Source organism: Phyllobates terribilis, unplaced genomic scaffold, assembly GCF_046119375.1.
Source record: "Phyllobates terribilis strain yellow unplaced genomic scaffold, ASM4611937v1 Scaffold_10__3_contigs__length_209671492, whole genome shotgun sequence".
Lineage (NCBI taxonomy): Eukaryota > Metazoa > Chordata > Amphibia > Anura > Dendrobatidae > Phyllobates > Phyllobates terribilis.
Genome location: NW_027362770.1, coordinates 175,082,658 through 175,154,746, shown reverse-complemented (window position 1 = coordinate 175,154,746; position 72,089 = coordinate 175,082,658). Strand labels below are relative to the sequence as shown.

General features: G+C 44.3%; 1 long non-coding RNA gene across 1 annotated transcript; it reads left to right on the top strand.

Annotated features, from left to right (window-relative positions):
• Positions 1-27,761: 27,761 nt before the first annotated feature.
• Positions 27,762-62,241, top strand: LOC141164218 (uncharacterized). Its single transcript, XR_012250884.1, has 3 exons — positions 27,762-27,891; positions 42,863-42,914; positions 62,061-62,241. It is a non-coding gene; the product is annotated as an uncharacterized lncRNA (long non-coding RNA).
• The last annotated feature ends 9,848 nt before the right edge of the window (positions 62,242-72,089 follow it).

Genomic DNA, 72,089 nt, shown 5'->3' with positions numbered 1-72,089 from the left:
TAGGGGCAGTATTATAGTAGTTATATTCTTGTACATTGGGGCAGTATTATAGTAGTTATATTCTTGTACATAGGGGCAGTATTATAGTAGTTATATTCTTGTACATAGGGGCAGTATTATAGTAGTTATATTCTTGTATATAGGGGCACTATTATAGTAGTTATATTCTTGTTCATAGGAGCAGTATTATAGTAGTTATATTCTTGTACATTGGGGGCAGTATTATAGTAGTTATATTCTTGTACATAGGGGCAGTATTATAGTAGTTATATTCTTGTACATAGGGGGCAGTATTATAATAGTTAAATTCTTGTACATAGGAGCAGTATTATAGTAGTTATATTCTTGTACATAGGGGCAGTATTATGGTAGTTATATTCTTGTACATAGGAGCAGTATTATAGTAGTTATATTCTTGTACATAGGGGGCAGTATTATAGTAGTTATATTCTTGTATATAGGGGCAGTATTATAGTAGTTATATTCTTGTACATAGGGGGCAGTATTATAGTAGTTATATTCTTGTATATAGGGGCACTATTATAGTAGTTATATTCTTGTACATAGGGGGCATTATTATAGTAGTTATATTCTTGTACATAGGGGGCAGTATTATAGTAGTTATATTCTTGTACATAGGGGGCAGTATTATAGTAGTTATATTCTTGTACATAGGGGCAGTATTATAGTAGTTACTGTATATTCTTGTACATAGGGGGCAGTATTATAGTAGTTATATTCTTGTTCATAGGAGCAGTATTATAGTAGTTATATTCTTGTACATAGGGGGCAGAATTATAGTAGTTATATTCTTGTACATAGGGGGCAGTATTATAGTAGTTCTATTCTTGTACATAGGGGGCAGTATTATAGTAGTTATATTCTTGTACATAGGGGCAGTATTATAGTAGTTATATTCTTGTACATAGGTGGGCAGTATTATAGTAGTTATATTCTTGTTCATAGGAGCAGTATTACAGTAGTTATATTCTTCTACATAGGGTGCAGTATTATAGTAGTTATATTCTTCTACATAGGAGGCAGTATTATAGTACTTATATTCTTGTACATAGGGGGCAGTATTATAGTACTTATATTCTTGTACATAGGGGCAGTATTATACTAGTTATATTCCTGTACATAGGGGGCAGTATTATAGTAGTTATATTCTTGTACATAGGGGGCAGTATTATAGTAGTTATATTCTTGTACATAGGGGGCAGTATTATAGTAGCTATATTCTTGTACATTTGGGGCAGTATTATAGTAGTTATATTCTTGTACATAGGGGCAGTATTATAGTAGTTATATTCCTTTACATAGGGGCATATTATAGTAGTTATATTCTTGTACATAAGGGCAGTATTATAGTAGTTATATTCTTGTACATAGGAGGCAGTATTACAGTAGTTATATTCTTGTGCATAGGGAGCAGTATTACAGTAGTTATATTCTTGTATATAGGGGCACTATTATAGTAGTTATATTCTTGTACATAGGGGGCATTATTATAGTAGTTATATTCTTGTACATAGGGGGCAGTATTATAGTAGTTATATTCTTGCACATAGGGGGCAGTATTATAGTAGTTATATTCTTGTACATAGGGGGCAGTATTATAGTAGTTATATTCTTGTACATAGGGGGCAGTATTATAGTAGTTATATTCTTGTACATAAGGGCAGTATTATAGTAGTTATATTCTTGTACATAGGAGGCAGTATTACAGTAGTTATATTCTTGTGCATAGGGAGCAGTATTACAGTAGTTATATTCTTGTATATAGGGGCACTATTATAGTAGTTATATTCTTGTACATAGGGGGCATTATTATAGTAGTTATATTCTTGTACATAGGGGGCAGTATTATAGTAGTTATATTCTTGTACATAGGGGCAGTATTATAGTAGTTATATTCTTGTACATAGGGGCAGTATTATAGTAGTTATATTCTTGTACATAGGGGCAGTATTATAGTAGTTATATTCTTGTACATAGGGGCAGTATTATAGTAGTTATATTCTTGTATATAGGGGCACTATTATAGTAGTTATATTCTTGTTCATAGGAGCAGTATTATAGTAGTTATATTCTTGTACATTGGGGGCAGTATTATAGTAGTTATATTCTTGTACATAGGGAGCAGTATTATAGTAGTTATATTCTTGTATATAGGGGCACTATTATAGTAGTTATATTCTTGTTCATAGGGGCAGTATTATAGTAGTTATATTGTTGTACATTGGGGGCAGTATTATAGTAGTTATATTCTTGTTCATAGGAGCAGTATTATAGTAGTTATATTCTTGTACATTGGGGGCAGTATTATAGTAGTTATATTCTTGTACATAGGGGGCAGTATTATAGTAGTTATATTCTTGTTCATAGGAGCAGTATTATAGTAGTTATATTCTTGTACATAGGGTGCAGTATTATAGTAGTTATAATCTTGTACATAGGGGCAGTATTATAGTAGTTATATTATTGTACATAGGGGGCAGTATTATAGTAGTTATATTCTTGTACATAGGGGCAGTATTATAGTAGTTATATTCCTGTACATAGGGGCAGTATTATAGTAGTTATATTCTTGTACATAGGGGCAGTATTATAGTAGTTATATTCTTGTATATAGGGGCACTATTATAGTAGTTATATTCTTGTTCATAGGGGCAGTATTATAGTAGTTATATTCTTGTACATAGGGGGCATTATTATAGTAGTTATATTCTTGTACATAGGGGGCAGTATTATAGTAGTTATATTCTTGTACATAGGGGCAGTATTATAGTAGTTATATTCTTGTACATAGGGGCAGTATTATAGTAGTTATATTCTTGTACATAGGGGGCAGTATTATAGTAGTTATATTCTTGTACATAGGGGGCAGTATTATAGTAGTTATATTCTTGTATATAGGGGCAGTATTATAGTAGTTATATTCTTGTACATAGGGGGCAGTATTATAGTAGTTATATTCTTGTACATAGGGGGCAGTATTATAGTAGTTATATTCTTGTATATAGGGGCACTATTATAGTAGTTATATTCTTGTACATAGGGGGCATTATTATAGTAGTTATATTCTTGTACATAGGGGGCAATATTATAGTAGTTATATTCTTGTACATAGGGGGCAGTATTATAGTAGTTATATTCTTGTACATAGGGGCAGTATTATAGTAGTTACTGTACATTCTTGTACATAGGGGGCAGTATTATAGTAGTTATATTCTTGTTCATAGGAGCTGTATTATAGTAGTTATATTCTTGTACATAGGGGGCAGAATTATAGTAGTTATATTCTTGTACATAGGGGGCAGTATTATAGTAGTTCTATTCTTGTACATAGGGGGCAGTATTATAGTAGTTATATTCTTGTACATAGGGGCAGTATTATAGTAGTTATATTCTTGTACATAGGTGGGCAGTATTATAGTAGTTATATTCTTGTTCATAGGAGCAGTATTACAGTAGTTATATTCTTCTACATAGGGTGCAGTATTATAGTAGTTATATTCTTCTACATAGGAGGCAGTATTATAGTACTTATATTCTTGTACATAGGGGGCAGTATTATAGTACTTATATTCTTGTACATAGGGGCAGTATTATAGTAGTTATATTCCTGTACATAGGGGGCAGTATTACAGTAGTTATATTCTTGTGCATAGGGAGCAGTATTACAGTAGTTATATTCTTGTATATAGGGGCACTATTATAGTAGTTATATTCTTGTACATAGGGGGCATTATTATAGTAGTTATATTCTTGTACATAGGGGGCAGTATTATAGTAGTTATATTCTTGTACATAGGGGCAGTATTATAGTAGTTATATTCTTGTACATAGGGGCAGTATTATAGTAGTTATATTCTTGTACATAGGGGCAGTATTATAGTAGTTATATTCTTGTACATAGGGGCAGTATTATAGTAGTTATATTCTTGTATATAGGGGCACTATTATAGTAGTTATATTCTTGTTCATAGGAGCAGTATTATAGTAGTTATATTCTTGTACATTGGGGGCAGTATTATAGTAGTTATATTCTTGTACATAGGGAGCAGTATTATAGTAGTTATATTCTTGTATATAGGGGCACTATTATAGTAGTTATATTCTTGTTCATAGGAGCAGTATTATAGTAGTTATATTCTTGTACATTGGGGGCAGTATTATAGTAGTTATATTCTTGTACATAGGGAGCAGTATTATAGTAGTTATATTCTTGTACATAGGGGGCAGTATTATAGTAGTTATATTCTTGTTCATAGGAGCAGTATTATAGTAGTTATATTCTTGTACATAGGGGGCAGAATTATAGTAGTTATATTCTTGTACATAGGGGGCAGTATTATAGTAGTTATATTCTTGTACATAGGGGGCAGTATTATAGTAGTCATATTCTTGTACATAGGGGCAGTATTGTAGTAGTTATATTCTTGTACATAGGGGGCAGTATTATAGTAGTTATATTCTTGTTCATAGGAGCAGTATTATAGTAGTTATATTCGTCTACATAGGGTACAGTATTATAGTAGTTATATTCTTGTACATAGGAGGCAGTATTATAGTACTTATATTCTTGTACATAGGGGCAGTATTATAGTAGTTATATTCCTGTACATAGGGGCAGTATTATAGTAGTTATATTCTTGTACATAGGGGCAGTATTATAGTAGTTATATTCTTGTACATAGGGAGCAGTATTATAGTAGTTATATTCTTCTATATAGGGGCACTATTATAGTAGTTATATTCTTGTACATAGGGGGCATTATTATAGTAGTTATATTCTTGTACATAGGGGGCAGTATTATAGTAGTTATATTCTTGTACATAGGGGGCAGTATTATAGTAGTTATATTCTTGTACATAGGGGCAGTATTATAGTAGTTATATTCTTGTACATAGGGGCAGTATTATAGTAGTTATATTCTTGTACATAGGGGCAGTATTATAGTAGTTATATTCTTGTACATAGGGGCAGTATTATAGTAGTTATATTCTTGTATATAGGGGCACTATTATAGTAGTTATATTCTTGTTCATAGGGGCAGAATTATAGTAGTTATATTGTTGTACATTGGGGGCAGTATTATAGTAGTTATATTCTTGTTCATAGGAGCAGTATTATAGTAGTTATATTCTTGTACATTGGGGGCAGTATTATAGTAGTTATATTCTTGTACATAGGGGGCAGTATTATAGTAGTTATATTCTTGTTCATAGGAGCAGTATTATAGTAGTTATATTCTTGTACATAGGGTGCAGTATTATAGTAGTTATAATCTTGTACATAGGGGCAGTATTATAGTAGTTATATTATTGTACATAGGGGGCAGTATTATAGTAGTTATATTCTTGTACATAGGGGCAGTATTATAGTAGTTATATTCCTGTACATAGGGGCAGTATTATAGTAGTTATATTCTTGTACATAGGGGCAGTATTATAGTAGTTATATTCTTGTATATAGGGGCACTATTATAGTAGTTATATTCTTGTTCATAGGGGCAGTATTATAGTAGTTATATTCTTGTACATAGGGGGCATTATTATAGTAGTTATATTCTTGTACATAGGGGGCAGTATTATAGTAGTTATATTCTTGTACATAGGGGCAGTATTATAGTAGTTATATTCTTGTACATAGGGGCAGTATTATAGTAGTTATATTCTTGTACATAGGGGGCAGTATTATAGTAGTTATATTCTTGTACATAGGGGGCAGTATTATAGTAGTTATATTCTTGTATATAGGGGCAGTATTATAGTAGTTATATTCTTGTACATAGGGGGCAGTATTATAGTAGTTATATTCTTGTACATAGGGGGCAGTATTATAGTAGTTATATTCTTGTATATAGGGGCACTATTATAGTAGTTATATTCTTGTACATAGGGGGCATTATTATAGTAGTTATATTCTTGTACATAGGGGGCAATATTATAGTAGTTATATTCTTGTACATAGGGGGCAGTATTATAGTAGTTACATTCTTGTACATAGGGGCAGTATTATAGTAGTTACTGTACATTCTTGTACATAGGGGGCAGTATTATAGTAGTTATATTCTTGTTCATAGGAGCTGTATTATAGTAGTTATATTCTTGTACATAGGGGGCAGAATTATAGTAGTTATATTCTTGTACATAGGGGGCAGTATTATAGTAGTTCTATTCTTGTACATAGGGGGCAGTATTATAGTAGTTATATTCTTGTACATAGGGGCAGTATTATAGTAGTTATATTCTTGTACATAGGTGGGCAGTATTATAGTAGTTATATTCTTGTTCATAGGAGCAGTATTACAGTAGTTATATTCTTCTACATAGGGTGCAGTATTATAGTAGTTATATTCTTCTACATAGGAGGCAGTATTATAGTACTTATATTCTTGTACATAGGGGGCAGTATTATAGTACTTATATTCTTGTACATAGGGGCAGTATTATAGTAGTTATATTCCTGTACATAGGGGGCAGTATTATAGTAGTTATATTCTTGTACCTAGGGGGCAGTATTATAGTAGTTATATTCTTGTACATAGGGGGCAGTATTATAGTAGCTATATTCTTGTACATAGGGGGCAGTATTATAGTAGTTATATTCTTGTACATAGGGGCAGTATTATAGTAGTTATATTCCTTTACATAGGGGCAGTATTATAGTAGTTATATTCTTGTACATAAGGGCAGTATTATAGTAGTTATATTCTTGTACATTGGAGGCAGTATTACAGTAGTTATATTCTTGTGCATAGGGAGCAGTATTACAGTAGTTATATTCTTGTATATAGGGGCACTATTATAGTAGTTATATTCTTGTACATAGGGGGCATTATTATAGTAGTTATATTCTTGTACATAGGGGGCAGTATTATAGTAGTTATATTCTTGTACATAGGGGGCAGTATTATAGTAGTTATATTCTTGTACATAGGGGGCAGTATTATAGTAGTTATATTCTTGTACATAGGGGCAGTATTATAGTAGTTATATTCTTGTACATAGGGGCAGTATTATAGTAGTTATATTCTTGTACATAGGGGCAGTATTATAGTAGTTATATTCTTGTACATAGGGGCAGTATTATAGTAGTTATATTCTTGTATATAGGGGCACTATTATAGTAGTTATATTCTTGTTCATAGGAGCAGTATTATAGTAGTTATATTCTTGTACATTGGGGGCAGTATTATAGTAGTTATATTCTTGTACATAGGAGCAGTATTATAGTAGTTGTATTCTTGTACATAGGGTGCAGTATTATAGTAGTTATATTCTTGTACATAGGGTGCAGTATTATAGTAGTTATATTCTTGTACATAGGGGGCAGTATTATAGTAGTTATATTCTTGTACATAGGGGGCAGTATTATAGTAGTTATATTCTTGTATATAGGGGCACTATTATAGTAGTTATATTCTTGTTCATAGCAGCAGTATTATAGTAGTTATATTCTTGTACATTGGGGCAGTATTATAGTAGTTATATTCTTGTACATAGGGAGCAGTATTATAGTAGTTATATTCTTGTACATAGGGGCAGTATTATAGTAGTTATATTCTTGTTCATAGGAGCAGTATTATAGTAGTTATATTCTTGTACATAGGGGGCAGAATTATAGTAGTTATATTCTTGTACATAGGGGGCAGTATTATAGTAGTTATATTCTTGTACATAGGGGGCAGTATTATAGTAGTCATATTCTTGTACATAGGGGCAGTATTATAGTAGTTATATTCTTGTACATAGGGGGCAGTATTATAGTAGTTATATTCTTGTTTATAGGAGCAGTATTATAGTAGTTATATTCGTCTACATAGGGTACAGTATTATAATAGTTATATTCTTGTACATAGGAGGCAGTATTATAGTACTTATATTCTTGTACATAGGGTCAGTATTATAGTAGTTATATTCCTGTACATAGGGGCAGTATTATAGTAGTTATATTCTTGTACATAGGGGCAGTATTATAGTAGTTATATTCTTGTACATAGGGAGCAGTATTATAGTAGTTATATTCTTCTATATAGGGGTACTATTATAGTAGTTATATTCTTGTACATAGGGGGCATTATTATAGTAGTTATATTCTTGTACATAGGGGGCAGTATTATAGTAGTTATATTCTTGTACATAGGGGGCAGTATTATAGTAGTTATATTCTTGTACATAGGGGCAGTATTATAGTAGTTATATTCTTGTACATAGGGGCAGTATTATAGTAGTTATATTCTTGTATATAGGGGCAGTATTATAGTAGTTATATTCTTGCACATAGGGGCAGTATTATAGTAGTTATATTCTTTTATATAGGGGCACTATTATAGTAGTTATATTCTTGTTCATAGGGGCAGTATTATAATAGTTATATTCTTGTACATTGGGGGCAGTATTATAGTAGTTATATTCTTGTTCATAGGAGCAGTATTATAGTAGTTATATTCTTGTACATTGGGGGCAGTATTATAGTAGTTATATTCTTTTACATAGGGGGCAGTATTATAGTAGTTATATTCTTGTTCATAGGAGCAATATTATAGTAGTTATATTCTTGTACATAGGGTGCAGTATTATAGTAGTTATAATCTTGTACATAGGGGGCAGTATTATAGTAGTTATATTCTTGTACATAGGGGGCAGTATTATAGTAGTTATATTCTTGTACATAGGGGCAGTATTATAGTAGTTATATTCCTGTACATAGGGGCAGTATTATAGTAGTTATATTCTTGTACATAGGGGCAGTATTATAGTAGTTATATTCTTGTATATAGGGGCACTATTATAGTAGTTATATTCTTGTTCATGGGGGCAGTATTATAGTAGTTATATTCTTGTACATAGGGGGCATTATTATAGTAGTTATATTCTTGTACATAGGGGGCAGTATTATAGTAGTTATATTCTTGTACATAGGGGCAGTATTATAGTAGTTATATTCTTGTACATAGGGGCAGTATTATAGTAGTTATATTCTTGTACATATTAGCAGTATTATAGTCGTTATATTCTTGTACATAGGGGCAGTATTATAGTAGTTATATTCTTGTACATAGGGGGCATTATTATAGTAGTTATATTCTTGTACATAGGGGGCAGTATTATAGTAGTTATATTCTTGTATATAGGGGCACTATTATAGTAGTTATATTCTTGTTCATAGGGGCAGTATTATAGTAGTTATATTCTTGTACATTGGGGGCAGTATTATAGTAGTTATATTCTTGTTCATAGGAGAGTATTATAGTAGTTATATTCTTGTACATTGGGGGCAGTATTATAGTAGTTATATTCTTGTACATAGGGGGCAGTATTATAGTAGTTATATTCTTGTTCATAGGAGCAGTATTATAGTAGTTATATTCTTGTACATAGGGTGCAGTATTATAGTAGTTATAATCTTGTACATAGGGGGCAGTATTATAGTAGTTATATTCTTGTACATAGGGGTCAGTATTATAGTAGTTATATTCTTGTACATAGGGGCAGTATTATAGTAGTTATATTCTTGTACATAGGGAGCAGTATTATAGTAGTTATATTCTTCTATATAGGGGCACTATTATAGTAGTTATATTCTTGTACATAGGGGGCATTATTATAGTAGTTATATTCTTGTACATAGGGGGCAGTATTATAGTAGTTATATTCTTGTACATAGGGGCAGTATTATAGTAGTTATATTCTTGTACATAGGGGCAGTATTATAGTAGTTATATTCTTGTACATAGGGGCAGTATTATAGTAGTTATATTCTTGTACATAGGGGCAGTATTATAGTAGTTATATTCTTGTATATAGGGGCACTATTATAGTAGTTATATTCTTGTTCATAGGAGCAGTATTATAGTAGTTATATTCTTGTACATAGGGGGCAGTATTATAGTAGTTATATTCTTGTACATAGGGGGCAGTATTATAGTAGTTATATTCTTGTTCATAGGAGCAGTATTATAGTAGTTATATTCTTGTACATAGGGTGCAGTATTATAGTAGTTATAATCTTGTACATAGGGGGCAGTATTATAGTAGTTATATTCTTGTACATAGGGAGCAGTATTATAGTAGTTATATTCTTGTACATAGGGAGCAGTATTATAGTAGTTATATTCTTGTATATAGGGGCAGTATTATAGTAGTTATATTCTTGTACATTGGGGGCAGTATTATAGTAGTTATATTCTTGTACATAGGGGGCAGTATTATAGTAGTTATATTCTTGTTCATAGGAGCAGTATTATAGTAGTTATATTCTTGTACATAGGGTGCAGTATTATAGTAGTTATATTCTTGTACATAGGGGGCAGTATTATAGTAGTTATATTCTTGTACATAGGGGGCAGTATTATAGTAGTTATATTCTTGTACATAGGGGCAGTATTATAGTAGTTATATTCTTGTACATAGTGGCAGTATTATAGTAGTTATATTCTTGTATATAGGGGCACTATTATAGTAGTTATATTCTTGTACATAGGAGCAGTATTATAGTAGTTATATTCTTGTACATAGGGGGCAGTATTATAGTAGTTATATTCTTGTACATTGGGGTCAGTATTATAGTAGTTATATTCTTGTTCATATGAGCAGTATTATAGTAGTTATATTCTTGTACATTGGGGGCAGTATTATAGTAGTTATATTCTTGTACATAGGGGGCAGTATTATAGTAGTTATATTCTTGTTCATAGGAGCAGTATTATAGTAGTTATATTCTTCTATATAGGGGCACTATTATAGTAGTTATATTCTTGTACATAGGGGGCATTATTATAGTAGTTATATTCTTGTACATAGGGGGCAGTATTATAGTAGTTATATTCTTGTACATAGGGGGCAGTATTATAGTAGTTATATTCTTGTACATAGGGGCAGTATTATAGTAGTTATATTCTTTTACATAGGGGCAGTATTATAGTAGTTATATTCTTGTACATAGGGGCAGTATTATAGTAGTTATATTCTTGTACATAGGGGCAGTATTATAGTAGTTATATTCTTGTATATAGGGGCACTATTATAGTAGTTATATTCTTGTTCATAGGGGCAGTATTATAGTAGTTATATTCTTGTACATTGGGGGCAGTATTATAGTAGTTATATTCTTGTTCATAGGAGCAGTATTATAGTAGTTATATTCTTGTACATTGGGGGCAGTGTTATAGTAGTTATATTCTTGTACATAGGGGGCAGTATTATAGTAGTTATATTCTTATTCATAGGAGCAGTATTATAGTAGTTATATTCTTGTACATAGGGTGCAGTATTATAGTAGTTATAATCTTGTACATAGGGGGCAGTATTATAGTAGTTATATTCTTGTACATAGGGAGCAGTATTATAGTAGTTATATTCTTGTACATAGGGAGCAGTATTATAGTAGTTATATTCTTGTACATAGGGGGCAGTATTATAGTAGTTATATTCTTGTACATAGGGGGCAGTATTATAGTAGTTATATTCTTGTACATAGGGGGCAGTATTATAGTAGTTATATTCTTGTACATAGGGGGCAGTATTATAGTAGTTATATTCTTGTACATAGGGGCAGTATTATAGTAGTTATATTCTTGTACATAGGGGCAGTATTATAGTAGTTATATTCTTGTACATAGGGGCAGTATTATTGTAGTTATATTCTTGTACATAGGGGCAGTATTATAGTAGTTATATTCTTGTACATAGGGGCAGTATTATAGTAGTTATATTCTTGTATATAGGGGCACTATTATAGTAGTTATATTCTTGTTCATAGGATCAGTATTATAGTAGTTATATTCTTGTACATTGGGGGCAGTATTATAGTAGTTATATTCTTGTATATAGGGGCACTATTATAGTAGTTATATTCTTGTTCATAGGGGGCAGTATTATAGTAGTTATATTCTTGTACATTGGGGGCAGTATTATAGTAGTTATATTCTTGTATATAGGGGCACTATTATAGTAATTATATTCTTGTACATAGGGGGCAGTATTATAGTAGTTATATTCTTGTACATAGGAGGCAGTATTATAGTAGTTATATTCTTGTTCATAGGAGCAGTATTATAGTAGTTATATTCTTGTACATAGGGGGCAGAATTATAGTAGTTATATTCTTGTACATAGAGGGCAGTATTATAGTAGTTATATTCTTGTACATAGGGACAGTATTATAGTAGTTATATTCTTGTACATAGGGGGCAGTATTATAGTAGTTATATTCTTGTTCATAGGAGCAGTATTATAGTAGTTATATTAGTCTACATAGGGTACAGTATTATAGTAGTTATATTCTTGTACATAGGAGGCAGTATTATAGTACTTATATTCTTGTACATAGGGGGCAGTATTATAGTAGTTATATTCTTGTACATAGGGGCAGTATTATAGTAGTTATATTCCTGTACATAGGGGGCAGTATTATAGTAGTTATATTCTTGTACATAGGGGGCAGTATTATAGTAATTATATTCTTGTACATAGGGGGCAGTATTATAGTAGCTATATTCTTGTACATAGGGGGCAGTATTATAGTAGTTATATTCTTGTACATAGGGGCAGTATTATAGTAGTTATATTCCTGTACATAGGGGCAGTATTATAGTAGTTATATTCTTGTACATAGGGGCAGTATTATAGTAGTTATATTCTTGTACATAGGGAGCAGTATTATAGTAGTTATATTGTTCTATATAGGGGCACTATTATGGTAGTTATATTCTTGTACATAGGGGGCATTATTATAGTAGTTATATTCTTGTACATAGGGGGCAGTATTATAGTAGTTATATTCTTGTACATAGGGGGCAGTATTATAGTAGTTATATTCTTGTACATATGGGGCAGTATTATAGTAGTTATATTCTTGCACATAGGGGCAGTATTATAGTAGTTATATTCTTGTACATAGGGGGCAGTATTATAGTAGTTATATTCTTGTATATAGGAGGCAGTATTATAGTAGTTATGTTCTTGTACATAGGGGCAGTATTATAGTAGTTATATTCTTGTACATAGGAGCAGTATTATAGTAGTTATATTCTTGTACATAGGGGCAGTATTATAGTAGTTATATTCTTGTACATAGGGGCAGTATTATAGTAGTTATATTCTTGTACATAGGGGGCAGTATTATAGTAGTTATATTCTTGTACATAGGGGCAGTATTATAGTAGTTATATTCTTGTACATAGGGGCAGTATTATAGTAGTTATATTCTTGTACATAGGGGCAGTATTATAGTAGTTATATTCTTGTACATAGGGGCAGTATTATAGTAGTTATATTCTTGTACATAGGGGCAGTATTATAGTAGTTATATTCTTGTATATAGGGGCACTATTATAGTAGTTATATTCTTGTTCATAGGAGCAGTATTATAGTAGTTATATTCTTGTACTTTGGGGGCAGTATTATAGTAGTTATATTCTTGTATATAGGGGCACTATTATAGTAGTTATATTCTTGTTCATAGGGGGCAGTATTATAGTAGTTATATTCTTGTACATTGGGGGCAGTATTATAGTAGTTATATTCTTGTATATAGGGGCACTATTATAGTAATTATATTCTTGTACATAGGGGGCAGTATTATAGTAGTTATATTCTTGTACATAGGGGGCAGTATTATAGTAGTTATATTCTTGTTCATAGGAGCAGTATTATAGTAGTTATATTCTTGTACATAGGGGGCAGAATTATAGTAGTTATATTGTTGTACATAGAGGGCAGTATTATAGTAGTTATATTCTTGTACATAGGGGCAGTATTATAGTAGTTATATTTTTGTACATAGGGGCAGTATTATAGTAGTTATATTCTTGTACATAGGGGCAGTATTATTGTAGTTATATTCTTGTACATAGGGGCAGTATTATAGTAGTTATATTCTTGTACATAGGGGCAGTATTATAGTAGTTATATTCTTGTATATAGGGGCACTATTATAGTAGTTATATTCTTGTTCATAGGATCAGTATTATAGTAGTTATATTCTTGTACATTGGGGGCAGTATTATAGTAGTTATATTCTTGTATATAGGGGCACTATTATAGTAGTTATATTCTTGTTCATAGGGGGCAGTATTATAGTAGTTATATTCTTGTACATTGGGGGCAGTATTATAGTAGTTATATTCTTGTATATAGGGGCACTATTATAGTAATTATATTCTTGTACATAGGGGGCAGTATTATAGTAGTTATATTCTTGTACATAGGAGGCAGTATTATAGTAGTTATATTCTTGTTCATAGGAGCAGTATTATAGTAGTTATATTCTTGTACATAGGGGGCAGAATTATAGTAGTTATATTCTTGTACATAGAGGGCAGTATTATAGTAGTTATATTCTTGTACATAGGGACAGTATTATAGTAGTTATATTCTTGTACATAGGGGGCAGTATTATAGTAGTTATATTCTTGTTCATAGGAGCAGTATTATAGTAGTTATATTAGTCTACATAGGGTACAGTATTATAGTAGTTATATTCTTGTACATAGGAGGCAGTATTATAGTACTTATATTCTTGTACATAGGGGGCAGTATTATAGTAGTTATATTCTTGTACATAGGGGCAGTATTATAGTAGTTATATTCCTGTACATAGGGGGCAGTATTATAGTAGTTATATTCTTGTACATAGGGGGCAGTATTATAGTAATTATATTCTTGTACATAGGGGGCAGTATTATAGTAGCTATATTCTTGTACATAGGGGGCAGTATTATAGTAGTTATATTCTTGTACATAGGGGAAGTATTATAGTAGTTATATTCCTGTACATAGGGGCAGTATTATAGTAGTTATATTCTTGTACATAGGGGCAGTATTATAGTAGTTATATTCTTGTACATAGGGAGCAGTATTATAGTAGTTATATTCTTCTATATAGGGGCACTATTATGGTAGTTATATTCTTGTACATAGGGGGCATTATTATAGTAGTTATATTCTTGTACATAGGGGGCAGTATTATAGTAGTTATATTCTTGTACATAGGGGGCAGTATTATAGTAGTTATATTCTTGTACATATGGGGCAGTATTATAGTAGTTATATTCTTGCACATAGGGGCAGTATTATAGTAGTTATATTCTTGTACATAGGGGGCAGTATTATAGTAGTTATATTCTTGTATATAGGAGGCAGTATTATAGTAGTTATATTCTTGTACATAGGGGCAGTATTATAGTAGTTATATTCTTGTACATAGGAGCAGTATTATAGTAGTTATATTCTTGTACATAGGGGCAGTATTATAGTAGTTATATTCTTGTACATAGGGGCAGTATTATAGTAGTTATATTCTTGTACATAGGGGGCAGTATTATAGTAGTTATATTCTTGTACATAGGGGCAGTATTATAGTAGTTATATTCTTGTACATAGGGGCAGTATTATAGTAGTTATATTCTTGTACATAGGGGCAGTATTATAGTAGTTATATTCTTGTACATAGGGGCAGTATTATAGTAGTTATATTCTTGTACATAGGGGCAGTATTATAGTAGTTATATTCTTGTATATAGGGGCACTATTATAGTAGTTATATTCTTGTTCATAGGAGCAGTATTATAGTAGTTATATTCTTGTACTTTGGGGGCAGTATTATAGTAGTTATATTCTTGTATATAGGGGCACTATTATAGTAGTTATATTCTTGTTCATAGGGGGCAGTATTATAGTAGTTATATTCTTGTACATTGGGGGCAGTATTATAGTAGTTATATTCTTGTATATAGGGGCACTATTATAGTAATTATATTCTTGTACATAGGGGGCAGTATTATAGTAGTTATATTCTTGTACATAGGGGGCAGTATTATAGTAGTTATATTCTTGTTCATAGGAGCAGTATTATAGTAGTTATATTCTTGTACATAGGGGGCAGAATTATAGTAGTTATATTGTTGTACATAGAGGGCAGTATTATAGTAGTTATATTCTTGTACATAGGGGCAGTATTATAGTAGTTATATTTTTGTACATAGGGGCAGTATTATAGTAGTTATATTCTTGTACATAGGGGGCAGTATTATAGTAGTTATATTCTTGTTCATAGGAGCAGTATTATAGTAGTTATATTCGTCTACATAGGGTACAGTATTATAGTAGTTATATTCTTGTACATAGGAGGCAGTATTATAGTAGTTATATTCTTGTACATAGGGGCAATATTATAGTAGTTATATTCTTGTACATAGGGGCAGTATTATAGTAGTTATATTCTTGTACATAGGGGGCAGTATTATAGTAGTTATATTCTTGTACATAGGGGCAGTATTATAGTAGTTATATTCTTGTACATAGGGGCAGTATTATAGTAGTTATATTCTTGTACATAGGGGCAGTATTATAGTAGTTATATTCTTGTACATAGGGGCAGTATTATAGTAGTTATATTCTTGTACATAGGGGCAGTATTATAGTAGTTATATTCTTGTATATAGGGGCACTATTATAGTAGTTATATTCTTGTTCATAGGAGCAGTATTATAGTAGTTATATTCTTGTACATTGGGGGCAGTATTATAGTAGTTATATTCTTGTATATAGGGGCACTATTATAGTAGTTATATTCTTGTTCATAGGTGGCAGTATTATAGTAGTTATATTCTTGTACATTGGGGGCAGTATTATAGTAGTTATATTCTTGTATATAGGGGCACTATTATAGTAATTATATTCTTGTACATAGGGGGCAGTATTATAGTAGTTATATTCTTGTACATAGGGGGCAGTATTATAGTAGTTATATTCTTGTTCATAGGAGCAGTATTATAGTAGTTATATTCTTGTACATAGGGGGCAGAATTATAGTAGTTATATTCTTGTACATAGAGGGCAGTATTATAGTAGTTATATTCTTGTACATAGGGGGCAGTATTATAGTAGTTATATTTTTGTACATAGGGGCAGTATTATAGTAGTTATATTCTTGTACATAGGGGGCAGTATTATAGTAGTTATATTCTTGTTCATAGGAGCAGTATTATAGTAGTTATATTCGTCTACATAGGGTACAGTATTATAGTAGTTATATTCTTGTACATAGGAGGCAGTATTATAGTACTTATATTCTTGTACATAGGGGGCAGTATTATAGTAGTTATATTCTTGTACATAGGGGCAGTATTATAGTAGTTATATTCCTGTACATAGGGGGCAGTATTATAGTAGTTATATTCTTGTACATAGGGGGCAGTATTATAGTAATTATATTCTTGTACATAGGGGCAGTATTATAGTAGTTATATTCTTGTACATAGGGGGCAGTATTATAGTAGTTATATTCTTCTATATAGGGGCACTATTATGGTAGTTATATTCTTGTACATAGGGGGCATTATTATAGTAGTTATATTCTTGTACATAGGGGGCAGTATTATAGTAGTTATATTCTTGTACATAGGGGGCAGTATTATAGTAGTTATATTCTTGTACATATGGGGCAGTATTATAGTAGTTATATTCTTGCACATAGGGGCAGTATTATAGTAGTTATATTCTTGTACATAGGGGGCAGTATTATAGTAGTTATATTCTTGTATATAGGAGGCAGTATTATAGTAGTTATATTCTTGTACATAGGGGCAGTATTATAGTAGTTATATTCTTGTACATAGGAGCAGTATTATAGTAGTTATATTCTTGTACATAGGGACAGTATTATAGTAGTTATATTCTTGTACATAGGGGCAGTATTATAGTAGTTATATTCTTGTACATAGGGGGCAGTATTATAGTAGTTATATTCTTGTACATAGGGGGCAGTATTATAGTAGTTATATTCTTGTACATAAGGGCAGTATTATAGTAGTTATATTCTTGTACATAGGGGCAGTATTATAGCAGTTATATTCTTGTATATAGGGGCACTATTATAGTAGTTATATTCTTGTTCATAGGAGTAGTATTATAGTAGTTATATTCTTGTACATTGGGGGCAGTATTATAGTAGTTATATTCTTGTACATAGGGAGCAGTATTATAGTAGTTATATTCTTGTATATAGGGGCACTATTATAGTAGTTATATTCTTGTACATTGGGGGCAGTATTATAGTAGTTATATTCCTGTTCATAGGAGCAGTATTATAGTAGTTATATTCTTGTACATAGGGGCAGTATTATAGTAGTTATATTCTTGTACATTGGGGGCAGTATTATAGTAGTTATATTCCTGTTCATAGGAGCAGTATTATAGTAGTTATATTCTTGTACATAGGGGGCAGTATTATAGTAGTTATATTCTTGTACATAGGGGGCAGTATTATAGTAGTTATATTCTTGTACATTCGGGGCAGTATTATAGTAGTTATATTCTTGTTCATAGGAGCAGTATTATAGTAGTTATATTCTTGTACATAGGGTGCAGTATTATAGTAGTTATATTCTTGTACATATGGGGCAGTATTATAGTAGTTATATTCTTGTACATAGGGAGCAGTATTATAGTAGTTATATTCTTGTATATAGGGGCAGTATTATAGTAGTTATATTCTTGTACATTGGGGGCAGTATTATAGTAGTTATATTCCTGTTCATAGGAGCAGTATTATAGTAGTTATATTCTTGTACATAGGGGCAGTATTATAGTAGTTATATTCTTGTTCATAGGGGGCAGTATTATAGTAGTTATATTCTTGTTCATAGGAGCAGTATTATAGTAGTTATATTCTTGTATATAGGGGCAGTATTATAGTAGTTATATTCTTGTACATTGGGGGCAGTATTATAGTAGTTATATTCCTGTTCATAGGAGCAGTATTATAGTAGTTATATTCTTGTACATAGGGGCAGTATTATAGTAGTTATATTCTTGTACATAGGGGCAGTATTATAGTAGTTGGAGCAGCATTAACAGCTATGAGGTAATACTTTACATCTCATTTTCTCACTATTTGGAGCTGTCTCTTTCTGCTCATTTTATAATGTTCAATATCCCAATGTTTTTTTTACAATGTAACACAAAACCTAACGTTTTAGGTAATTGTTATTTCTCCATTGTGTCTTCGTCTTCTTCCCGGAGAACAATTTTAAAGGTTGTAATTCAATGTTCTCCCCGTAATTTAATATTTCTTTTTTAAGAGTGACAAATGGTAAATTGAGAGTGAGCTCGAGATGTCCGGGACTAAATTATCGTGAAGACCTAACTTGCCTATGAATGAGAAGTTCATGAAGAAATGAAGCCAAACGAGGCAGGTGAATAAGACTGAAGAAGTCAACAGCTCTTGCTTTGATCACATTTTTCTACTCCTGGAAAACTCTTTTTAAGGGATCATCTATTTTTATAGAAAAATAGCTTAAATATTCCACTTTTGCAACTTTTCTTCATGGTTATTTCAGTTATAATTGTCTGGAGTATGAGCCACGCGCAGAAATGCCGAGACTTTTAGCCTCGGCTGCTATCTCTGAGGTTATTAATGGTCATCTGAGGAATGTTCTGCCTCTAATTGCACTTGGACAAATCTTCAAGATCCTCTGTTGGCAGCTCCTTTGTAATGATCGACCAATGAGGTCCCAGATTTGCTCGATGGGAAACAAGTCTAGAGACACGACAGCCATGGGAGTTCATCTAGGCCACGTAGGCAACTCAAAGTAGCACCACTAATCATAATGTTGAGAAATGGCTCCTGGGACCTTTTGGAAAAATGTCCGTACCACTGGTTCCACCACCAAGTCAATGTAACGCCGAGCTCTTAGTGCACCTTGAATGAAGACTAGAGAGGTCCGGCTTCCATATATTATACCACCCCATACCATTATCCTGGGAGGATGTGATGTTCTCTCGTGAAGCATTGTTGACGTCTTTGCCCACATGGTCTTGTCAAATTAGAAAAATAGACATCACAAACCAAGATTAAGGCATCAAACAGCATCTACAAAACCCATCAGAAGGTGTCAACACGACATTGGTCAACTAGGCAGACTTCCGGCTAAAGGTGCTTCATTGACCTGAAAGGCCATCATGATGCAGAGCAAGATGACTATGGAAGCTGGAATGAAGGTCTGTCCTCTTCAGCGAAGAGTCCCGCTTTTGTCTTAGTAGCAATGATAGCCGGAGATTGGTATGGCCAATTGGGCAATGCCATAAAGAGGCCATTACGAGGGAAAGTGAAAGAACCCTTTTTCAACACGACATCTGCAATCCACATGTTTTTGGTGCTGTGATCAGCCTGTGTGACATAAATGAACTCCCATGGCTGCAGAATCTCTGGACTTGTCTCCCATTGAGCACATCTGGGACGCCATTGGTTGGTGATTACGCAGACCCTGCTGCAGTGTCTCCAGACTTGTCTCTCATCGAGCATATCTGGGACGCCATTGGTCGGTGATTACACAGGAGCTGCTGCAGCATCTCCAGACTTGTCTCCCTTCGAGAACATCTGGGACGCCATTGGTTGGTGGTTACGCAGACCCTGCTGCAGTGTCTCCAGACTTGTCTCTCATCGAGAACATCTGGCACGCCATTGGTTGATGATTACACAGGAGCTGCTGCAGTGTCTCCGGACTTGTCTCCCATCGAGAACATCTGGTACTTCATTGGTAGCCGATTGCACTGGAGCTGCTGCAGCATCTCTGTACTTGTCTCCCATCGAGAACATCTGGGATGTCATTGGTCAGTGATTACACAGGAGCTGCTGGCAGGGTCTCTGTACTTATCTCCCATTGAGCACATCTGGGACATCATTGGTCGGTGATTACACAGGAACTGCTGCAGCGTCTCCGTACTTGTCTCCCATCGAGAACATCTGGGACGTCATTGGTCGGTGATTGCACAGAAGCTGCTACAGCATCTCCGGACCAGTTTTCCATCAAGCGTATCCCGGACGTCATTGGTCAGTGATTGCACAGGAGCTGCTGCAGTGTCTCCGGACTTGTCTCCCATCGGTCACATCTGGGACGTCATTGGTCGGTGATTACACAGGAGCTGCTGCAGTGTCTCCATACTTGTCTTCCATCAAGCACATCTGGGACATCATTGATCAGTGATTACACAGGAACTGCCAGCAGCGTCTCTGGACTTGTCTTCCATCAAGCATATCTGGGACGTCATTGGTCGGTGATTACACAAGAGCTGCTGCAGCGTCTCCGGACTTGTCTCCCATCGAGCATATCTAGGACATCATTGGTTGGTGATTACTCAGGAGCTGCTGCAGTGTCTCCGGACTTGTCTCCCATCGAGCATATCTGGGGCGTCATTGGTCGGTGATTATACAGGAGCTGCTGCAGTGTCTCCGGACTTGTCTCCCATCGAGCATATCTGGGACGTCATTGGTCGGTGATTACACAGGAGCTGCTGCAGCGTCTCCATAGCGTGTCTCCCATCAAGGGAGCTGCCAGCAGTGGATCTTGATGATTTGCCCAAGTGCATTCAGCAGCAGAACCTTCCTCACACGACCATTAATGACGTCACTGATAGCAGCCGAGGCTGTAAGTGCCAGGATTTATGCTGAGCATGGCTCATACTCCAGACTGAAGAAATCGAGATGTTTTGAAAAGGTTGCCTCCATTTTTAGATCATTTGCAGATCACTTGCATGTCTATCCATCCTGTGATTTCAAGGGCGCCACAACTTTGCCTTCTTGGTGTTGCAATTTCAATGTTGAGTACTTGAGTAGTTTGATGCAATATATAAGTGATGTGATCTAGTTAATGAGAAGCATTAGACCTGTCCAAGCTGAAGCCGGAGGAGATCTGTGCTGCTAACGCTTGGAGCCCACTGAAGACTGGTCTTAGTGCAATTGTAACAAGCATTCAGCTCTGTAATCAGGGCTAGGAACAGTAATGGCTCCTTTCTCCGACGATGCAGTGTGATGTCTCGTGATGGAAATATTATTCTCGTGTAGAAACATAATTTCTCGCCTTTGATTTTAACAGTTTAATTAACATCTCTAATTACTTCTGCTTTGTTTTACTAACTCTTTTTTGCTGCACTGTTGCTGTGCCACCTAGTGGATGCTTATGTTACTACATCGTGATTTCTTTTTTTTTTTTTTTTTTTTTTTAGCATTTTTATAGCCCATTTATCAGACCGCACACATTTTGAATGAAATCATTATGGGTTACTGCGGACGTGAAAGTGTAGACTGGACACGGCTTCTGTAGGTGTCCTGTGGTATCTGGCCCCAAGATGACTGAAAGCGTTCTGGCGCAGCCTCATTACATCAGACTTGTTTTTCCAGCCCGTCCGTCAGATGATCGATCATACTGAAATCTGCGGAATTTGGAGACGTCGTCACCTTCATCTCTCTGTCATGTTCCTTATTCCTGACCGACAAAGAGTGTAGGAGAAAGGAGCATAGGAGACAAAGTGTTGCAAAGCCGTGTGGTCACCAGACTGGAACAAAACCCTGTGGAACTGTTCCCGAGAAGAAGAGTTGCAGAGGAGACAGAATTAGGCAGCACCCCGGATCAGGTGACAGTGATGACACCAGCCTCTGATATAAAAGGTCAGTGTGCCAAAACGGGAGGAGATTTGGTGCCAAGAAAGGTGGCAGATGGTCCAGCAGGCCACAGTCAGGGATACCAGTCAGGCCCAGACCGAGACGACGGTGAAGCACTGAAGACCAGAGATACGTCGGTCAAGGTCCAGACTGCACTCGTCGACGATCACACACCAAAGAAACTAAATACGCCGGTCAAGGTTCCCAACCCAGAAAATGCTGGTCAACAATCTAGGACCAGCCCCCATTGTTACGGACCTAATAGACGCTCGTTGACAGTCAAGCACCAAAGAAATGAAATATGCCAGTCAAGGTTCCCGACCCAGACCATGCCGGTCAACAATCTAGGACCAGCCCCCATTGTTACGGACCGAAGAGATGCTCGTTGACAGTCAAGCACCAAAGAAACGAAATATGCCAGTCAAGGTTCCCGACCCAGACAATGCCGGTCAACAATCTAGGACCAGTCCCCATTGTTATGGATCGAAGAGACACTCGTTGACGGTCAAGCAGAAAAGAAGCCCTGAGAACACTCAGCCAGAGACTCTAGCCAGTGATGGAAGAAGTGTGAGAGGGGTCGTCCCTTCCAGCTCAGACTTGCGGTACCGGGTGTGGTCAGGGAGAGAGCTGCAGATCAGACGTGGTCCGGCTGACGTTATAGCAGCCCGGAGAGCGCTGATAGACTTTGTAAGGGAGACGTGCCGCTAATGAGATGGAGCAGTGGCCTAGTCAAGGTCCAGGAAGCCACAGCAATTGCTAGAGACTGTTCCCGCCAAATACTGGGCTTACCCCTTGTGATGAACCTGTAGCCGCCATCTTGGTAATGATAAATCATATCCAGGGATGGCCACACTTCAGCAGCCCCCACCCTTGGGACCTTCTGTTAAAACGTCAACTAGATAGTTTCCCCCCATCCAGGCTCCTGTAAGATAAGAAGCCTACTTAACACTTGAATGCTAGGAGCTTCAAAGACTTCGAGAGGAAACACAGCCAGCAGGGGGGGGTGCTTCGTCTATCTGTACCTGACCATTTGTCCCATAGGACTAGTTTCTTTGTCTGTCACAAGCATGGAGGCATAAGATATAGAAACATGAATAGTACACGCATGTTGCGTGGGATGGGCCAATAAAAAAATATCACGGCGTCCCGGAGCCATTGCGCACACAAGCCTCCGCGGTAGACGTTTGTACGTGCTCTGGAAGCCAAGATATAGCGCGGAGCCATTCCTGAGGACCGTATGGTATCATAATTGATATCAAAAGGTCGGTTACGGCGGCCCGAATCCATGGGAACCCCTGGGGGTATCATGAGACCATCCCAGAAGAAGTTATTGGGTTCCATAGAATTTGGGCTTCTGATCGAAGTTAGACCTGAGGGTGGAGACTGAGCCAGCTGACCTCACCAGCAGTGGGCGGGACGGGGCAGGTAAGATAGCAGGACAGACAAGAGACAAGTCAGTCTTGACCCAAGAGTGGGGTGCTGAACATCTGAGCACCAGCTGAGGCCACCAAGGGGAGGAGCAGTTTGACCATGCGGTGGTAGGCCTCAGCCTGTAACAAAGAACCGTGCCTGCGACCGCAGAATCCTCTCCCTGCGTCACAAGAAAATCAAGAAACCGGTAACTGATATGCTGTGGTGATTCTGTGTGTTGTATTCCATTGTTGTATAGTTTAGCCTGACCTTATACCTGTGTATATTTAGTTGTATATCGTGTATCTAGTGTATTATTATAATCAATTACCTCAAGTAATTGTGGGCCTGCCTTTTATTCTGCATAACGAACGCACGTCCGTGTGAGCTCGGCTCAAGCCAAAACGCTACCCAGGGTTGGTTCCTGACCCGATATAGGCCCATTCACGGACTGGGCGTATATCTAAAATAGGGACTGGTGGCAGCATACCAACTGGGGATTGGGGAAGGCTGGTAGTGACGGTCGGAGGTTCAGATATATATATATTCCTGGCGCGGCCAAGGAAGATATATATACCGCCCTCACTACAGAGGGCCCCGATACCCAGTAGGTTACAGGACAGTCTCCCTGGCGACCGCTTATCCTAGGTGCAGTTCCTTGACTGACCTGAGGCTAAGAGGGCGCTAGCGAGTTGTGCTGTGTAGTGACGTTACGGTTTAGTGACGTTGAAGGGATAACACACTACCGTGTTCCCTGCGCTGGTTGCAGCTACCTGGCACTACTTTCTCTAGGTGCAGTACCTTGACTGACCTGAGAGGTAAGGGGGCGCCAGAGAGCTGCACCCACCGGCCGGCTTTCATCACACCCCTCTCCTATTAGGACCAGTTTGGACTATAGGCTCAGAACTGATTCCAGAGTTCCTTATTGTACTAACTCTTTTACCTCTGTTATATAATCGCTTGTCAAATACTCTGTAAATATTGTTCTTTTATGATTTGTCATTTTCGGTATTTCTTCTACCATTTCATATCGTTAATCCAAAAAATAAATAGTTCTTTTCATCTGGTCCCTCCGCTGTTGCATCTAGTCACCCATTAGGGGACCCCGCTGCCATGAAGGCTGCCACAATCGCATGGTGCCAGGATACAAACTTTGCAGCAAGACATCGTCCCTTCACAATGCCCTGCCGGTCCGTCTACTTCCAATAGGGCATTCTGATGCCACCTCTTCTCCTGTGACGCGCTCCCACCAGCCTTATATCGGGAACACCCCACAAGACCTGCCATATACTGGGAACTCCCCACAAGACCTGCCGTATACTGTGAACACCCTACAAGACCTGCCGTATACCGGAAACACTCCAAAAGACTTGCCGTATACCGGGAACTCCCCACAAGACCTGCCGTATACCGGGAACACCCTACAAAACCTGCCGTATACCGGGAACACCCCACAAACCCTGCCGTATACTGTGAACACCCTACAAGACCTGCCGTATACCAGAAACACTCCAAAAGACTTGCCGTATACCGGGAACACCCCACAAGACCTGCCGTATACCGGGAACACCCTACAAGACCTGCCGTATACCGGGAACACTCCACAAGACCCGCCGTATACCGGGAACACCCCACAAGACCTGCCGTATACCGGGAACACCCTACAAGACCAGTCTTATATCGGGAACACCCCACAAACCCTGCCGTATACTGTGAACACCCTACAAGACCTGCCGTATACCAGAAACACTCCAAAAGACTTGCCGTATACCGGGAACACCCCAGAAGACCTGCCGTATACCGGGAACACCCTACAAGACCTGCCGTATACCGGGAACACCCCAAGAGACCCGCCGTATACCGGGAACACCCCACAAGACCTGCCGTATACCGGGAACACCCTACAAGACCAGCCTTATATCGGGAACACCCCACAAGACCTGCCGTATACTGGGAACTCCCCACAAGACCTGCCGTATACCAGGAACTCCCCACAAGACCTGCCGTATACCGGGAACTCCCCACAAGACCTGCCGTATACCGGGAACACCCCACAAGACCTGCCGTATACTGTGAACACCCCACAAGCCCTGCCGTATACCGGGAACTGCCCACAAGACCTGCCGTATACCGGGAACACCCCACAAGACCTGCCGTATACCGGGAACTCCCCACAAGACCTGCCGTATACTGTGAACACCCCACAAGACCTGCCGTATACCGGGAACTCCCCACAAGACCTGCCGTATACCGGGAACACCCCACACGACCTGCCGTATACTGGGGACACCACACAAGACCTGCCGTATACCGGTAACACCCCACAAGACCTGCCGTATACCGGGAACACCCCACAAGACCTGCCGTATACCGGGAACTCCCCACAAGACCTGCCGTATACTGTGAACACCCCACAAGACCTGCCGTATACCGGGAACTCCCCACAAGACCTGCCGTATACCGGGAACACCCCACACGACCTGCCGTATACTGTGAACACCCCACAAGACCTGCTGTATACCGGTAACTCCCCACAAGACCTGCCGTATACCGGGAACACCCCACAAGACCTGCCGTATACCGGGAACTCCCAAAAGACCTGCCGTATACTGTGAACACCCCAGAAGACCTGCCGTATACCGTGAACTCCCCACAAGACCTGCCGTATACCGGAAACACCCCACAAGACCTGCCGTATACCGGGAACACCCCACAAGACCTGCCGTATACTGTGAACACCCCACAAGACCTGCCGTATACTGGGAACTCCCCACAAGACCTGCCGTATACCGGGAACACCCCACAAGACCTGCCGTATACCGGGAACACCCCAAAAGACCTGCCGTAAACCAGGCACACCCCACAAGACCTGCCGTATACCGGAAACACCCCACAAGACCTGCCATATACCGGGAACTCCCAAAAGACCTGCCGTATACTGTGAACACCCCAGAAGACCTGCCGTATACCGTGAACACCCCAGAAGACCTGCCGTATACCGTGAACTCCCCACAAGACCTGCCGTATACCGGGAACTCCCCACAAGACCTGCCGTATACCGGGAACACCCCACAAGACCTGCCGTATACTGTGAACACCCCACAAGACCTGCCGTATACTGGGAACTCCCCACAAGACCTGCCGCATACCGGGAACACCCCACAAGACCTGCCGTATACCGGGAACACCCCACAAGACCTGCCGTAAACCAGGCACACCCCACAAGACCTGCCGTATACCGGAAACACCCCACAAGACCTGCCTTATACCGTAAACACCCCAAAAGACCTGCCGTATACCGGAAACACCCCAAAAGACCTGCCGTATACCAGAAATACCCCAAAAGACCTGCCGCATACCGGGGACACCACACAAGACCTGCCGTATACCGGTAACACCCCACAAGACCTCCCGTATACTGGGAACACCCCACAAGACCTGCCGTATACTGGGAACACCCCACAAGACCTCCCGTATACTGGGAACACCCCACAAGACCTGCCGTATGTTGGGAACACCCCACAAGACCTGTCATTTACAGGGAACACCCGACAAGACCTGTCATTTACAGGGAACACCCCACAAGACCTGTCATTTATAAAACCAAACAGAGACTAGCAGTATAAATGGCTTACAAAAGAAGATTGTTTAGTAATAGATAAATATACAGTACAAAAATACATTTTAAATATGATAAATGTCCTGGGCGTTGATCCGCTGTCAGTATCCTCCTTGCACTAACTCCGGACCCTTCCGTGTCAGGGGTGACGTTACGGGGGGCGTGACGGCTGGGGTCCACGCTCGGGATGTCGGCACTGCCATGCATGCACCACCGCAAGTCCTGCTTGTTCACTTTTGGTCACATGACTACCCATGTGACCAATTTGGGGTGTGTATATTAAGGTCCTACAAACTCTTATGCACACTTCCTCTTGAGAAAGCTGTCCTGTGACAGCGAAACGTGTGTCGAGGTGCGCCTGCTACCCTGAGGCTCCCCCCTTCCCTGCGTTCCCATCCACTTTGCGGTATGTATATACTGTTTCCTACCTGGAAAGTGGGGTTTTCCCACATCCATTTGGGCCACTACTGCAGTGGTGAGTGTGGCTTGAAATTTTGATGGCTGCAACTTCCTCAGCATTTGGGATGGGATGCAGAGAACTTTTGGGGACCTTGGTTTAGGCACTTTGCACTTTTTTTTTCCCCTTCTCCTATATTTATCATATTTAAAATGTATTTTTGTACTGTGTATTTATCTATTACTAAACAATCTTCTTTTGTAAGCCATTTATACTCCTAGTCTCTGTTTGGTTTTATATATGCTGTGAGTAGGCTGTCTGGGTAAGGCCTGGTTATCCAGGATTCTAACCCGTTTTTTTTGGTTATTTGACATGTTGGCTGCTGTTCTATAAAGACCTGTCATTTACCAGGAACACTCCACAAGACCTGAAGTTTACTAGAAACACCCCACAATACCTACCGTATACTGGGAACACCCCACAAGACCTGCTGTATACTAGGAACACCCCACAAGACCTGCCGTATACCGGGAACACCCTACAAGACCTGCCGTATACCGGAAACACCCTACAAGACCTGCTGTATACTGGGAACACCCCACAAGACCTGCCGCATACCGGGAACACCCCACAAGACCTGCCGTATACTGAGAACACCCTACAAGACCTGCCGTATACCGGGAACACCCAACAAGACCTGCCGTATACCGGGAACACCCAACAAGACCTGCCGTATACCGGGGACATCCCACAAGACCTGCCGTATACCGGGGACATCCCACAAGACCTGCCGTATACCGGGAACACCCTAGAAGACCTGCCTTATACAGAGAACACCCCTGAAGGCCTGCTATATACTGGGAACCCCCAACAAAACCTGCCATATACCGGGAACACCCCATAAGACCTGTCATATACCGGGAACACCCAACAAGACCTGCCGTATACTGGGGACACCACACAAGACCTGACGTATACTGGGAACACCCCACAAGACCTGCTGTATACTAGGAACACCCCACAAGACCTGCCGTATACCGGGAACACCCCACAAGACCTGCCATTTACCGGGAACACCCTACAAGACCTGCCGTATACCGGAAACACCCTACAAGACCTGCTGTATACTGGGAACACCCCACAAGACCTGCCGCATACCGGGAACACCCCACAAGACCTGCCGTATACTGAGAACACCCTACAAGACCTGCCGTATACCGGGAACACCCAACAAGACCTGCCGTATACCGGGGACATCCCACAAGACCTGCCGTATACCGGGGACATCCCACAAGACCTGCCGTATACCGGGAACACCCTAGAAGACCTGCCTTATACAGAGAACACCCCTGAAGGCCTGCTATATACTGGGAACCCCCAACAAAACCTGCCATATACCGGGAACACCCCACAAGACCTGTCATATACCGGGAACACCCAACAAGACCTGCCGTATACTGGGGACACCACACAAGACCTGCCGTATACTGGGAACACCCCACAAGACCTCCCGTATACTGGGAACACCCCACAAGGCCTGCCGTATGTTGGGAACACCCCACAAGACCTGTCATTTAGAGGGAACACTCTACAAGACCTGAAGTTTACTAGAAACACCCCACAAGACCTGCCGTATACCGGGAACACCCCACAAGACCTTCCGTTTACCGGGAACACCCTACAAGACCTGCTGTATACCAGAAATACTCCAAAAGACCTGCCGTATACTGAGAACACCACACAAGACCTGCCGGATACCGGAAACACCCCACAAGACCTGCAGTATACTGAGAACACCACACAAGACCTGCTGTATACCGGGAACACCCCACAAGACCTGCCGGATACCGGAAACACCCCACAAGACCTGCAGTATACTGAGAACACCACACAAGACCTGCCGTATACCGGGAACACCCCACAAGACCTGCCGCATACCGGGAACAGCCTACAGGACCTGCCGTATACCGGGAACATCCGACAAGACCTGCTGTATACCGGGAACACCCCACAAGACCTGTCATATACCGGGAACACCCAACAAGACCTGCCGTATACTGGGGACACCACACAAGACCTGCCGTATACTGGGAACACCCCACAAGACCTCCCGTATACTGGGAACACCCCACAAGGCCTGCCGTATGTTGGGAACACCCCACAAGACCTGTCATTTAGAGGGAACACTCTACAAGACCTGAAGTTTACTAGAAACACCCCACAAGACCTGCCGTATACCGGGAACACCCCACAAGACCTTCCGTTTACCGGGAACACCCTACAAGACCTGCTGTATACCAGAAATACTCCAAAAGACCTGCCGTATACTGAGAACACCACACAAGACCTGCCGGATACCGGAAACACCCCACAAGACCTGCAGTATACTGAGAACACCACACAAGACCTGCTGTATACCGGGAACACCCCACAAGACCTGCCGGATACCGGAAACACCCCACAAGACCTGCAGTATACTGAGAACACCACACAAGACCTGCCGTATACCGGGAACACCCCACAAGACCTGCCGCATACCGGGAACAGCCTACAGGACCTGCCGTATACCGGGAACATCCGACAAGACCTGCTGTATACCGGGAACACCCCACAAGACCTGTCATATACCGGGAACACCCAACAAGACCTGCCGTATACTGGGGACACCACACAAGACCTGCCGTATACTGGGAACACCCCACAAGACCTCCCGTATACTGGGAACACCCCACAAGACCTGCCGTATGTTGGGAACACACCACAAGACCTGTCATTTAGAGGGAACACTCTACAAGACCTGAAGTTTACTAGAAACACCCCTCAAGACCTGCCGTATACCGGGAACACCCCACAAGACCTTCCGTTTACCGGGAACACCCTACAAGACCTGCTGTATACCAGAAATACTCCAAAAGACCTGCCGTATACTGAGAACACCCCACAAGACCTGCCGTATACCCGGAGCACCCTACAAGACCTGCTGTATACTGAGAACACCCCACAAGACCTGCCGCATACTGGAAACACCCCACAAGACCTGCAGTATACTGAGAACACCACACATGACCTGCTGTATATCGGGAACACCCTACAAGACCTGCTGTATACTGGGAACACCCCACAAGACCTGACGGATACCGGAAACACCCCACAAGACCTGCAGTATACTGAGAACACCACACAAGACCTGCCGTATACTGGGAACACCCCAGAAGACCTGCTCTATACCGGGAACACCCCACAAGACCTGCCGCATACCGGAACAGCTTACAGGACCTGCCGTATACCGGGAACATCCGACAAGACCTGCTGTATACCGGGAACACCCCACAAGACCTGCTTTATGTAGACAAAACCCACACATGTCCTGCCATTTTGAAGAAGCCATGACCCAGTTGTCTAGATATCACAGTTCGGTCCTTGATGGAGTCTCATGCTTCTTAGCAATGTGGAGACAGAAGGACCTAGCGTCAACCTCGGCTCTCCAATGGTCTAAGTAGTCGACCATAAGAATAAAAAATGCTTCTTTAAATTACAAGTGAAAACATTGGTGTCTGTGCACGTCGCTGAGCACGCTCACTGCCTTCTCCCAGAGCAGTGGACAGTTGCTTTTCGGCCTGCCGTAAAGCACATTTCTGCAGCTGTTATACTGCCCATTTATAGCTTATTGTTCCTTGGTGCTGACTGGTTAATGACCCATAACTTTACATTCCCTGTTGAAATGCCGAGGGGCTGCGACTTCCCATCTTGCCCTCCAAATATTACACTCGGCCACTGTTTATTTGGGGGCACATGAAGGTCCGAGGAGCTTTTCTGCAGATACACCGGGGCTTCACCTCCGCACTCACATCCTTTCCATCATAATATCGGCTCGTATTGCGGTAACCGCGCCGGCCGCGCCATTAATGCGGCTATAAAGCAAGTCATAAAGAAACAGGTAGTAAGTAAAACTTCCCCGCCGCCTGTACGAGACGTCCATTTGTTCCGACATAGTGTCGCCTTATCTTTATTTTATTACGGCCGTAACTCAGACCGTTATATATTTATTATTATTCCTCGCGCAATTTCTGTCCAAGTTCAAAGATCTCAGAAAGTCTGGAAACTTTTACAGTTGGCGGTAATAACTCCTCTGCTTTTGACTATTTTGGGAATTGAAGAACATCTACGGGAAGAAAATCTCACTCTGGAGGACCCGGCGAGTCCATACATTACACCCACAGCAGGTTGAATTTAGTGTAATACCTCTTCTCTCCTGCGGGGGCACTGTAGGAAAACTGAACACTTGTTGTTGATCACAACCAATCGCTGGGGATTTCAGCAGCTGAACGGCTTTTAAACAGTTCCCGAAATGTCCGACCGCTGTTTTTAAACCCCTTTAAAGGGAAGGTGTCGCGATTTTTAATTTTGCACTAATAGTTATTGATTATATAATCAATTATTTTTAATACAAAATTAAACCATTTTTTATTTGGGGGGGGGGTGTAAGTGTCTGAGCAGGACAAGTTATCTCACAGCTCTATCGATGGAAAAGTAAAAAAATAGTCTTTTTTTTTTTTACAAATTTCAGAAATTTTCAAGCACTAACATATAAAAACACTCAAGTTTGTTAAAGGGAATCTTGTTGAGCTCTGTATAACCCCGACCCCACCTCTGATTGGTAGCCCATGTAGAGTGGACAAAGAAAGCTCCCAATCAGTGGTCGGGGGCGGAGTTGGACTACCGGGTTACTAGTCCCTAGTGATAATCTCCTGCTGATAAAACACTGATTTTATCAAAACTACAGCGAGCAGCCCAGTAAGTGACACATCACTGGAATCAGGGTCTTTGCCTCTATATCATGCTGCTCTCAGACAGATTCCTTTTAATCATTCTGACCGAGAAAATCATGTTTTCAGGTCGTATTTACGAAATGTATAAAGAAACAATGGCGGAATTATGTTTTTTCCCCCAATTTTTTTCTTCATTTTCATGGATCTGAAGAGGATGATAGACGCCCTTTAAATCCTTTTGCAGGACCTGCTGCTTCCATATCGAACATTCTAAGCCCGAAACCTTTACATTCGATGGTGAAGAATGACGATCCTCCAGAAAAGGAGGTGTAAGATTTCTTCGGGGGGGGTGACCCTAATGGGGGCCAGATCTCCACGTTATTGTATTCTTCATTTTTCACGCGCTCACACTCATCCTCAGCAGGCATCCCTGAGTTATTCATCTGATCGCAGGATTAGTAATTCGTTTGCTCCCCCCCTCCTGACTACAATGTAACGAGTGGAATCTGTCATCGTGAAAGGAAAATTTGTAGCGTCGAGTTCTCAGCCCCTGCAGATACCCAGCGTGATCCGTGAGCACGCAGCTCTGAAGGAGGACGGCGCAGTCAATCAGCCGCTCAACTCAACCACATGTAATTACATTCCTAGCATTGGATCTACATTTTCAGCATTACAAGGCTTATATGTGTCCCTATACATATAAGCAGTAACTTTACCCCTTTATCTCCTTGTCAGAGGCCGCTCACCCAGCCAAATCAGTTCTCCTGCATTGCACTGATGAGGGGCAATTACCCCGAAACACGTCTACAGATGGATCTGCTAATTTGGCTCTTTGATGGGTCGCTATTGACTTTTAGGATTTCTACATCCAACAGGTGGTGCTAGATTGAGTTCCCGTGCTCTTACTCTCCTATTTGCATATTTAAATTCCCAGGAGAGCCCTGATTGGCTTATAAGTTTCCCTATGCCAAAAGGGGAAGCTTTACCCCTTTGACATCCATTCTTCTCCTCTGTCCCCGTCACATGCAGTCCTGTCCTCACTAACATCATCACACCAGCAGACAAGTAACTACCTCCCCGCGCACCTCTCCTGAAATACTCTGTGCTGCTGAGGCACTGCCGCCTTCCCCTGTGTCTCCATTATTCCCCTCACATCATGGCACTGCATGTCCTGTCCTCACAAACGTCATCACGTCAGTGGACAAGTCACTGCATCCAACGAGTCCAGAGTACTCCTCTCCTGAAATACTCTGTGCTGCTGAGGACTCCGCACAGTTCTCCACCCGCCTATAGCCGTTATCTTATCGTTATGACTTTTCGCCTGCCACATGCAGCCCTGTCCTCCCTAACATCATCACACCATCACCGCACACCTCTCCTGAAATACTCTGTGCTGCTGAGGACCCCCCGCACCGTTTATTCGCCATCTGCCTGTAGCCTTTGTCTCTACATTATGACATTTCGCCTGTCCTCCCTAACATCATCGCACTAGTGGATAAGTCACTACCCCCCCCACAGTCCTCTCCTGAAATACTCTGTGCTGCTGTGCACACGTACTTAGCTCCATATCCCTCTGCGCGTCATTATCCTTCTGACGCGCCCCTGGGCCTGTGTCGCGCTGCGTTGCGCACGCGGGAGCTTACCCGGAGCCGGATCTCTTGAGGGTTGTAGTCTCGTGGCGGTGATCCGGTCCGTGCCCAGGGAGTCAGACTAAGTGGCGCTGTATTAGCGGTAGATGTTGGACGACTACGCCACCCGTTGAGTACAGCTGAGGAGCTGCTGCTGCAGGGCAGACCGCTGAGGCCGGTGGTAGGATTGTGCAGCGTGATAGTATAACCCCCAACGGGAGGGGTATGGCCTCAGGGCAGCCGACGTGGATGATGGGGGTAGCAGGAACCACTCGGAGACGGTACGGTGTAGTTCGGGGTCTTTACTGGTGACAAAGATAGACCCTCCCGGAGTACTGGCTAGCGATTGGGGCCTGGTCAGTCCTTGAGCAGATGGGATCTCCCCTGGCCAGGCGGAGTTGTAGGCCTCCCAAACTAACGATACTCTTCTGGCTACCTTGCTAGAGGCGGGTATAAGTAGCCCACGTCCCTGAGTGTACCGTGTGGTGCTCACCCGTATGGCCGGTGACTCGGGGCCTTCTGGTAGCTTTCGCTCCACGACGGCGGTGCTGGTCCCACGCGTGTGACCGTGCCTTCGGGTTTCTGGGCCAGAGGACCTGCAATCCCCTGCCGGTCGGTTTCTGCTGCTGGGTAGGAGTTAGTCCCCACAGCCTCGGACTCCGGGTCCGGTGATAACTTCTCAGTCAGGGCGAGCTCTGCAGCTGCCAGCCCCTGACTCCTTGTAGCACTGCTCCCACAGAGCTCCTGTTGTTTCTTCCTATGCTGCTTCTCTTCTCTACTTCTTCTCTACTCACTAACCCTGCCTCAGCCCTAGGTTTATATAGGGGAAGTTCTTCCCCTCCCAGGACTGGGCAGGAGGTGTGGCATGCATAGGATCCCTGACCAAGAGACCTCCCACCTGCTCTCAGACGTAATATCTCTATCACTGTGGCAACCAGACCCCTGGGGTGTCACATTCCCCCCTAGTGAAATTTAGTACTCCGGGACTAAACATATTTTTAGAAAAACATAACAAGGTATAAACAATAATAATACAATAAGAAAAACACATAAAGATGGTTACGGCGTGTCCGCAACCGGGTGCAGTTTTGAAGAAAACAAAGGTGTCCATTTCACCAAAACAGGGAGACGTAACCAGGTAGGGGTCTGTCCTGCCCAGAGTCCTTATCAGTCTTTTAGTCCATCCTGCGTTACGCTCCAACTAATTGTACAAGGATTCCCGGTAAATCCACCAAGGACTCCTAAAAATAACTAGAAACACATAATTATTTACAAGCAACAAGAAAAACAGGTAACCACAAATAAAACAATTTATACATTTCAAATCCTCCAACGTGCGGGTAACTGGCCTCTAGTGGCCCTACGGAGCTGACTGTCTAGCCCTGAACTACAGGGTGTAGGAGCTGTCAAGGGTAAACTGGGCAGCTGTCTACCGGCTCTTTGGCTCACTAGGGGTACGGCAGGCTCACTATAAGCAGAGGGTTGATCCTCCTGTTCTGCTTGTGTGGAGTCTTCTGCCTCCTGGACCGGCTGTTCTTCCAGCTCTACCTGTTGCTGCGTAGGTGCTTGGGATGCTGGTTGGAGGAAGGTGAGTACGGGTACCACAACTGCACCATTGACTTGAGTCCAAGACCGAGGGAAGTCTCCGAGCACAGTACTAACCATGTCTTCCCTTTCCTCTATGGGTCGAGGGTCTTCTTGTTCCTCTTCAGGGTTCCGTAGCTGTTCGGGACACTTCTTCAGGTGATCCCGGGATACAATGGTTGTGGTTTCCCCTCCGTCTTTACTGATGGTACAGACCTTTGGGTTGTCGTGGCTTGAGGGCAGTACGATGTACGGGTCCTTCTCCCACTGGTCGTCCAACTTGTGGAGCCGCCTTTTCCTCTTCAAGACCTGCTCTCCGGGTACCAGGGGAACAGCGGGAGCATACTGGTTGTAAGTTTTCTCTTGTCTTTCCCTAGCTTGACAGAGACTTCGCTCCACGCTCTCCTGTACTTTCCGGTACTGCTGCTGCCTCTCTGTGTCCCAGTCTGCTTCTGGTGAAGTGTCCTCGGGTGTCAGGACTCCCATCTCCAGGTCAACAGGTAGCTTACCAGGCCTTGCCCTCATCAGGTAAGCCGGGGTACAGTTGGTGGAACCTACCGGGATGTGGTTGTATAGGTCCACCAGATCGGGCAGCTTCTCAGGCCACAGACTGCGTTCTTCCAGGGGCAACGTTTTCAGAAGATCCATTACCACCTGGTTCATTTTCTCACAAAGTCCATTAGTTTGCGGATGATAGGGTGTCGTCCTTATCTTCCGGCAGCCATACAGATTGCAGAATTCCTGGAAGACCTCCGCTTCAAAGGCAGGTCCCTGGTCCGTCAGCACTTGGTCCGGGTACCCGTGTGGACGGCAGAAGTGCTGCTGGAAGGCTCTAGCTGCTGTTCGAGCTGTTAAGTCCTTGACGGGGACGACAACCAAGAACCGGGAGTAGTGATCCACGATGGTTAGTGCGTAAACGTAGCCACTTCTGCTTGGGGTCAGTTTTACATGATCCAAGGCTACCAGTTCCAACGGCTGCCGGGTGACGATGGACTGCAGGGGAGTCTTCTGACTGGCACGGTCCTTCCTTCTTAGGTTGCACGGGCCACAGTCTCTGCACCACCTCTCGATGGTTCCCCTCATGCCTACCCAGTGGAACCGCCCGCGCAGCAGGAACTCCAGCTTCTTCCATCCGAAGTGTCCAGCCCCGTCGTGGTATGCCTCCATCACCATGGCTGCGTCTCTCCGTGGCACCACTACTTGCCAGATTAGTTCATGCATCCGGGAGTTAACCATTCTGCGGCACAACTTCCCCTTGTAAAGGAACAGTCGACTTTTCTCAGCCCACAGTTGCTTGGCTTCCTCCGGAGCGTCTGGGTCAAGGCGAGCCTCTGGCCGAGTCAGCATCTCCTTCACCAGTCGGACGGCAGGGTCACTGTCTTGCGTTTCCTCCCAGTTGTAGTGAGGCAAGGGGTTAAACGTAGCGGCTTGCTTACTCCTTACCCGATGGGAATACTGGATAGTCCCATGACGGTGGAACGCGGGGAGTTCAACTTCTTCCAGTCCCTCTGGATCTTCTCCTACGTCCGGTAGGTTTGGCATCCTGGACAGGGCGTCCGCGTTGGTATTGGAGCGTCCTGCCCGGTATTTGATTGTGAATTCGTAGTTGGACAGACGGACCATCCATCTCTGCTCTAGGGCACCGAGTCTTGCCGTGTCCAGGTGTGTCAACGGGTTGTTATCCGTGTACACGGTGAACCGGGAAGAAGCGAGGTAGTGCTTAAAGCGTTCGGTGACTGCCCACACCACTGCCAGGAACTCTAGCTTAAATGAGCTGTAATTCTCAGGGTTTCTCTCGGTGGGTCGCAGTTTTCGGCTGGCGTCAGCGATTACTCGTTCTTTCCCCTGCTGGATCTGGGACAGCACGGCTCCTAGCCCGATGTTACTTGCGTCGGTGTAGAGGATAAAGGGCTGGCTGTAATCAGGGTACGCCAGGATTTCATCCCCCGTGAGGGCCATCTTCAGCTGGCGGAAGGACTCTTCTTCTAACTTCTCCCATCTGAAGGGTGGCTTCTGGTTCTTGGCCTTCCAGGACTGGCCTATCAGGAGGTCCTGCATAGGAGCTGCCTTTTTGGTGAAACCGGGGATGAATCTGCGGTAATAGCCTACCAACCCGAGGAACTGCCGCACTTCCTTTACACTGGAGGGACTTGGCCATTTCTTAATTGCGGCGATCTTATCAGGGTCGGGAGCCACTCCATCAGCGCTCACCACGTGTCCCAGGTACTGCACCTTTGGTTTCAGGAGGTGACACTTGGAGGGTTTCACCTTTAGGCCGTAGCTTGCCAGAGCTTCGAACACTTCCACCAGGTGTTTCAGGTGGTCCTCATACGTCTTGGAATATACGATGACATCGTCCAGGTACAACAAGACCGTCTCGAAGTTTCTGTGGCCCAGACAGCACTCCATTAATCGTTGGAAGGTTCCTGGTGCGTTGCAGAGTCCGAACGGCATGCAGGTAAACTCGCTAAGTCCCATCGGGGTGGTGAATGCGGTCTTTTCCCGGTCCGCCTCTGCTACAGGAACCTGCCAGTACCCACTAGTGAGATCCAAGGTAGGGAAGAAGTTAGCAGATCTTAAAGCAGCCAAAGACTCCTCTATCCTTGGTAAGGGGTACGCATCCTTGTGTGTGATACGGTTGATTTTCCGGTAATCTACACACATCCTCATGGTGTTGTCTTTCTTTTTGACTAAGACTAGTGGAGCTGCCCAGGGGCTACAGCTATCCCTGATCACCCCAGCCTCCTTCATGTCTCTAAGCATCCCCTTGGCGTGTTGGTAGTGTGCAGGGGGTACGGGTCGATACCTCTCTTTTATGGGAGGATGGTCTCCCGTGGGGATGTGGTGTTCTACCCCCTTGACTCGCCCGAAGTCTAACGGGTGTTTACTAAACACTCTCTCGTACTCTTGAACCACCCGATAGACTCCCTGTTTCTGGTGTGAGGGAGTGGAGTCAGTACCCAAATGTAGTTGCTGACACCAGTCCTCCATTGTTTTCTGAGAGCCGTTACCTTCCTCCGGGGAAGATGGAGGCAAGGGTTCTACGGACTGTATGGAATCTTGATTGATGGTATACAATTTGGCTAGCGTGGCATACCGGGGCAGGTACACTTCCCTCTTCCCGATATTTATTATGCGAACGGGCACCCTCCCATGGCGTACATTGACCACCCCCCGTGCTGTCAAAATGGTGGGCCTACTGTCTGAGTAAACTGGTTCTACCATTGCCTGGTAATCTCTACCTCTCAGACCAATAGCCGCCCGGCACCAAATCATCATTTCACTTTTCGGGGGCATGGCAATAGGGAAAGGGTCACACATTCGCACGCTACCAATCTCACCACCGGAGAGTTCTAGCTGTTGCCGTCGCATCAGTGCCCGGATCTCTTTCTGGAGCACTCGCTGCTGGCCGGAGCTGGCGTTCTTGGCAACCTGCTGTAAAAGGAAAATCACCTCTGCAAGACAATTTTCAATTACATTAGTTCCTAGAGTTATCTTTGGGTGACTCTCGTGTTTGTCAATGTCTACAATGATCAGTCCCTGTGCTGCCAGTTCGACTCTACCGATTTTAATGGTCACCTCTTTAAATCCAATCTGTGGCACGGGCTGACCATTGCTGGCGATGATACTCAAGTCATCGTCAGGGTAGCGGGTGATATCCGAGTCATTCCAGTACTGCTTGAAGAGCACGTACGGGATGGTGGTGACCTGTGACCCGGTGTCCAGTAGGGCACTCATAGGAATGCCATCCAGTACCACGGGTAAGACTGGACGTCCTCCCACATATTTGTCGCGCCAGTTCGATGGGCCTGGTGATCTTTTTCCTGGGGGTTGGCCCTCTACCCCAGGTTGTGCCAGTTTAAAGGACAGTACCTTGCCATATGTCCGGGTTGATTGCAGCGGCGGCAGATGGGTCGTCCGTCCTCGTTGTATCGGTCGCTGGGTCTTCCTCTGGCCGGTGGGGTCCTCCTTGGTCGACGCCACGGGATGTCCTCCGGTCCGGATGCCAGCTGGATCTTCCCTGGAGTGGAAACCTGTAAAGACTGCACAGTTCGGGTTAGCGCAGCAACGCTTTTAGCTAGCTCTTGGACCTGATGGTGCAGGTCTGGAGCCGGGTCATTGTTCAAAGCCTGCGCATCAGCTCCCACAGGCCCTGCTGACAAGGGCGCCGCCTCCTGGTGGTAAGTGGTAGTGGGGCGTCTGTGGGTCACAACGCCACCTGGTGCCGGTTCTCGAAGCACCCGGATGGCTCTGTCCTTGAACTGTGCAAATCCCAGATGAGGGTCCTGTAAGGCCATTGCCCGCAACTGGGTTCGGTGGGCATTGCAATATAAACCCTCTATAAATTGTTCAGTCAACAGCCTGTCCTCGTCTCCCACGCCGTCAGGGTCGGTCTGCTTAATGGCTCTCAGGGCCTCTTGTAGGTTCAGGGCATAGTCCCTTATACTCTCATGTGCCCGCTGTTTGCACCCGTAGAATCTAAGCTTGATCTCGGCTGAGGTGCGGGTATCAAAGGTGTCCCTCAGCCGGGTTAGTATCCCTGCGACAGTCCTCCCCCCAGGTGGCCAGGACTTTACCTCCCTTTGGGCTGCGCCGGTTAATTGGGCCACCAGGATGCTCACTTTTTGCTCCTCTGTGAGGGGGTACACCTGGAAGAGGCTATCCAGCTTTTCTCTAAAGTCATGCAGAGTATGTGACTCCCCTGAGTACTGGGGTAGCCAGGCTGCCCCCGGGATATAGGGCATGGTGAAAGGCATGACCGCAACAGCGGTGGCGCTGGCGGGGGTTGAAGCGGTGAAGCTCTCCTCCGTATCCGACATCCTTCTCCCCCCTAGTGGACCGTGGCCTACCTTGCGATGATCCTCTTCCGTAGGCCGCGGCTCTGCAGTGGATCGTCAGGGTTGAGGACCTTCCGTCGCGCTCCTGTGACGTCGGCGTCTGCTGGGCTCCTTCCAGGACCTTACGCAACGTCCGGACGTGAGGCGGGGCTTCAGTTCTCGCGCGCTTTCGGAGTCCACGCCCCTCTTCTTCCCGCGCGGCGTCCTCAAGATGGCGTCCAATGGCGGGAAAACTCCACGTGTGGCGGGAAGAAGGCTGAAGATGGCGCCGGATGGCGGGAAAACTCCACCGATGGCGGGAAGGAAGCGGAAGATGGCGCCGGATGGCGGGAATCTTCACCACAGGTAAGTTTGAACAGTCTTTTTCAGGCACGCAGTACCCGGTGTTGCGGGCACGAGATCCTGCCGACTACGCCAAAAGTTGACGCGCCCCTGGGCCTGTGTCGCGCTGCGTTGCGCATGCGGGAGCTTACCCGGAGCCGGATCTCTTGAGGGTTGTAGTCTCGTGGCGGTGATCCGGTCCGTGCCCAGGGAGTCAGACTAAGTGGCGCTGTATTAGCGGTAGATGTTGGACGACTACGCCACCCGTTGAGTACAGCTGAGGAGCTGCTGCTGCAGGGCAGACCGCTGAGGCCGGTGGTAGGATTGTGCAGCGTGATAGTATAACCCCCAACGGGAGGGGTATGGCCTCAGGGCAGCCGACGTGGATGATGGGGGTAGCAGGAACCACTCGGAGACGGTACGGTGTAGTTCAGGGTCTTTACTGGTGACAAAGATAGACCCTCCCGGAGTACTGGCTAGCGATTGGGGCCTGGTCAGTCCTTGAGCAGATGGGATCTCCCCTGGCCAGGCGGAGTTGTAGGCCTCCCAAACTAACGATACTCTTCTGGCTACCTTGCTAGAGGCGGGTATAAGTAGCCCACGTCCCTGAGTGTACCGTGTGGTGCTCACCCGTATGGCCGGTGACTCGGGGCCTTCTAGTAGCTTTCGCTCCACGACGGCGGTGCTGGTCCCACGCGTGTGACCGTGCCTTCGGGTTTCTGGGCCAGAGGACCTGCAATCCCCTGCCGGTCGGTTTCTGCTGCTGGGTAGGAGTTAGTCCCCACAGCCTCGGACTCCGGGTCCGGTGATAACTTCTCAGTCAGGGCGAGCTCTGCAGCTGCCAGCCCCTGACTCCTTGTAGCACTGCTCCCACAGAGCTCCTGTTGTTTCTTCCTATGCTGCTTCTCTTCTCTACTTCTTCTCTACTCACTAACCCTGCCTCAGCCCTAGGTTTATATAGGGGAAGTTCTTCCCCTCCCAGGACTGGGCAGGAGGTGTGGCATGCATAGGATCCCTGACCAAGAGACCTCCCACCTGCTCTCAGACGTAATATCTCTATCACTGTGGCAACCAGACCCCTGGGGTGTCACACTTCCTTCCCGTATCGCATGCAACTCTGCCCTGACTGCCATTATCCATTATAATCAAACAAACACTTCTCTCCTGAAATACTCTGTGCTGCTGAGGACCACCATTCGCCTTTACGACGTGTCACCAACAGACCGGTCCTAATTATTCTGGCCCTTTAATTGAGGAGGTCACTGACCCTAACACTCTTGTTCCGCTGGCGGCGTGATTCCTGCGATCTGATTGGTCGCAGGTGCTGTACGGACGCAGCGGCACAATATTCGTTTTCCAATATCTTAGCTTGTTTATATTAATATTAGGCGCAGAGATGCCGAGCTGCGGACGTCTCCTGGCAGCAGCTGGACCTGGGCGGGGGGAGCAGAGCCTCGGCACACGGCTACCAGGAAATGACTCAGCCTAATATCAGGACGATGCTTTTCTCCCCAGTAATTGCCGTCAGATTGTGTTATTATTATCGATTCCAAAACAACAAACACCATATAAACAGCTAATTACATAGATGGAGATTATTGGAATTGTTGTGATTTTTTTAATAGAATTTTCTGATTCTATCCAATGTAAATTCTTAAAGGGAAAGTGTCATGAAAAAGACCGGCTCTTTAAATCAAGTTTTACGTGAAACATATTTTGTAAGGATTATTAATGATGTTTATTACATTCTGCAAGTCATTATATATAAAAAGGATACTGAAATCTTGAAGCTTTCCCTCCACTAATCCTCATAATAATATAATGCTTTCATTTTTTATAGAGATCACTTCTCAGCAGTCTCATGATCATCACAGACAGGATTACAATAACAGGTAACACCTCTATATACAGTAGATAACACAGGATCCACCATACACAATAGGTGATGTCACAGCTCACCTCCTCCTCCTCCTCTTGTACAATGACTGATAACATCTCTATATACAGTAGATAACACAGGATCCACCATTCACAATAGGTGATGTCACAGCTCACCTCCTCCTCCTGTACAATGACTGATAACACCTCTATATACAGTAGATAATACAGGATCCACCATTCACAACAGGTGATGTCACAGCTCACCTCCTCCTCCTCCTGTACAATGACTGATAGCACCTCTATATACAGTAGATAACACAGGATTCACCATTCACGATAGGTAATGTCACAACTCACCTCCTCCTCCTCCTGTACAATGACTGATAACTCCTCTATATACAGTAGATAACACAGGGTCCACCATTCACAATAGGTGATGTCACAGCTCACCTCCTCCTGTACAATGACTGATAACACCTCTATATACAGTAGATAACATAGGATCCACTATTCACAATAGGTGATGTCACAGCTCACCTCCTCCTCCTACTGTACAATGGCTGATAACACCTCTATATACAGTAGATAACACATGATCCACCATTCGCAATAGGTGATGTCACAGCTCACCTCCTCCTCCTGTACAATAACCGCTAACTCCTCTATATACAGTAGATAACACAGGATCCACCATTCACAATAGGAGTTATCACAGCTCACCTCCTCCTCCTCCTCTACAATGACTGATAACTCCTCTATATACAGTAGATAACACAGGATCCACCATTCACAATAGGTGATGTCACAGCTCACCTCCTCCTCCTGTACAATGACTGATAACTCCTCTATATACAGTAGATAACACAGGATCCACCATTCACAATAGGAGTTATCACAGCTCACCTCCTCCTCCTCCTGTACAATGACTGATAACTCCTCTATATACAGTAGATAACACAGGATTCACCATTTACGATAGGTAATGTCACAGCTCACCTCCTCCTCCTGTACAATGACTGATAACATCTCTATATACAGTAGATAACACAGGATCCACCATTCACAATAGGTGATGTCACAGCTCACCTCCTCCTCCTCCTGTACAATGACTGATAACACCTCTATATAAAGTAGATAACACAGGATCCACCATTCACAATAGGTGATGTCACAGCTCACCTTCTCCTCCTCCTCCTGTACAATGACAGATAACTCCTCTATATACAGTAGATAACGCAGGATCCACCATTCACAATAGGTGATGTCACAGCTCACCTCCTCCTCCTTCTGTACAATGACTGATAACACCTCTATATACAGTAGATAACGCAGGATCCACCATTCACAATAGGTGATGTCACAGCTCACCTCCTCCTGTACAATGACTGATAACACCTCTATATACAGTAGATAACACAGGATCCACCATTCACAATAGGTGATGTCACAGCTCACCTCCTCCTCCTGTACAATGACTGATAACACCTCTATATACAGTAGATAACACAGGATCCACCATTCACAATAGGTGATGTCACAGCTCACCTCCTCCTCCTCCTGTACAATGACTAATAACACCTCTATATACTGTAGATAACACAGGATCCACCATTCACAATAGGTGATGCCACAGCTCACCTCCTCCTCCTCCTGTACAATGACTGATAACACCTCTATATACAGTATATAACACAAGATCCACCATTCACAATAGGTGATGTCACAGCTCACCTCCTCCTCCTCCTGTACAATGACTGATAACACCTCTATATACAGTAGATAACACAGGATCCACTATTCACAATAGGTGATGTCACAGCTCACCTCCTCCTCCTCCTGTACAATGACTGATAACACCTCTATATACAGTAGATAACACAGGATCCACCATTCACAATAGGTGATGTCACAGCTCACCTCCTCCTCCTCCTGTACAATGACTGATAACACCTCTCTATACAGTAGATAACACAGGATCCACCATTCACAATAGGTGATGTCACAGCTCACCTCCTCCTCCTCCTGTACAATGACTAATAACACCTCTATATACTGTAGATAACACAGGATCCACCATTCACAATAGGTGATGCCACAGCTCACCTCCTCCTCCTCCTGTACAATGACTGATAACACCTCTATATACAGTATATAACACAAGATCCACCATTCACAATAGGTGATGTCACAGCTCACCTCCTCCTCCTCCTGTACAATGACTGATAACACCTCTATATACAGTAGATAACACAGGATCCACTATTCACAATAGGTGATGTCACAGCTCACCTCCTCCTCCTCCTGTACAATGACTGATAACACCTCTATATACAGTAGATAACACAGGATCCACCATTCACAATAGGTGATGTCACAGCTCACCTCCTCCTCCTCCTGTACAATGACTGATAACACCTCTCTATACAGTAGATAACACAGGATCCACCATTCACAATAGGTGATATCACAGCTCACCTCCTCCTCCTCCTGTACAATGACTGATAGCACCTCTATATACAGTAGATAACACAGGATCCACCATTCACAATAGGTGATGTCACAGCTCACCTCCTCCTCCTCCTGTACAATGACTGATAGCACCTCTCTATACAGTAGATAACACAGGATCCGATGTTTTCTAGAAGTCAGCAGTTTTTCCGCCACTAGTCTGCAGTTGTCTGGAGTTTTCGCACTGCCTGTGACTTGCTGCCTCTTGCCTCTCCTGTGCCTTCACCCTGCACATGTGGCTCTTCAGCAATTTTTTACCATAATTTGGAAGTATCCCTATAGCTGTAACAGTTGCCATATTGGATCGGGGCTTCCCACCCTCTGTGATGACTTAGTAGTTGCCTGGACCTCTGTCTGCAGACAGTGATTTTCCTTGTGAAAAAATACACAACCACAATATTTTCCTTACTCCGCGACATTTCTGACTTCATATTAATTAAAAAGATGCCGGAGGTATAAAGCTATCAACAATATTTAAAGGAGCAGCACATTCTGGGAGCACGGACTCCTGACCTCCGCCCTCGGATCAGGGGTGAGAGTTAACCATTACCTGGATTTTGCTGTGTCAATGGTTTAAGGGGAAATATAACTACCGAACCCATGATTGCTGAAGTGTATGGACTGCACAAAACATGGGAAACCTTTCTATTTCCAAAGCATATTTGCTGGAGTTCAGATCCAAGTCTAGAACCAGTTGGGAATGGTTAGGAAAACCCAACTTCATAAATACATGAGGTCAACCAAGCCGAGGAGAATTGAGGTACAAGGCCAAGAGACCCGAGGATTCCTCCCTTGCTTCTCCCAGAGTTTCCAAGGGGGCCTGATGACTGACTGGTCCCAATCTGGCTTCTCTGAATGTCTCTATGGGTTCCAGGCGACCGAAGGGTCCCACCAGGCAACCCCAAACAACATACCCATGGGGCGACTTCATCGTCCCAACCTGGTCTCCCCAAATATATCCATACGCTCTCTGATAGTCAGTGGAGAAGATGGGTATCTTTCCAGTCAGGTCCATATATCCTTAGGCCGCAATCATGTAGAATCCAAATCTGTATCTCTTTGGTTATAGCCATGCTTCCAAGCTGATGGTCTGAGAGAGTCTGGTCTTTGATTCTCCTTGTAAAGTCTCTCAATTCTCTGTGTCAAATCTCACTGCTACAGAGGCACATGTCCTTTTAAGTACACATCCACAGGTCAAGGGTTGGGTTTGATATTATTCCACAGGGCTCAGGTCTCATTGTTTGTGCATTTAATCAATTTACATAGTTTGTATAGCAGGGGGCTCTTGTAAATAAACTAGCTAGCTTAGTATAATATGCAATTAGCATAGTAACAAACATCATTGTTCACAGACCAATAGAAGACAACATTCAGGATTATATAAATACTGGTCTGTCTTTCTTGACCAGCCACAGAAATACACATACATTTACAAGTCAACACAAACACAATAGTGTATTTCTCTTGGCTTAACAAATCTAGACGTCTGGCTGATTAAGATTAGAAACTGTATTGTCAAATGGTCTTTCACCAATGGTTGTCCAGCATGCCCTAGACATAAGCATTTACTACATCGACCATGCCGTTGAGGAATATAATAACTTGAGGTGAAGCTACCACTCCATGTTCATTTCAAAGTGGTCTTCATCCTACTGTTCTCGAGGTTGAAACTGCAAACTCAAAACTTGTCCCGATGACCTAAAAACCACATGTTGAGACTACTGATATAAAGTTCTGTAAAGGACTCAGGATTCACTTTGCCGTGAGCAGCACGGACCAGAGGCATTGTTGCAGCATGAAACAGTGAGGAAAGGGAGTGCTGGATATGCTGGATGGGACAAGGAACAGCAGAGCTGAAAATGCTGGATAATACAATGATCAGCACTTTGGAACAGCAGAAACGAGTAGGCTAGCTGATTGGTAGATGAGGTTGTAGTCAAAGACATAGGAGTAGTAGAACTGACAGTTCGAACATCCAAGAACAACAGAGTTGAGTTGGCCGTCAGACATCTTAGAGTTGCAGACCTGATTGTAGACAGCACCACGGAGTAGTGTTTAATGAAGGAGAGCCCAGTAATAACAGAGCAAGAGTTGGTAATATGGCTAGTAGTAGGGATGAGCGGATCCGTGGAAGTTTGGGTTCTGGTACTGGACCCAAACTTTATTCTAAAGTTCATTTCGGGTACCAGAACTGTACCCGGACTTGAAACAGAACCCGAACCCCTTTGAAAACAATGGGAACACGAACCTTTTACCTGAAAAATTCTTTCTCTCCCTCTGCAACGGAGTTCCGGGAGAAGTCCGTTGCAGGGCGAGAGAGAGAATTTTCCAGTTCAAAAGTTAGGGTCCCCATTGTTTTCAATGGGATTCGGGTTCTTGTTCAAGTTCGGGTACAGTTCTGGTACCCGAACCGAACTTTGGAATAAAGTTCTGGTCCAGTACCAGAACCCAAACTTCCACGGATCAGGGGTGCACACTGGGTTACCCTCGTAACTGTATGGGCATGAGAGCGGATAGAGACATCCAAAACATTGGACAGTAGCATAGATCAGCTCTGGAGCCAGGACAGGTGCGTAACAGTTTCCTTCTTGGAATATTTTTTTTTGAGTTTTATGACATTGTTAAGTTTGACTTATGTTCCTTATGTTTGTATTGCAGTGATGTTTTGTACCATACGTTCTTCATAACTATCGATTGAGTCAGTCATGCCAATGTCTGCCTTGGTTTGAGGTCTACCACAAGTACAATCATCTGTTTGGGTAGTTTGTTAATAGTCCCATTGCTAGTCTCCATAGTTTGTGGATCCTTAGATAACTATACCATGTACTAGATGGTGGCCCGATTCTAACGCATCGGGTATTCTAGAATATGTATGCGGCCGACCGGGCGCAACTAAGCAGCGAAGCAGTGTTTAAAAGGGTTGTGCACTACTTTAAATTAACTGCCCAATGTATCCCCTCGGTGTCCCTAATGAATTTTGTAATTACGTCATGTTGTCAATACTGCTTGTGACAACATCGCTGACGACGCACAGCCAGCACGTAATTCCCCCGGCTGCAGCCGGCTGTTGTTTCCGCTTACATCACGACTATTTGCGGCTGCAGCCAGGGGTCTGCTGTTTCGTGTACCACGGTGAATGACGGGCTGTGGGCGGGGTTATCCCCCATCGTGTCACATCCACTGCGCGCTATGTTAATGAATGCTCGTGCGGTGAATGCCGGATGTGACGGGATGGGAGATAACCCCGTCCACAGCCCATCACTCACCGTGGAACGCGAAACAGGAGACCTCTTGGCTGCAGTTGCAAATAGTTGTGACATAAGCGGAAGCAAGAGCCAGCTGTAGCCGGGGGTCACATGCTGCTTGTGCGCGGTTTGCCTTAGTTGGTAGAGCATTCGTTTTTGATAAATTTGGCGATCGTGTTGTTCTCTGTTTTTCCTTGATTCTGGAGATTCATTCACTCGACATTTTCTATGGGATTCCGCATCGCGTTCCTGTCTAGCGGCAGTGTGTTGCGGTGTCTCCCGTTCCCGACGTTTTCTGTGAGCTTCCGCATCCTGGGCTTGTCTGGCAGCATTGTGTTGTGGTGTCTCCTGTTCCCGACATTTTCTGTGAGCTTCCGCATTCTGGCCTTGTCTGGCAGCAGTGTGTTGTGGTGTCTCCTGTTCCCGCCGTTTTTGGTGAGATTCCGCATTCCGGACTTGTCTGGCGGCAGTGTGTTGCGGTGTCTCCCGTTCCTGACGTTGTCTGTGAGATTCCGCATCCTGGGCTTGTCTGGCGGCAGTGTGTTGTGGTGTCTCCTGTTCCCGCCGTTTTTGGTGAGATTCCGCATTCTGGACTTTTCTGGCAGCAGTGTGTTGCGGTGTCTCCTGTTTCCGACGTTGTCTGTGAGCTTCCACATCCTCGGCTTGTCTGGCGGCAGTGTGTTGTGGTGTCTGTTGCTCTCGAAGTTGTCGTTTTCTTGCTGCTTTTCTGTCATCCTCCGTGGCGTATTTTCGCTTACGACCCATTGGAAGACAGTAAGCGTCAAGAAGTATCTCTTCAGCGCGCTGCCACAGGCAGAACGTGTTCAGTAAGTGTGACTGAAGTCCATCACACACTGTGACTGACAAAACATCTTCAGTACGTTATGGGCAGTTGGTGAGTCACATGACCACATTGGCGGAGTCAGCCCTGCTATCTTCGGAAGGTGGCGTACTTCTTTGAAATCCGGCGCCAATTGGCCGGAGACCGTGTTTAAATTTGCCGCCCATATTGCTGATTGTTCGCGGCCGGAGGCTGCGACCAATCAGCGACCCGTGTTACTGAGGACGGGGAGTGGCGTTGATGTGCGGGTACTTCCGGTGTGAGCAGCCGGGAGATGAAAGGCTAGCGCCGGTGATCTCCCGGCTGCATCGCCGCTGACTTCCATGCGGCTACCGTCGGGAGATCAGCGGCTAGTTCGCGGACGTGCTGCGGCAGTCGCTGATTGATCGCGGCCGGCTGAGCGCGACCAATCACAGAAGCGAGTTTTAAATTTCGCAGCAACATTGGTGATTGGTCGCGGCCGCCGGCCGCGACCAATCAGCGAGCCATGTTACTGAGTACTGGAGAGCGAGTTTAAATTTGGCGCCCAAAACGCTGATTGGTCGCGTGCGGCGACCGCGACCAATCAGCAGAGCGGCGTTTAAATTTGCCGCCCATATCGCTGATTGGTCGCGGCCGACGGCTGCGGCCAATCAGCGACCCGTGTTACTGATAACGGGGAGTGGTGTTGATGTGCGGGTACTTTCGGTGTGAGCAGCCAGGAGATGAACGGGTAGCGCCGGTCATCTCCCGGCTGCATTGCCGCTGACTTCCATCCGGCTACCATTGGGAGATCAGCGGCTAGTGAAGCTGATCTCCCGACGGTGGCCTGCGTGTTCCAATAACAAAGAGTATAGGACCAAGAAGGGATGGGCCTTACCTATCTTACCTAGTTCCTCAGGAGAGGGGACTCTGGGTTCCAATAACAAAGAGTATAGGACCAAGAAGAGCTGGGTCTTACCTATCTTACCTAGTTCCTCAGGAGAGGGGACTCTGGGTTCCAATAACAAACAGTATAGGACCAAGAAGGGATGGGTCTTACCTATTTTACCCAGTTCATCAAGGGAGGGGACTCTGGTTTCCAATAACAAAGTGTATAAGACTAAGAAGGGATGGGCCTTACCTATTGTGAAGATCTGAGGTCGTGGGTTGTAATAATCACCTAAGAAGGTTAACAATATAACTATTTTTATAACTTACATCCACGGTCTTACAGCAATTCCAGGTAGATGGTCTCAATGCAATGTTCCCAGTCCACAAGATCCCAACCCGGGGCCGGTAGTTCTTCTGCTCCCGTACCAGGCAATACCCACTGTCTCCCAACTTTTACTTGGCCCAAAGCTTTTGTATCTCCCGCCAGTATAGTCTACAGTCACAGCCCATGCTCCTCCAGACAACGGATCCCACGACCGTAGCGCATGTATCGAACTGCAGCTAGCAACAAAACCTCCATTTCCTCGTCAGTGTCCTACAGTAAATACCCCAGGCTGCCCCCCTGGAATTGAGCCCAGCCCTCGGGAACTCCCCCCACCAAAGCTAACTGTGCATTGGTGGAGGTATTTTCCTCAGGCCGAGCCCCATCACCTAGGACTGCATGTGAGACCCCCTGTGGTGACGGCTCCACTGGGTCTACTATCCCCATCCACAGAATGGAACTAGTGACTGGGAGAACAATGGCTTGGGGCCCCAAGACACTAACGAGAGTAATGGAATTATTGCTTTACCTGATTACCAATCTTGTGTCTGTCCTTATGTATGCATAAGATCCAGCCCGCACGTCTTCCTCTGCTTACTGTCACTGAATGGAAATATTGATTCCTGAGGCTGAACTGACAAGCAAACATAGCTCTAATAAAACACAGCAAGCAAATCTCTAATAAAACACAATAAGATCGACATAACCGGTGCTCTGTGCTGGAAAAAATCCACATCCCTTAGAGCTGTTTATTCCGCTCTACGTTCATTGGTCCAGTAGTCTTCAGTCCGTGGCCATTTCCTCACACCTATGTTACCTAGTTCCTCAGGGGAGGAGACTCTAGATTTCCAATAATAAAGAGGCTAAGACCAATAATGGCTGAGCCTTACCTATCTTTGATAGTTCCTTAGGGGAGGGGACTCTAGGTTTTTAATAACAAAGAAGGAAGGACCAAGAAGGGCTGGGCCTTACCTATCTTACCTAGTTCCTCAGGGGATGGGACTCTAGGTCTCTAATAACAAAGAGGATATGACCAAGAAGGGCTGAGCCGTCTCTATCTTACCTAGTTCCTCAGGGGATTGGACTCTAGGTTTCTAATAACAAAGAGGATATGGCCAAGAAGGGCTGAGACTTACCTATCTTACCTAGTTCCTCAGGGGTTGGGACTCTGGGTTTATAATAACAAAGAGCATATGACCAAGAAGAGCTGGGCCTTATCTATCTTACCTAGTTCCTCAGGGGCTGGGACTCTAGATTTCTAAAAACAACGAGGATATGACCAAGAAGGGCTGGGCCGTATCTATCTTACCCAGTTCCTCATGGCAGGGGACTCTAGGATTCCAATAACAAAGAGATTATAACCAGGAAGAACTGGGCCTTGCCTATGTTACCTGGTTCCTCAGGGGAGGACTCTAGGTTTACAATAGCAAAGAGGCTGGGACCAAGAAGGGCTGGGCAGTACCTATCTTACCTAATTCCTTAAGTGATGGGACTCTAGATTTCTAATAAAAAAAGGATATGACCAAGAAGAGCTGGGCCGTACCTATCTTACCTAGTTCCTCATGGCAGGGGACTCTAGGTTTCTAATAACAAAGAGCACATGACCAAGAAGAACTGGGCCTTACCTATCTTACCTAGTTCCTCAGAGGCTGGGACTCTGGTTTCCAATAACAAAAAGTATAGGACGAAGAAGGGATGGGCCTTACCTATCTTACCTAGTTCCTCAGGGGTTGGGACTCTAGATTTCTAAAAACAAAGAGGATATGACCAAGAAGAGCTGGGTTGTATCTATCTTACCTAGTTCCTCAGAGGCTGGGACTCTAGATTTCTAAAAACAAAGAGGATATGACCAAGAAGGGCTGGGTCGTATCTATCTTACCTAGTTCCTCATGGCAGGGGACTCTAGGATTCCAATAACAAATAGATTATAACCCGGAAGAACTGGGCCTTGCCTATGTTACCTGTTTCGTCAGGGGAGAGGAATGTAGGTTTACAATAATTAAACAGGATGGAACCAAGAAGGGCTGAGTCTATCTAACTTATCTAGTTCCTCAGGGGAGAGGACTCTAGGTTTACAATAACAAAGAGGCTGGGACCAAAAAGGGCTAGGACTTACCTATCTTACCTAGTTCCTCAAGGGAGAGGACTCTAGGTTTCTAATAACAAAGAGGATATGACCAAGAAGAGCTGGGCCTTACCTATCTTACCTAGTTCCTCAGGTGATAGGACTCTAGGTTTCTAATAACAAAGAGGATATGACTAAGAAGGGATGGGCCTTACCTATCTTACCTAGTTCCTCAGGGGAGGGGTTTCTGGGTTTCCAATATTATAGAGGATAAGATAAAGAAAGGCTGGCTCTTACTTATCTTACCTATCCTTTGTTAATGGCACATACGACTTGGTTTATATATTCAGCTTTTCTATACATAATGACTGGTTCTCCTTAGATTACCCCAGTTTACCCTGGATTAAACACTCATTTGCAATTAATTAAAGGCATTAAGCGCAGCTGTCTGTTTCTAGCTTTTTTCTGTAGATATTGCTGTATCTATTTATGAGGGGGCCTGTCATTAAACAGGAGGGATGTGATCGTCTTCATCAAAAACCTATCATCAATGCTGTGCAATGTATTAAAGGAAATTACTAAAAGCTTCAGAAATGAGTTGCAGGCGATGATAAAGAAACTGAACAGCGTTCCCCTGTTGGGAGACGCAGATTATTTTGGGCGACTTATAGCAGAGTGGATTAATGGGAAGCAAGTTTGCAAAATGCATTGCAAAAAATGTGCTTAGGAAGATTTGAATAGCAATTTAGAAGGCAACGGCGGCGCACAAAAGCGGGGCTGGGAGGTCGAAGCTCTGTAATACCTCTATCTTCTGCAAGGGATGAATAATATTCAATGGAGAACAGCAGCAACAATGATGAATGCATTGGTATTTGATAACTCAACAACAGGCATACAGTCATGAGAAAAACTAAGTACACCCTCTTTGAATTCTATTGGTTTGTGTATTAGGTTATAATAAAAAAATATGGTCCTTATCAGGTCTTAAAATGAGGTAATGTTACACACCTGTCCAGGGTCTGGGTTTCTGCTCCGTTCACCCCAGTCTGCTAAACTTTCTTGTGGTTCACATCAGGCTTTGTGTCTTGGTATTAAGTCTCTTAGAATGTTGGTGCACCATGGCCTGTCTGTGGTTTCCAATACCTCTGCTGCCTGTCTGCTCTCTCCAGGATGTTTCCTGTCTGCCTGCGGCTTCCAGTACCTCTGCTACCTGTCTGCGATCTCCTGGACGTTTCCAGTCTGTCTGTGGCTTACTGTGCCTCTGCTACCTGTCTGCGATCTCCCGGAGATCTCTGTTCTGTTTTCGACTTCCACAGAATCTGCTACCTGTCTGCGATCTTCTGGACATTTCCCCTCAGCCTGTGGCTTCCAGTAATTCTGCTACCGGTCTGCGATCTCCCGGATGTTTCCAGTGTGTCTGCTGCTTCCAGTGCCTCTGCTACCTGGCTGCGATCTCCCGGACGTAACCCATCTGTCTGTGGCTTGCAATGCCTCTGCCACCTGTTTGCAGTACCTTTGATACCTGTCTGTGGACTCCATGATGCCTCCAGTTTGCCTGAGGCTTCCAGTATATCTGCTGCCTGTCTGTAGTCTCCAGTACGTCTCCTGTCTGCTTGCAGCTTCCAGTAACTCTGCTGCCTGTCTGCGATCTCCAGGATGTTTCCAGCCTGCTTGCGGCTTTCAGTACCTCTGCTGCCTGTCTGTGATCTCCCGGATGTTTCCTGTCTGTCTGCGGCTTCCAGTGCATCTGCTACCTGTTTGCAGTTTCCAGTATATCTGCTGCCTGTCTGCATTCTCCAGGATGTCTCTTGTCTGCTTGCGGCTTCCAGTACCTCTGCTGCCTGTCTGCAATCTTCCGGACATTTCCAGTCTGTCTGCAGCTTCCAGTGCCTCTGCTACCTGTTTGCGGTTTGCAGCACCTCTGCTACCTGTCTGCAGTCTCCAGGATGCCTCCGGTGTGTCTTCAGCTTCCAGTGACTCTGCCACCTGTTTGCAATTCGCAGTACCTCTGCTGTCTGTCTGCGGTTTCCATGATGCCTCCAGTTTGCCTGAGGCTTCCTGTGTCTCTGCTACCTGTTTGCGGTTTCCAGTACCTCTGCTGCCTGTCTGCAGCCTCCTGGATGTTTCCTGTCTGCCTGCGGCTTCCAGTACCTCTGCTACCTGTTTGCGGTTTGCATTACCTCTGCTACCTGTCTGCGGGCTCCAAGATATCTCCAGTTTACCTGAGGCCTCTTGTACCTCAACTACCTGTTTGCAGTTTCCAGTATATCTACTGCCTGTCTGCAGTCTCCGGGACGTCTCCTTTCTCCCTGCGGCTTCCAGTACCTCTGCTATCTGTTATAAGAGTTAACTCTCTTGTAATCTAATTAACACCAGACATTGTCAGCCCACATAAATACAGGATTGTAAGAATCTATGTGCACATCTATAATACAATCGGAGATGCGTCCCTCTGTCCAAAGCCTTTATAGACTGCACAATCGCGACACGCCTGCGCAGTCTGGCTCCAGACAGAAGAACGCATGGAGCCATTACAGGTAAGAGGAGTGTGTATGGCGCCGGAGATCATGGTATGTGTATACACTGAACGCATACTGTAATCTCCGGCGCCATACTTGCACACTTACCTGACCGGGAGGAGCGTTGCCGCAACGCCTCTCTTCTCGCCGGAGAAGGTGTCGGAATCGGCGCATGCGCATAGCGCTATCCGGCGCCATTTTACTGAAGACACATTTGCAGTGTGTCGTCAGCAAAATGGCACCGGACAGCGCGGTATGGGCACGCGTGTACTCCGGCGCCGCACTCCTCACCCAGCCTCTGGCAGAACAGGACACAGCGCTGGAGCACAGGGAAGAAAGGTCAGTATAAGTGTTTATTTTTTTGTATGTGTGCAGCGTGATAGGGGTGAGGGGCCATGCATACCTGGATTGGGGGTGAAGGAACCATGCATACCAGGATTGGGGGATGAGGGGACCACACATACCAGGATTGGGGGATGAGGAGGCCACACATACCAGGATTGGGGGATGAGGGGGCCACACATACCAGGATTGGGGGATGAGGAGGCCATGCATACCAGGATGGGGGGGTGAGGGGACCATACATACCAGGATTGGGGGGTGAGGGGAGCCATACATACCAGGATTAGGGGGTGAGGGGTGCCATGCATACCAGCATTGGGGATGAGGGGTACCATACATACCAGGATTGGGGGGTGAGGGGACCATGCATACCAGGATTGGGGGGGTGAGGGGACCATGCATACCAGGATTGGGAGGTGAGGGGTGACATGAATACCAGCATTGGGGATGAGGGGTACCAGGATTGTGGGGTGAGGGGTGCCATGCATACCAGGATTGGGGGGTGAGGGGGTACCATGCATACCAGGAATGGGAGGTGAGGGGACCATGCATACCAGGATAGGGATGAGGGGGTACCATGCATACCAGGATTGGGGGGTGAGGGGTGCCATGCATACCAGGATTGGGGGGTGAGGGGTGCCCTGCAATCCAGGATTGGGGGTGAGGGGTGCCATGCATACCATGATTGTGGGGTGAGAGGTGTCATGCATACCAAGATTGGGGGGTGAGGGGTGTGATGCATACCAGGATAGGGATGAGGGGGTACCATGCATACCAGAATTGGGGGGTGAGGGGACCATGCATATCAGGATAGGGATGAGGGTTACCATGCATACCAGGATTGGGGGGTGATGGGACCATGCGTACCAGGATGAAGAATGGGGTGCCATGCATACCTGGATGATGGGTACCACACATACCAGGATTTGGGGGGTGAGGGGACCATGCATACCAGGATTGGGGGGTGAGGGGACCATGCATACCAGGATTGGGGGTGAGGGGTGCCATGCATACTAGCATTGGGGATGAGGGGTACCATGCATACCAGGATGAGGGAGGGGGTGCCATGCATACCAGGATAGGAATGCAGAGTACCATGCATACCAGGATGAGGGATGGGGTGCCATGCATACCAGGATTGGGGGATGAGGAGGCCATACATACCAGGATTGGGGGATGAGGGGTGCCATACATACCAGAATTGGGATGAGGGGTGCCATACATACAAGGATAGGGATGCGGGGTACCATACATACCAGAATAGGGATGCGGGGTACCATACATACCAGGATGAGGGATGGGGTGCCATGCATACCAGGATGAGGGGTACCACACATACTAGGATAGGGATCAGGGGTACCATACATAACAGGATGAGGGATAGGCTGCCATGCATACCAGGATTGGGGGATGAGGAAGCCATACATACCAGGATTGGGATGAGGGGTGCCATGTATACCAAATTTGTGATGAGGGTGCCATGCATATCAGGATGAGAGCTGGGATGCCATGTATACAGGATGGGGATGAGGGGTGCCATGCATACCAGGATGGGGATGAGGGGTGCCATGCATACCAGGATTGGGGATGAGGGGTGCCATGCATACCAGGATTGGGGATGAGAGGTGCCATGCATACCAGGATTGGGGGATGAGGAGTGCCATGCATACCAGGATTGGGGATGAGGGGTGTCATGCATACCAGGATTGGGGATGAGGTGTGCCATGCATACCAGGATTGGGGATGAGGGGTGCCATGCATACCAGGATTGGGGATGAGGGGTGCCATGCATACCAAGACGAGGGGTACCATGCGTACCAGAATAGGAATGAGGGGTACTATGCATACCAGGATAGAAATGCGGGGTACCATGCATACCAGGATGGGGGATGGGATCGGTGCCATACATACAAGGATAGGGATGCGGGGTACCATACATACCAGAATAGGGATGCGTGGTACCATGACGGTAGACTGGAGACCTTGTAATTGTTAGTAGTCCATTGGAGACCTTGCATTCCCTCTTTGTCTACTGGGGAATCTATAATCCCCGGTGATCTTGTAATTCATGGTGTTACCCTTGAAATCCCTGGCTGTTCAGTGTGAACATTGTATTTCTAGAAGATCCAGTAGAAACTTTTTTAATCCCGGAGAAATTGTAACCCCTGGTGGTCTAGTAGAGAATTTAGAATCTTTTGTATTCCAGTGGGGAACCTGTAATCCCTGGCGGTCCCCTTGCAATCACTGGTGGTTGGAGATTTTTTAGTCCCTGGTGGTCCCCTTTCCTGGAGGTCCAGCGGAGACCTTTTAATCTTTGGTAGTACATTGGAGACTTTACTATCCCTGGTGGTACAGTGGAGATTTTCTAGTCCCTGATGGTCACTTTGTAATTCCTGGTGGTCCAGTGGAGACCTTACAATATTTGGTGGTCCAGTGGAGACCTTTTAACCTCTGGTCTGCCAGTGAAGACCTATCAGTCACTAGTGGTCCCTATGTAATCCCTGGTGGTGCAGTGTGGTCTTTGCAATGGTTGGTAGTCCAGTGAAGACTTTATAATCCCTGGTGGCCCAGTGGAGATTTTCTTGTCCTTGGTGGTCCTCTTGTAATCCCTGGAGGTTCAATGAAAACCTTTTAACCTTTATTACTACAGTGTAGACTTTACAATCCCTGGTAGTCCAGTGGATATTTTCCTGTCCCTGGGGGTCCCCTTGTAATTCCTAGTGATCCAGTGGAGACCTTTTAACCTCTGGTCATCCGGTGAAGACCTTGCAGTCACTGGTGGTCCCTCTGTAATCCCTGGTGGTGCAATGTGGTCTTTGCAACGTTTGGTTGTCCAGTGAAGACTTTATAATACCTGGTGGTCCAGTGGAGATTTTCTAGTCCCTGGTGGTCCCCTTGTAATTCTCAGAGGTCCAGTGGAGACCTTTTAACCTTTGGTAGTACATTGGAGACTTTACAATCCCTGGTGATCCAGTGGAGATTTTCTGGTCCATAGTGGTCCCCTTGTAATCCCCGGGGGTCTAGTGGAGACCTTTTAACCTTTGGTAGTACAGTGGAGACCTTACAATCTCTGGTGGTCCAGTGGAGATTTTTTAGTCCCTGGTGGTTGCCTTGTAATTCCTGCAGTTCCAGTGGAAACCTTACAATCCTTGGTTGACCAGTGGAGACCTTTGGTAGTACAGTGGAGATTTTACAATTCCTGGTGGTCCATTGGAGATTTTTAGGTCCTTGCTGGTCCCCTTGTAATTCCTGGAGGTCCAGTGGAGACCTTTTAACCTTTATTAGTACAGTGGAGACTTTACAATCCCTGGTGGCACAGTGGAGATTTTCTAGTGCCTGGTGGTCACCTTGTAATTCCTGGAGGCCCAGTGGAAACCTTACAATCCTTGGTAGTCCAGTGGAGACCTTTTAACCTTTGGTAGTACAATGGAGACTTTACAATCCCTGGTGGTCCAGTGGAGATTTTCTAGTCCCTGGTGGTCCCCTTGTAATTCTCAGAGGTCCAGTGGAGACCTTTTAACCTTTGGTAGTACATTGGAGACTTTACAATCCCTGGTGATCCAGTGGAGATTTTCTGGTCCATAGTGGTCCCCTTGTAATCCCCGGGGGTCTAGTGGAGACCTTTTAACCTTTGGTAGTACAGTGGAGACTTTACAATCCCTGGTGATCCAGTGGAGATTTTCTGGTCCATAGTGGTCCCCTTGTAATCCCCGGGGGTCTAGTGGAGACCTTTTAACCTTTGGTAGTACAGTGGAGACCTTACAATCTCTGGTGGTCCAGTGGAGATTTTTTAGTCCCTGGTGGTTGCCTTGTAATTCCTGCAGTTCCAGTGGAAGCCTTACAATCCTTGGTTGTCCAGTGGAGACCTTTGGTAGTACAGTGGAGATTTTACAATTCCTAGTGGTCCATTGGAGATTTTTAGGTCCTTGCCGGTCCCCTTGTAATTCCTGGAGGTCCGGTGGAGACCTTTTAACCTTTATTAGTACAGTGGAGACTTTACAATCCCTGGTGGCACAGTGGAGATTTTCTAGTGCCTGGTGGTCACCTTGTAATTCCTGGAGGCCCAGTGGAAACCTTACAATCCTTGGTGGTCCAGTGGAGACCTTTTAACCTTTGGTAGTACAATGGAGACTTTGCAATCCCTGGTGGCCCAGTGGAGATTTTCTAGTCCCTGGTGGTCTCCTTGTAATTCCTGGAGGTCCATTGGAGACCTTACAATCCCTGGTGATCTATTGGAGATTTTCTAGTACCTGGTGGTCACCTTGTAATTCCTGGAGGTCAAGTGGAAACCTTTTAACCTTTAGTAGTACTGTGGAGATTTTACTATCCCTGGTAGTCCAGTGGAGATTTTTTAGTCCCTGGTGGTTGCCTTGTAATTCCTGCAGTTCCAGTGGAAACCTTACAATCCTTGGTGGTCCAGTGGAGACCTTTGGTAGTACAGTGGAGATTTTACAAGTCCTGGTGGTTCATTGGAGATTTTTAGGTCCTTGGTGGTCCCCTTGTAATTCCTGGAGGTCCAGTGGAGACCTTTTAACCTTTATTAGTACAGTGGAGACTTTACAATCCCTGGTGGCCCAGTGGAGATTTTCTAGTACCTGGTGGTCACCTTGTAATTCCTGGAGGTCAAGTGGAAACCTTTTAACCTTTAGTAGTACTGTGGAGATTTTACTATCCCTGGTGGTCCAGTGGAGATTTTTTTAGTCCCTGGTGGTCCCCTTTAATTCCTGGAGGTCCAATGGAGACCTGTTAACCTTTGGTAGTACAGTGGAGACTTACAAGACGGGTAGCAGATGAATGTTTCCTGTGTTGTCATACATAATACTTTGGTGGCGATACATTTTCCATCGCAGAATTGCGGTTTGAGCATCACAAGGATAAATCTCCTTTTACTGAATCATTAGAAAATAAATCCCAGCACTTTGTCCAAGGTCACATTGTGCTGGATGAGTAACGCTCGCAGTTATCTGCTGAGGTTCTGTCGCCTGTTCTCCTCCCCCCGTCCCATGCTTATCCACGTTGCATGTCTCATATTGTGTTTCCCTTGTATCTCGGCCCCATTCACGTGTATTAATAGCGCCACACGGACGCGGTTAGGAGATTATCTCTACCCCTAAACCCTACTTGCTGACTGTCGCTAGTTCCTTTCATGCTACATCCACTTAATTCGCTAACAAGGAAACTTCACTGGCTGGAAATAAGGTCTGATATAGAAGATCACATCCCCCCCCCACCCCCCAGACTAAATAAATCCCCCCTCCGATATCTTCATCTTATCCGCGAGGTCCAAAGTAATTTTCCGTCAGCCAGGAGACTCTTTTCTTATGGAAATCAGAAAAATAAAACCCAGTTTATACATAAAAATGAAGATTTAGCATATAAAAATAAATACATACAAAACAGGCATAAAAAAGCAATAAGAAGAAAAGTAAAAAATATATATATATATAAAAAATAATAATAATAAAAAAAAAATGTAAAAAAATATTCCGCATTCAGGTCCAGAATATGAATCCGAACACAACAAAAAAAAATGTAATTTTCCTCAGCCGGGACTATGGGTGTCATTGAAAAGCGGAGGGAGATATAGAGGGGATTAAAATAAGATAAATAGGGGCCGCATTAAACTTCATTAAACACCATACAAATAGCCAAGATAAACAGGGAGATAGCCGTCTGCTGAGAGAGTAACTTTAGATTTTAATGAATATTTTACGTGTGGTTGCGGCTTTATTGTCCCGGCTAAGCTCCATAATACGCGGCGGCAGCAATATACGGCCACACGTGCGGATAGAGGAGGATCAGATAATCACCCGGAATAAAGGGGGTGTCGGGGAAGGGGCTCCTATCACACCTCCAGAGCAATAAGCGGCGGCAGCGCCTGTTATATAGTAAATGCATTAGCATTAATGAGGGCTCAGATCTCTGGGGTCTTTACAACCTCCTTAATATCTGCACAAACTTCATTCACCGAAATGCAGGAGGAACATGAGAACCACAGAGGAAGCCCCTGCATATGGCAAAGGTGCATGCACGGTGTATGGGGGGCACTCTCTGGTTGCACTGTGTATGGGGTGTAAGGTGGCTAATGGTTGCGTAGTCGATGGGAGATATGTCTCTGTGATGTAACCTGGTGTATTTTCTCTAGGGCACGTACGCACTAAGAGAACTAATTGGTGCACCTGGGAGCTGGGGTACAGGTAGCTGTGAAGAGTTGGGCGGGTCTAGCTACCCACATACCTCACCTCTGGGTGTGGTTAACAGCTTATATAATGGAGGCTGTTATTTGTCACATGGTCTGTGTGTTTGGAGGGAGAAGGCCTCCTGTGTGTGGTTGTCTCCAGACCGAGCCAGGGTACAAGACGCTATCCAGCCTGTGTGCCCACAGGACTGACTAAGCAGAGACCTGCTAAGGACACTTTACTTTGTTTTCCTTAACTAAAGGCTGTTTGTTTTCTTTTTCTAGCTTGTTGGTTTATGAAGCAATAAACCGACATGGACTCTTAAAGGAACATGCTCCCTGTTTTCCTCACATCGCACCCAAGTAAGTAAAACCCCTACAATTGGTGGAGAATGCGGGCAGCGTTCCCAGCAGATATGTGTGACTGCTGCAGGCAGGACTGCATGTTCTGGGTGAAGGCCGCCAGCCAGCAGGGGATGCCCGGCAGTATGGAGGAGCTAATAAAATGACTGGTGCAGGCTAATCTCCAGCAGCATCAACAGCATCAGCAGTGGCAGCAGCAGCAGCAGATGCAGCACAAACAGCAGATGGAGCTCCTAGCCGAGGTGATCCGTAGCATGGCAACCGCCCCACCCCAAAGTCCAGGTGATGATTCACACGTCAGGAAGACAGTAAGGAGAGCATTACAGAAAATGACCCCGGGGGATGACATAGAGGCCTTCCTGACTGTGTTTGAAAGGGTTGCCGAGAGGAAGAAATATCCGCCAGAGCAGTGGTACAAGGTGCTGGCGCCATACTTGACGGGGGAGCTCCAGAAGGCTTACTATGATTTTGCTTTGCAGGACTCCAAGGAGTATAGTAAACTCAAGACCGAGATTCTGGCGCGCTCGTGGGTGGTGATGACTGTCAGGGCACTGCGGGTCCATTGCTGAACGTATTACCGAGACAAACACCCTCGCTCCCAAATGTTTGACCTTCTGCACCTGGTCAAAAAATGGCTGCAGCCGGAGTCCTCTATGCCTGCGCAGATGGTAGAGCGAGTGGTAATGGACCAGTTTGTGCATTCCCTGCCAAAGCCAATACAGACCTTGATTGCCCACGGTGTACCCCGGGATGCCGATGAACTGATTGGACTGGTCGAGAGATACCAGGGGGTCGAGTATTCCTTGGGAAGGCAGCCCACTCCATACTGGGGGTCCCAACAGGTGGCAGAGGCCCAAAATTAGATGGGGTGTCCAAGGTCCAAAGGGGCGAGGAAGGTGGTGCCAAAAGTCCCTATGGGTGATTTCATTTGCTGGAGGTGCCACGGACCAGGCCACATAGCCGCCTGTTGTCCCCTGACCCCCGAGCAGATGGATTGCAGCATAGGACGCCGCTGTTCTTATTACGCGTATCTGGCCTGCAGTGTGAACTGTCCACCCAGCGAGGGGCCACAAGTGTGACCCGTGAAAGTGAACGGGCGGCAGGTAACAGCGCTGCTAGACTCCGGGAGTCTGATGACCCTTGTGAGGGCCAGTCTTCCTCTCCAACTGATCCCAGGAAAAAAAGTCGGCATATGGTGCATTCATGACAATGCTAAGGACTATTCGATGGCCAGAGTGGACATTGAAATGGCCCACGGTACTGAGTCCCATGAGATTGTCGTCGTTCGGGACTTGTTGCACCCTATCATTATAGGCCGAGACTTTTGTTTATTTTGGGATCTGTGGGGGGAAGGGTTCAGAGTTCACTGGCACAGTTAAGAAACCAGGTAACACTTAAGAGGTATCACCACATCCAGAGTCTGACGGGTTTCCCTTTTGTGTTCTTGTGGGGGATGAGGAGGTAGTGTCCCCTGAGCCTGACATTTCAGAGTTAGGGGTGACCAGCGAGAATTTTGGGTCTGCCCAACATAGGGACCTAACTCTGAAGGAAGTCTTCAATAATGTCACTGTCATAAACGGGGTTGCACAGGAGTCGGGGGCTGATACAAGGTTTCCCCATTTTATGATGAGTGGGGAGTTGTTGTACCAGGTCACGAAAGTGAGGGAGGAGCATGTGGAGCAGTTAATAGTGTCAGGCCCCTATAGACGGAAGGTGTTGGACATGGCCCACTCACAAGTCTTGGGGGGAGGGCATCTGGGAGTGGAAAAAACACAGAAACGGATCATGCAAAGGTTCTATTGGCCCGGATGTCACCGGAAAATATTGAAGTATTGCAGGTCTTGCCCTACGTGCCAGTTAACCTCCCCCACCTCTTACTTTCGAAGTCCCATCATGCCATTGCCCAGTATTGACGTGCCCTTTGAGAGAATTGCTATGGACTTGGTCGGTCCCCTGGTTAAATCTGCTCGCGGGCATCAATATATATTGGTTATCCTGGACTATGCTGCACGCTATCCTGAAGCGATTCCACTGAGAAACTCCTCCGCAAAGAGTATAGCCTCCTCGCAAAGAGTTGGTCCACATTTTTTCCCGAATAGGCTTACCAAAGGAGATCCTGACTGACCAGTGAACTCCCTTTATGAGTAAGGTGATGAGGGAGTTATGCAAAGTCCTGCAAATCTCACAACAGAGGACTTCAGTGTACCATCCTCAGACAGATCGCCTTGTAGAAAGGTTTAATAAGACTCTGAAGAGTATGCTGAGGAAGGCCATAGAAAAGGACGATAGAGACTGGGACTGTCTCCTACTGTATCTGTTGTTTTCCATCCCAGAGTTTCCACAGACCTCTATGGGGTTCTCACCATTCGAACTCCTGCATGGCCGATATCTACGGGGTCTCCTGGATGTCGCAAAGGAAACCTCGGAAGCCGAGGTCAAGTCCCACAGGAGCATCATCAAGCACATCGCTCTGAGGCTTGAAAGGATTGCGAAGGTGATGCCCTTCGTAAAGGAACATCTCCACCAGGCACAAAAAGCGCAGGCCAGGGTCTACAACCGGTCAGCCAGAGTGAGGCAATTCAATCCGGAAGACCGAGTCCTCGTGCTAATTCCTACGGTGGAGAGTAAGTTCTTGGCCAAATGGCAAGGGCCGTATGAGGTGGTGGAAAAAATTGGTGAAGTGAACTACAAGGTTCATCAAATCAACCGGGACGACGTAAGCCGTACCAGATATACCACGTCAACCTCATCAAGCCCTGGCAAGACAGGCTGTGGAAGCTCCTTGCTTGCTGGGCAAGCCAGAAGGTGATGTTGGAGACGTCCCAATAGCGGAAATGCTAATGAAGGCCCAGAAACAGCAGTGTTGAGAGTTGCTACAGAAGAACCGGGATCTGTTCTCGGAATTGCCGGGCTGCACAAGGGTCATAGAACATGAGATGGTGACGGAGCCACATGTGTGGGTGAATTTGAAAGTGAAGCCCTATCGGATACCTGAGTCCCGACGAGAGGTGATCTCCAAAGAGGTGGCTCGTATGCTGAAGCTCGTGATCATTGAGAAATCCAAGAGCAGGTGGTCGAGCTCAATTGTCCTGGTCCTAAAGCCCAATGGGGGGGGGAGGTTCTGCAATGACTATCGGAAGTTGAATGAGGTCTCCAAGTTTGATGCCTATCCAATGCCACGCGTCAATGAGCTGATAGAGCTACTTGGACTAGCAAGGTACATAACCACCTTGGATTTGACTAAGGGTTATTGGCAGATCCCCATGGCACAGGGAGCCAAAGAGAAGACTGTGTTTTCTACGCCGGATGGATGCTTCCAGTATGTTCGGCTGCCGTATGGACTGCAGGGGGCCACTGCCACCTTCCAGAGAGCTATGGACTGAATCCTTGCTCCCCATAAGCCATACGCCGCAGCATACCCGAACGATATTGTTATCTTCAGCCCGGACTGGGAGAGTCATCTGGAAAAGGTCCAGGCAGTGTTTGATGCTCTAAGGAAGGTGGGATTTTCAATAAACCTGAAGAAATGTGCCATGGGGAAAGAAGAAGCCAAATACTTGGGTTATGTAATTGGTAGAGGCGAGATCAAACCCCAAATCTGTAAAGTGTAGACAATCCAAACCTGGCCAAGACCACTGTCAAAAAAGCAGATTAGAGCCTTCCTGGGGATTTTGGGATACTACAGAAGGTTCATCTTAAACTTTGCCATGATGGCCGCACCCCTGACTGACCTCCTTAAGGGGACAAAATCAGCCATGGCCAAGTGGACTGTAGAGGCGGAGATGGCCTTTCAAGAGATGAAAGTGGCTCTGTGTAGGCAACTGGTCCTGGTTGCCCCCGACTTCAAGACTTCAAGAAAGAGACAGACAGATGCCTCAGATGTCGTGTAGGAGCAGTCCTTTCCCAGGAGATACACGGGGAGGAGCACCCTCTCCTCTACCTGAATAGAAAGCTATCCTCCTGCGAGAAAAATTATTCGGTCATAGAGAAGGAGTGCTTGGCCATAAAGTGGGCGGTGGACACGTTATGGTACTATCTGTTAGGTCGAAAATTAAGATTAGTATCCAACCATGCCCCACTCAGATGGATGAGGGAAACAAAGGGAAAAAATGCCAGGGTCACCCGCTGGTTTTTAGCCCTACATGGTAATGCCGATGCCCTCTCAAGAATCCTCTGTCTGGAAGTAGAAGGTGCCATGCCCCACGGCTTTAGGCAGAGGGGGAGGTATGTAAGGTGGCTAATGGTCGCGTAGTCAATGGGAGGTATGTATCACAGAGATGGCTGGTCTCTGTGATGTAACCCAGGGCACGCACACACTAAGAGGACTAATTGGGGCACCTGGTACCGGGTTACAGGTAGCTATGAAGAGTTTGGCGGGTCTAGCTACCCACATACTTCACCTCTGGGTGTATTTAACAGCCTATATAATGGAGGCTGTTGTTTGTCAAATGGTCTGTGTGTTTGGAGGGAGAAGGTCTCCTGTGTCTGGTTGGCTCCAGACCCAGCCAGGATACTGGACTTTACTCAGCCTGTGTGCCACACAGGCCTGGCTGAGCAGAGACCTGCTAAGGACATTTACTTTGTTTGTTTTCTTTTTCTTGCTTGTTGGTTTATGAAGCAATAAACCGACATGGACTCTGTTTTCCTCCTGTCGCACCCAATTGAGTAAAACCCCTACAGGGGGCACTCTCTGGTTGCACTATGTATGTGGGCACTCTCTGGTTGCACTATGTATCTGGGCACTATCTGGTTGCACTGTGTATGGGGGCACTCTCTGGTTGCACTATGTATGTGGGCACTCTCTGGTTGCACTATGTATCTGGGCACTATCTGGTTGCACTGTGTATGGGGGCACTCTCTGGTTGCACTATGTATGTGGGCACTCTCTGGTTGCACTGTGTATGTGGGCATTCTCTGGTTGCACTGTGTATGTGGGCACTCTCTGGTTGCACTGTGTATGGGGGCATTCTTTGATTGCACTGTGTATGGGGGCACTCTCTGGTTGCACTATGTATGGGGGCACTATCTGATTGCACTGTGTATGGGGGCATTCTCTGGTTGTGCTGTGTATGGGGGCACTTTCTGGTTGCACTATGTATGGGGGCACTCTTTGGTTGCACTGTGTATGGGTGCACTCTCTGGTTGTACTCTGTATGGAGGCACTCTCTTGTTGCACTATGTATGGGGGCACTATCTGATTGCACTGTGTATGGGTGCACTCTCTGGTGGCACTGTGTATGTGGGCACTCTCTGGTTACACTATGTATGGGGGCACTCTCTGGTTACACTATGTATGGGGGCACTCTCTGGCTGCACTGTGTATGGGGGCACTATCTGATTGCACTGTGTATGGGGGCATTCTCTGGTTGTGCTGTGTATGGGGGCACTGATTGGTTGCACTCTGTATGGGGGCACTGACTGGTTGCACTGTATGTGTGGGCACTCTCTGGTTGCACTGTGTATGGGGGCACTATCTGGTTGCACAATATGTGGCCACTCTCCACTTGAGGACACTCTGGGACATTGTTTATAGCTGCACTATATGCTTGAGATGTTGTTTTACGGGGGACTGTTAACGCCTGGAGCGCTGTTTTTGAAAGCCCTTTCTATTTTGTACAGTCAGTTAGAAATACTCTGTCTTGCATGTATGTAAATACTCTGCCACTACTAACAGGAAAAGCCTGGCTGCCAGTCATCATTGCCAGTGTTCATAAGATCTAATCTTAAAAGTTAGCAACTATAATTAATAAATAGAGATCAACAAATAAATGAGCAGAACCCTGGTCCGGCAACCTTTTTTACAGTCATTTCACCTGACGCACGAGCGGTTTGCTTGTTCGTCTGGTGATTGGCAGACTGTTAACATTGCACACTTACACTCTGGGGTTCAAGTCCCCGGGTTTCGGCACCATTTTGTGAAAGTTGCATGAAACTTAGTTTCCTGTAAAGGGGTTAATATAATTTTGGAAATAAATCAGGGAGCCGATATCTGTGTATCACACCCCTCCTCCTGTCCCCAGCCATTCCCCTTTCTTTCCTCTTTATTTATGTCACATTTCCTTTCTTCTCGTCTTTCATGCTCCGCTACCTAGATAAGGTTTTTCCAATCAACCTGCTTGTTATCTCACGGAGCTGTTAACTGGAGATGAATTAACAAAGAGCAGTCGTATCTTATCACCGGAAAAGAGGAAATTCACAACAGAGAAAGCAGCACAATGGGACGTTCTTATATTCTGAGACTGCAATTATGTTCCCACTTCATATGCTGATGTGATCCCATCAAAGAGCCAGCCAGACTCATATTGATGGAGGTGGGGTGGAATGACAAAAAAATAAAAAATGATGTGCTAGACAAAAAAGATTACTGAGTACCTTTTCCAAAAAATGTGAATCTAAGTTAAAGCAGGCATCAGAAGTTGCCAATTTTTGTAGATTTTAGATGAGAAATATTTGATGAAAATTGCAATTCTCCTACTGACCAGTAGATGTCTCCACATCAGACTGCACTCATGGGACCAATTTCACTTTACACTCTGCTGCGAAACTAAATGTTGTCACATCATTGTTAATTTACTGGCTGAACAGTCAATCTTTTGTGCTGCCTGAGTAAAGATAAGCAGGCAGTGACAAAAACAAAAGACTGGGTGTTTTTTTTTATTTTTTTTATGCCTTTGTCTAAAATAAGACTTTTTTTTCTACTCTTAGACAACCCAATATAATGCCCTGGACTGACTAGACGGACCAAAGTGATATCTGGACTTCACCATCTGTAGCAGAAGTCCATACTAAAGTTCGAGATATTGGGCAATTTTATCGTTTTTGTCCCAATAATACAGTACAATAATTACAAAATGTGTCAATTATTTTGCTAAATTATAAGTTGCTGCATTCATAAAAAGGAGTGTGCAGCATATGACTATATTTTTAAAACCTGCCTCCCCAGCTGACCCTCACCACCAACTAGCCGATGGAAAATAATCAAGGGTTAAGCATCAGAAGTTGAAATAAATTTTTTTACATTTTTGGTGAAAAATATAATTTTGCAGTTCTCATATTAACCACTAGATGTCAGTGCAACAGGTTGCACTCTTGAGGCCAATTTCATTTTTCAGTCTGCTGCAAACTGAAATGTTAACACATCATTATAAATTTACTGTCAGAATGATAGGGCTCTTGTAATCCCTGAGCCAAGATAAGCAGGCATTAAGAAAAACAAATGACTGGCTGGGTTTCTGTTTGTGCACTCGACTATAGAAATGAGATAGTGCTTTTACCTAATATTATCAAGGGTTGAAGCAAGCAGTTGAAGTATGCTAATATTTTAAGAAATGTTTGGTCTGGGGCCATTGCTGTTTTCACACTGACCACTAGATGTCAGAATAACAGGCTGCACTCTTGAAGACTAATTTTATTTTACAGCCTGCTGCGAATTTAAATAGTATCACATTGTTATCGATTTATTGAAAAAATGAAAATCTCCTGTTTTGCCAGAGCCCAAATAAGCAGGCATTAACAGAGACTGGAAAAGTCTCCTGTTTTGCCAGAGCCAAAATAAGCAGGCATTAACAGAGACTGGAAAAGTCTCCTGTTTTGCCAGAGCCAAAATAAGCAGGCATTAACAGAGACTGGAAAAGTCTCCTGTTTTGCCAGAGCCAAAATAATCAGGGATTAACAGAGACTGGAAAAGTCTCTTGTTTTGCCAGAGCCAAAATAAGCAGGCATTAACAAAGACTGGAAAAGTCTCCTGTTTTGCCAGAGCCAAAATAAGCAGGAATTAACAGAGACTGGAAAAGTCTCCTGTTTTGCCAGAGCCAAAATAAGCAGGTATTAACAGAGGCTGGATGGGTTTCTATTTGTTTGCTTGACTACAAAAAGGGTAACATTTTATTTTACAGTTTGTTAAAAAATAAATGTTCTCAATCATTCTTAATTTACTAGCAGAATGTTAGATCTTTTGCCCTGACTGAGCCAAGGTAAGGGGGTATTAGCAAAGACGATTGACTGACTTTATTTGCATGCTTCGGTACAAAAATGGAAACATTTTATTTTACAAGTCAGCTGCAAAACTAAATGTTCTCAGATCATTCTCAAATTATCAGCAGATGCTAGGTTTCTATGTCATGATTGAGCCAAGATAAGCAGGTATTAACAAAGAAAATTGACTGGGTATTTGCATAGTCAACTACAAAAATGGTAACATTTTATTTTACAGTATGCTGCAAAATGACATGTTCTCAGATCATTCTCGATGTACTGGCTGAATGCTTGGTCTTTTGTCCTGACTGAGCCAAGATAAGCAGGTATTAACCAAGAAAATTGACTGACTATTTGCATACTCAACTACAGAAATGGTAAAATTTTATTTTGCAGTATACTGCAAAACTAAATGTTCTTAAATCATTCTCAAATTATTGGCAGATTGCTAGATCTTTTGTCCTGAATGAGCCAAGATAAGCAGATATTAACAAAGACAATTAACTGACTATTTGCATACTCAACTACAAAAGTGGTAACATTTTATTTGCCAGTCTGCTGAAAAACGAAATGTTCTCAGATCATTCTTAATTTAGTTGGAGAATGCTGTCTTTTGTCCTGACAGAGCCAAGATAAGCAGGTATTAACCAATAAAATTGACTGACTATTTGCATCCTCAACTACAGATATGGTAAAATGTTATTTTACAGAACACTGCAAAACTAAATATTCTCAGACCATTCTCAAATTATCGGCAGAATGATAGGTCTTTTGTCCTGACTGAGCCAAGATAAGCAAGTATTAACAAAGAGAACAACAAAGAGATTTTGTTCAACAAAAAAACAACCTTTCACCCAAAACAAAAATTTTAGAAAGAAAGAACATAGTAAATATTTTTTCTCACCATTGACCCAGAAGTTCCCGGAGAACAGATGAGTGAATCGATTCATTCAATTCGAGATTTGAGGTGAATAAAGCTTATTTACTGAAACCCATGATCCCACATTTACCAAAGGTTAATCTAAAATTGTTGCCTGTGGCCCGGAACGTAATTCCCTGGGGTTTATCTGTCCCTGCGCTGAGTGTAGAGAAGGATTGGGAGCCCAGGTTCACTTTTGGCTTAGCCAAATGCAAGTTCCCAACTCTTACCTGCCCTGATTATTTTTTAATAGGTCCTTGTGTTGCAAAAAACCTAACACGGGGAATGAGATACATTCAGAAATTTGGTCTACCGTTTTGTGCCTACAGCTCCAATGCAGACTTATGCATCTCCATAGCTGTTACCACGGGACATGCATAGTACTGCATATGAGCTGCAGACACAAAACGGAAGGAAGTTTGCAATCAAAACCTGCTGTAAAGTTGCTTCTGTCCTTATTTTAGGTAAAATTAAAAGTAATGGGAAGTTTGATGAAGCCGTCAGGTCATCAATAGTCAGGGCCCATTTCCTCCATAACATAAAATACCAGGTTTTCTTTATTTCGGACATATTTAATGCAGATATCGTTGCCTGAGATGAAACTGAAGCTTATGTTATAGATGTCTGACTCCTGGAGCGTTGGGCGTCACAGCGAAACGCGTCAGCTGAAACATCAGAAGGACGATCCCCGAGGCAGACGGCAGAACAGAGGCACAGATAAATGCCTCACCTTGAAATACCGCCTGTATGGGTCTGTATTATCAAGGCGCACCTGCAGGGAAGCTCGCAGCAATGTCAAAAAGCATGATGCCCTCCCGGTATCCTTCATCTCCAGAAAACCATAATGCAAGCAAAATTAGAGCACTGCTATATGTCTGCACTGCTTTTCATTGGACAAATATTACCGCCAAACCATACCCGAATAGTAAAAGAATTAATGGTAACGTTCCTGTAGGTCTAGGGCAGTTAAAGGGTTAATGGGAAAGTTCCTGCAGATCTTGGTTATGGGTTAATAGTAAAGTGACTTGTGGACTAGGGAGTAATGGTAAAATCCCTGG